Source organism: Natrix helvetica (assembly GCF_964273705.1).
Source record: "Natrix helvetica genome assembly, chromosome: 3".
Lineage (NCBI taxonomy): Eukaryota > Metazoa > Chordata > Lepidosauria > Squamata > Natricidae > Natrix > Natrix helvetica.
In genome coordinates this window covers 127264131-127336219 of record NC_138549.1, presented here as the reverse complement: position 1 = coordinate 127336219, position 72089 = coordinate 127264131, and the positions used below count along the sequence as shown (strand labels likewise).

At 39.7% G+C, this 72089-nt stretch overlaps 1 protein-coding gene across 3 annotated transcripts; it reads right to left on the bottom strand.

Moving 5' to 3' along the window:
* Positions 1-30633: 30633 nt before the first annotated feature.
* On the bottom strand, positions 30634-65071 carry PRELP (proline and arginine rich end leucine rich repeat protein). Of its 3 annotated transcripts, XM_081946967.1 has the most exons (4): positions 64880-65071; positions 55262-55436; positions 39985-40920; positions 30634-32702 (listed from the first exon to the last, which is right to left on the bottom strand). In XM_081946967.1, exons 3-4 carry the CDS (start codon positions 40916-40918, stop codon positions 32527-32529), a joined length of 1110 nt encoding a protein of 369 aa, XP_081803093.1. In that variant the 5' UTR covers positions 40919-40920; positions 55262-55436; positions 64880-65071; the 3' UTR covers positions 30634-32526. The 3 variants fall into 3 exon arrangements, with proteins under 3 accessions (XP_081803093.1, XP_081803092.1, XP_081803094.1); XM_081946966.1 differs by lacking the exon at positions 55262-55436 and having other exon boundaries at positions 64880-65069; XM_081946968.1 differs by lacking the exons at positions 55262-55436; positions 64880-65071 and adding an exon at positions 64507-64624.
* Positions 65072-72089: the final 7018 nt, after the last annotated feature.

Sequence of the window (72089 nt, the reverse complement as noted above, 5' to 3'; positions counted from 1 at the left end):
ACCTGACCGTTTGCCGTGAAGGATTTTATAGATAATAACCAGCATCTTGAATTCCACCCAGAAGCCCCAGTTCCACTCAGAAACTTACAAGTTACATGTACTACCAACCAATACTTTAAAAACCAGCAGTGTTGTATGTAGTTAATGGATCTACCACATGGCCATGTTCTGGACAAGCTAATACTTCTGAGTGGACTTTGCTCCATTGTACAGCATGTTGCAATAATCCAATAAGAGATAAACAAGGCAAGAGGGATCATGAAAAGAGCCTCCTGATTCAGGAAAGGATGATGTTGCATTTAGAATTTGTCTTTGTGGAGGAAATCAATATCCACCACACACACAAAAAAGTTGTACGGAGAATTTTTTTAATGCATTTATATGCATTTTTCTGGGGAAAGTATTTAGCTTTCAACCGAGTCCCAAATATGTCTTTGAAACCCCACTCTACAATAGATAAGAGCCACTAATCTAGATGGAAGGCTGAAAGAGCATATATTATTATGGTAATCATTTAATATACCAAAAGAAAGCACAAGCCTGAATAATTTTCATGAGTTATTTTATGCAGAGAGAGAATATGAATAACTGCTGTAGCTTTATTAAATACACAGCATACATAGTACCCCTCACCACAGCAGAAAGGAGTGTAACCTGCAGTACTGCACTCTAACCACTGTGCCACCTCTGCTCTATAACCATAGAAAACATAGAAAAAAGGGGTACAGGGCAGAATCTGGGCCTTTCTTTTACTGACAGAACTGTTCTTCTAAGAAGCAATTCCCTCTTCAGCCTGCTCTTCTCTTGTGACCAACACTCAATTTAACTAAATGTTCAGAGTATCAATACCTCTGGAGAAAGTTTAGGAGACCTGCAGGCTGAATTAGTTCATCTTTTGCCCAGCACTACATGGTCTGACTGACAGCAGCTCTGTTTTCTTGAAAAAAAATTAAGTTTCAACAAAAGAAAACATGCAAAAGAGCAAAAAAGGGGGAATAGGAAAAGGAAAGGTTAAAGAAAAAATAAAACCAGGAGTGCAAAAGGAAAGAAAATGAAGAAAAAAAGGAAAAGGGAAAAAAGAATAACTTCCAGTGTTCTTCGGTACAGATATAGATAATAAAATACCTTGATCCCTTATTCCAAAATCAAGAATACTATACAATATTTCTATACCAAGCATCAGTAACTCTTAAGGTTTTCAAGCAGTGTTACTTCCATTTCTTCTTAGGGCTGAAACTGAAGACAGTAGGGATTAAGCAAAGGACATTTTTGGATACAAAGCATATGCTCTATCATTGAATTCTGACTATTCTTTGTTTAAAAAAAAACTTTAAGTAAGTAGACTGGGCAGTCCTTCAGAAACAGAACACCTTCAGATAGAAGTGTCTTCTGGAACATGGGACGCATGTCCTATATTATGTGGTACTTAGTAATTGACAGCATGTCACCAATAACAATTTTCATTTTAGCCATGGTGGCAACTTAAGATTGACTCTGCAGCTGACTGAGAAATAAAAGAGCAGAAAAACAACCTGCTTCCTAGGACCACTGCTTTACTTTATAGAGACCATCAGCTGAAAGACATGATGTATGATTGTGCCATTAAACCTGCCCTGTATCAACATGAAAGGCTTGCAGACAACTGGTTCCTTAGTGACCATGTCAACTCTGGGGTGCAGCGTTATCATCTATCATGCCGCCCTGAGATGGATTACTGCATCCTTTATGCGTGTGCAGTAGAAGATGTTACAATGATGAGAAATAGTAACTAACAGCCTAAAAAGCTTGTCATATAGCAGGTTGCTACATTCCAATATGTATCTGTCAGAGGAAAGAGTTGCCAACTGTGGCCTATTGTTCCAACAATGTCTGCCATGCTCTGGTTACATTCCCTTTTCATTAAATAATAAAAATACCACCATTTGGGTTTTCTTCTATAGTTTGCAACTTAATCCTATTTAACATAACAGTTTCCAGATGTCTGGAGGCACCAGCTGCCTGAATGCTGACATGGCTAACCTCTCCTGTCACATTAACCCCCTGATTGCTGTGGGGACTTACAGATCCAAGGCTTGTTGGAGGCTGCCCATCTTGGCTATAATTTCATTTAATCGTTGCAATATAAATATCTCTGCAGAAAGAAGGCAGGCCTCCTGGAAAGGTTTAGTGATGTAGTTGGGGGAGGGGGGTTGATCCATGACGTTGTTCCAAGAGGTTAGCTCTCTGCTCCAGGGGGTCATTTTGGCAGAGTTTTTTGGAAAGTTAAGAGGTGGCCTGGTTATGGCTCTACGTTAGTCTTTGAGAGGGAAGGGAGTCCTATTGCTCACATGTTTAATTGCCTCTGCAGTGGGAAGGTCCGTCATCTGTTTTTGTGCTTTGTAAGATTGATAAGTTCCAGTAACATTGCTGGGGCTGGTCCAGGTTCTCTTCTTGCCCTTGGGTGGCATTGGGTGGTGGGCAGCAGAGGTGATATTCAGCAAGTTTTGGAGAACCGGTAGCAGAAATATTGAGTAGTTCAGAGAACCGGTAAATACTATCTCTGATTGGCCCCACCCCCATCTATTCTCTGCCTCCCGAGTCCCAGCTGATCGGGAGGAAATGGGGATTTTGTAGTAACCTTCCCCTGGAGTGGGGAGGGAACAGAGATTTTACAGTATCCTTCCCCTGCCACACCCACCAAGCCATGCCCACAGAACTGGTAATAAAAATTTTTGAATCCCACCACTGGTGGGCAGGTTGTCAGGTTAAACCAAAAGTGGAAAGGCCAGTTGCAAGCTGGGAACTTATTTCAGAAGCTGCTGGTGTGTTGTCATCTTGTCTCCTCCCCCCCCCCTTATTTAGCACAGAATGCAAAGCAGAATCTAATGAAAACTCAGCATCAATCTTCCACTGATTCTGATTTAAATTTTTTAATATCTATAAAATTAAGCACTATAGGAACATGTTGTAAAAGTGCAGTTCCAGGCACACCAAATAAATCCCAAGATCCCAAAGTAAATATACCATACATGTTTTGCTTTCTTTTTCATTCTTGACTTTTTTTCCCCTCTCATCTTTTTAATCTTAATCATTCCTTCTTCTTAGTTTTTATCTCTTTATTTTAAAACGTAATAAAGTTATTTCAGGAACATTGGTTTTTTTTCTTCCTATTTTACATATTTATTTAGCCATTTTATAAGCCACCACAATTATCATAACAATTCTACGCAGCAAACACAATATCATAAATGCAAATTAAAATTGATAACAAGAAAATCCCAGTCAAACAGATAACAGAATGCTAGCAAACAATGTTGGGAAAGCATTATTCCATACAGCCAGAAGGAGAGATTATGTTGCTCCTGAGTGTGCTGAAAAAGCCAGGTCTTCAAGGCTTTTCTTGAAAATTAATTGTAATTACCCTTCTGTTTTATGATACTAGAGCAGCATTTTATAAAAATGAAAAAATTAAATTGTGCTACAAATTTAAACAGCAAAGCGGTTTCCTGTCTAAAATAATGAAATCAAACATAATAAAAACAGTTTACTGACATAAAAGAAGCAGAATAATGCATTAATCTATTTGAAAACTTGAGCATATATAGAAATTGAAACAAATCAGTTTCAACCTAGCACTTATGGTAACTATATTGATGCTAAACAGATTTTTCTGAAAAAGTTATTTTCAACATAGGGTGACCACAGAGAAGATTAAGCATTTGAATTAAATCTTTTGCCAGCTGAACCTAAAATAAATTATATAGATGTGCACTTTTGTTACCTTTAAAGCTTCTGACTTCTGTTCATTAATAATAATTTGACAGCAGGACAACAGAAATCTGTGCAGTGCATATCAAGCAAATTTCACCCATTTTCTTATTGTATATAATTTGTTGCTCCTTTTTGCCTGCCACTGGTGTTCCAATCTCATGTCAAAAAGTGTTTGCTCATCAGGAACATAATTGATTGGTGCAATACTCTTATTATAATTGTGTGCGGGTACATACATTCACAGATGTAGCTATCAACCATTGATTGATAACCCTAATGCATATGGGGGGGGGGCATGAAGCAGATGAAATAATACAATCAATTGGTGCACAAAACTCACCACTCTGTAGGCAAAAAAAAGGTACCATAGGTTTATTTTTCATCAATTAATTCAGAGTGATTATAACCTAGCATATCCTATAAACTGTAAAGCCTACACTTGATTCCTAGCCTGTCTTTGCTTACAAGCTCAAGGTGACATGTATAGCTGCCCCACCTTCAATTCTCCCCCAACAATAACCAGGGCGTTTGACTTTAGCAAAAGATTGTAAGGGAAGGAGGAGACTCGTGTTCAGAAGCCAACAATGTCACAGTTATGAAGTATATGCTACCCAGGCATTTGCAACAGAAGCAGGCCAGCCACACTGCCTCTTGTGAATTTGGCTTTTGGCCTTCTTTCTCTCCTTCTCAGCAGGGACTTACGGATGATTTGCAGTTAGCAGGTGCTATCATCTGAAGCCCTTGAAGTTCAACAGAGGGAAAAATGCTCCTTGCAGCTGCAAGCTCAAAAGCATTCATTTGTGGAGCAAATTGTAAAGCAAAACCTGAGAAACACAAAGTGTTTAAAATGCAGGATCTCAGGGCTGGCCATATGTTGTTTTTCTTTGCTTTCTGTTACCCACCGGCTGTCTCAGGTGTGCATCATGCTTTTGCTTTGAGCATCTCTGCAGTTTTCAAGCCAGTTTTATGCTGAGAAGCCAGAAGAGAGGGATTTGTTAGCCAACATGATGTTTGTGTAAAGGACTCATGGTAGAAGTATATGGGGGAAAAAACCATTGATCAACATGTAGCTTGTTCTTTCTGCTGCAAGATACCTGTGTTTGATGAGGCTGAGTTTATTAGTATAAGAATACACAGGCTGTCTGTCATACATTTGGTTTGCTAAACAGGGGAAAAAAATCTTGCAGAGCCCCCAGCTATCAGTTTCATCTGTGGGCATCAGGGGCAGCCACAACCAGGGAAAAAGAGGAAGGAAACTCATAAAAGTTGGCCGTGATCCAAATAAAGTAATTAATACTGCTAGATGTTATGCTAGTGAAGGGAAGACCTCTTTATAGAGAGGCAATGTTGGCAGCAGGTGTGTCTGAACATATTGTTATTACCTGATTGAATGTACGATGGGAAATCTAGCATTCAGCTCCTGGGTTGGTGACTCATTTGCTGAGCAACCTTGAAAAAGAGGCAGCATTATAAAGCTGACAGTAATAACTCAGGGCTCCTTTGCATGTTTATTGCGGGAAAGCTGTGATTTAAAATGCAGGATCCAGAATATGTGAGCTTCTGGAAATTCATGTAGCTTCTCTTCTTGCTGCAGCACTGTAAATTTCCTTATGATGGAAGAGGGGGGAAAAGTCAGCAGTGTGGCAGGTGGGAGATCTCTGAGCAGGGAACATTCTTTGTGAAAGGAGCAGAATGCCAAACTTGCTGATCCTGGAACTTCACTGAACAGGGGACTGTTAGAGCCAATTAATCAATACACTGCATAAAAATCCAGTTCAGGCAGAGAAGGTGACCTTGAGAGCAAATGAGGGAGAACAGGATGCAGTGTGAAGGAAAAGCTACTGTAGGAGCATAACAGAGAGGATGGAAAGCAAAAGGGAAAGAGAGGCTCTATCAGTGTCTGGGCATATTAGAAGCTAATTCTGCATGGTGTTTTCAGGGGTGTTTTGTTGTGGCATGCATTTTTTGAAGAGAGTTGTAGTGTTTTGTTGTAGTGTTTTGTTCCACATAGGATTCATTGGATTCATTCATACATGCATACGGGTAATCCTCCTTTTACCAATTGCCTTTGTTTAGTGAACATAGTTAAAGGTTCCCCTCGCATGTATGTTCTAGTCATTCCTGACTTTAGGGGGCAGTACTCATCTCTGTTTTTTAAAGCTGAAGAGCCAGCACTGTCCAAAGATATCTCCATGGTTATGTGGCCAGCATGACTAAATGCCGAAGGCGCACAGAACGCTGTTATCTTCCCACCAAAGATGGTTCCTATTTTTCTACTTGCATTTTTACATGCTTTCGAACTGCTATGTTGGCAGAAGCTGGGACAAGTAACGGAAGCTCACTCCATTACGTGGCGCTAGGGATTTGAACAACCAAACTACTGACCTTTTTGATCAACAAGCTCAACATCTTAGCCACTGAGCCACCGCATCCCTAGTGAACATAGTTATGATGATGATGAAAAAAATTAACTTTATTCACAACCTTTGCAGGTCTGTACAGGGAAGGAAAGCTGAAGGAAGATCATAAGCACAGTAACAGTTTTGGTTAATGACCATTTTGCTTAATAACTGAGTTGCTGGTCCAATTGTGGTTGCTAAACAAGGACAACACCCACATACACACACTATTGATCCAAGATGAAGAGCCATCCCAAACTTCATGTTGTGTTATTATAAATCCAGGCATGTTAGTGATATTCTGTAGCAATGGTTGGACAACACTCAATAGTGGTGACATTAATAGTCTTTCAAAAGGAAAACAGGGAGACTGAACAATAGAGGGAAAAAGTTGTTCCATCTTGGCCCTTGATATATAGCCAACTTCCTGCATTGTATATTTGTTTGTACTTCCTTGCAAGACATTCCCCATCTCCACCCGTCCCTTTTTTCTCAGTATCTTTTTTCTACCAGTGCAAAAGTGAACTTTTTGGACAAGTAATGAAATCCAGCTGTTTGGCCCAGCCTCCTCCATCTCATCTTGAGACTGCATTGCTCCCCGGAGTCTCCTTTTGAAATCTTTGTCCAGTTTAATTTGGACTTCCTTGAATGAGACATTCTCTTCTTCCCATGGGAGAAGCTCTTCTGTAGAATAATAGCTCTCATGAAAAGTCAGCAAATGGGCACTGATGCCTATTTTCTCAAGTCCTCTCCCTCCCTCCGTCCCTCCCTCTCTCGCTCTCTCCTGTGCCTTGGATAATTTCCCTTGTAACCTGAAGTATTTATCTCTACCATCTCAATTAGACAGCTCCCCTCATCAGAAATTAGGCCATTTTCTAATGTTTCCATTTTTCTTCAAATGCTACATAGAGATGATCTTTTAGCCACCAAACTGTGTCTTTCTGCAGTGCACCATGAGTTTGTGGCATGTGCAGTATATCTCAGTGAAAATACAGGCTGAAATGCACTTCAGTCTGTATTTTCCGGATATTTCATGGAGTGAAATATGCTACATAATATGACAGTGAAGGCCCCATTCACTCATCAGCCACCTAATTTCTATTCCAAGCAATCCATTCTATAGCTTGGGATGATATCTTAAATGTGATCTTTAACATGTAATTGTTCCTGAGATCATAAACTTTGGTTTGGTTGGATAGGCATATATGCTAATCCAATGAGGACAATTCTGTATTTGAGTAACTATCCATAAAAACAGACATGATATACAACCTCCCAGGCACCGAACCATTCTGTGATCTTGAAGAATGGCTCAGATACATTCCAATCAAATTCTTTGTTTTTAATTTCTCCAAATCTTGTGAGAGTCTCATGTTCTCAATTTAAAGTCTTTCTTGAGCATATTAAATACATTTTGGTGTTATTGCCATTTTTTTTTTAAAAAATGGAGTTTGCAGGTAACTTTGAATAAAGTCATGCTATAGCTGAGTCTTCTTGTGAAGGTTATGAAAGGCAGAATGTAAAGTTGAAGTAGCACTATCTTTGAACCACTGAACAGTTATTTTCTATGCTAGTCTCTATTATATGAAGAATCCATAGCTCTTCATATAAAGGAAGTTCCAAAATGTTCACATATGATTCAAAAGTATAGTTTAAAGAGCAGCCACTAACTAGTTGTAGAGAAAAAAATAACTCCTGTCGTTGGCTCATTCCCATAGGATGTGCATAGGATTAAGTCAAAATGAATTACAAAGCAGAATGGAATCAATCAAAACAGATAGTCAGTTTCTATCAAGATAGCACAGACAGATGTGAATCAGGTTCATGCTGATACTGCACATATCTCCTTTTCAACATGTGTCCAGAACTTTTTTTCTGTTATGAAGACTGATACTCAAAGCTGTTTTGTGTAGAGACTAGAGACAGAACCAGTGGTGGGATACAATTGATACGCCCCTATACGGGCGTACTGGTGCCTGCTGGGAGCACCAGGTATCGTTCCAGTATGGTGCTCCCACCCTCTCTCCTTACCGTTATTTGAGCCGACCGGGGCATTTGCACACGTGCAAGGGGCGTACGGCACCTGCGCGATGCTCTGCCGAGCAGCTGGAGCATCACGGGCAGTGGGTAGGCGTGCATGTGCTGTGTGCGTTGGATGTGGTGGACACCCGGCCCTGTTGCAGCATATCGGTTGCAACGGGAACCCACCACTGGACAGAACTATTTATTATTTAGGTAAAATGCCACAGGGAGAAATAAAGAGAGGTAACACTGGATCGAATTATTAAAAGAATAACTGATAGAAGAGACTATTTGTAGTTCAGAGTTGAACTGTGGGGTCCTTGGGGTTCTCTGAACTTGATGGTTTTCTTGCAAGAATAACTCTTGCAATCTGATCACCAGTGTCCAAACCACAACAGTGGCAACATTTTTTTTCTTTTGCCTTTAATTGAATGCAGAATAAAATAAACAATACAATTATGAAAAAGGAAATACAATAATGCATTATTACATGCAGGGCATATATTCATAAATGCATTTACACATATAAAAGTTCTATGTAAGCATTTCAATAAATGATACTCATAGTGTCAACTTTGAACCAAACTTGGCAACAGCCTTTTTCCTGTTCCTCAGTTGCCACAACGAGGGTTGGAATGTCTTACTAAATACAACAGGGAGCTTTCTTATGAGAACCAAGGTCATCTCTACTGGCAATGGATAAGGTGCCTGGTGAGCCCGCCAATTGACGTAATTGGCCAATATGACCCATAACATTTAGAGGTGGGGTTATTTTAATTATACTTAAACCGCTGGAGATATTTAGAGTTGGTTTTCCTTTAAAACAGTGCTGATATGAAGTACTCAGTAAAGAAATTATTTGAGGAGGATTCTAGTCTTAGAGTTCTGATTTGTTTGGGTTCATCAGATGGAACCTTGACACATATTTTATTATAACCACCCTTAACTAATTACATTAATATTTTTTATTCATAAATTGCTAATAACATTAACTCTGCAAATCACTGAGTACTATAGTCATAACCTTAAATACATATTTCAATGCCAAAGCAGATTTTATTTTCTAGATATGGAATATAATTCAAATGAACATGTGAAAATATGACTTCTTGTCTAACTCTTGAATATACGTAATAACTTCCTTCTGAAATGGTACAAATATATGACATTGCATAAACACGTGTTTGGGTACCTAGGTGCTCCCATGTCACTCCTCTTTTAGGCAGCCTGCACTGGTTGCCGGTTGTTTTCCGGGAGCGATTCAAGGTATTAATTATGACCTTTAAAGCGCTCCATGGCTTAGGCCCAGGGTACCTGCGAGACCACCTACTGCCACCAGTAGCCTCCCACCATCCAGTACGATCCCACAGAGTTGGCCTCCTCAGGGTGCCGTCGGCCAAGCAGTGTCGGCTAGTGACCCCCAGGGGGAGAGCCTTCTCTGTGGGAGCGCCTTCCCTCTGGAATGAGCTGCCCCCGGAGCTCCGCATAATCCCTGACCTCCGGTCCTTCCGACGCGCCCTAAAAAGTTGGCTTTTCCAGCAAGCCTGTTAATGTTAATTTTAATTTTAACTTATTTTAAATGTATTGTTTCTTTTAAAAAGAAAATCGGTTTGGTCTTTTTGGAAATGGATTTAATCTTTTTTTTAACTTTTGTGATGTGTGTTTTTAATGTTGTATGTCGCCCTGAGTCCTTTTGGAGAAGGGCGGCATATAAATCCAAATAAACCTAAAACCTAAAACCTGAATGAAGTGTTACTCTTATTGTATCTGCAACAACATGACATTTACTTCACTCTATAAAATGTATGGAACCCAATAAATTCAAAATACTATTTTTGGTTAAAAAAGATAATCTAAGTATTTTTGGTGTGGATGTCAACATCTATTCTTACTTTCTAGCCAAAATAGAAATCGTTAATTATTCCAATCAATAAGTAAAGTTTACATATCAAATCAATTAATCACCAACAACGTTTTGTAAAGAATAACAATAGAGTTTTTGAGTCATAAAATGTAATAATTGGTTATAGATATATAGCAGTGGTTCCGAAACTTTTGCAGTCCACCGCCCCCTTGGTGGTACAAACTGATCCTCAGTGCCCCCCACCCAGTGGTGGAATTCAAATTTTTTTATGACTTGTTCTGTGGGTGTGGCTTGGTGGGCATGGCTGGGGGAGTCATGTGACTGGGTGGTTTGCACGACGGAAGGAAGATAGTAACAGTAAAGTTCAAAACTGTAACAATTAATTGCACATTTATTCAAAATCCAATTTAAAAACCTTTGTAGTTAATGTTAATTCAACAAAACTGTTGAACATGATCCAGTGATACCAGGTTTTCAAAGTCTGATAGTCATTTATCAAGAACCTTAGTAACTAGTAACTTAGTAAACTTAGTAAAATTTAGTAACTACTTCACTGTTCAGCAAATTCTTAATGTGATGGATGGGCTTGATGAAGTGATACCAATTTCCCAATGTCTGGTTTTAAGTCACTTAGCAGGAGTCTTAAATCACCACATTCAGTAATCTGGAGTCAATTTCTTTGCTTGGAGAGAAGTTGGATGACCACACTGAAGCCACGTTCCACCAAATATGATGTTGGAAATGCAACAAGGAGCTTCTTAACCACTGTCCATAGTCCAGGATAGCGATAAGAAATTTCTTTCTGTAACTAAAACTCTTGGTACGATTTCTTGAACTTTGGCTTCAGCTCAATGTCACCAACACTTGCTTGAATTATTTGATGAGATTATTGCATGGTAACTAGGGATTCCTAATATGGAAAGTGAGAATGGGGACATTTTAACAGATCTATATGTTCTTGGCTTATAATTTTCACTAAAGAACCATGGGGATGGAAAGGGAAATATAGACAATGGAGTCCAATCCCATTCCTCAACAGTTTGGAAGCAAAGAATAACTCTAGCAAAAGGTAGCCTTTTACCTCTTTGGGGAATCATTTTCTTTTTTTAATTATTATTATGATTTTTTTTATTTTTCCCAATACAACTCATGCAAAGGGTCATCCACAACTACATTACATTTTCCACACTCATATTTGTGATTCCTTATAACTTCTTTAAGCGAAACATTTTTAATACAAATCAATGCATTGACATACATATCACTAATGCAGTTTCCTAGCTCCTCCATTGACATAATTAACACCTTATGTATTGAATGCAAGTATATCAAGTATAGGTTAAACATGAATTGAAAAAAATCTAATTCAAATATATAAGCTGTGAATTTATTATATAATCACAGGCAAACATTGCACTTATGCCTAAGTCCTCTACCCATGCACATTATAAGACAGATAAAACTATCTTAGCTGGCTGTTGTAAACATTACTCTGCTAATTCAACAAGAAATGCTACTGCATGAATCCTTAATGTAGAACACAGCTAAAAATGATTTTATCAATTTTCTTCCCAAGTTAATTCAAAATGTATATCCAAATGTTCCTCTATTTGTCTCCCAAACACTAGAGAGGATTATATTCAAAAACAGACACTTCTGGTCTCCAGAAAGAATTTCAGCTGTTTTTCAAATTTTGGTTCCATTTGATCTCGCTTAAGATTCAGCAGCCTTGCAAGGATCCCTGGCTTGCTTATAGCGCAGGGCTGCATGGCCGCCTGCAAGCGCGGGGGTGGGGATGGCAGTGGGAAAGTAATTACCTCCTAGGCACTTGCTGCACCGCGCAAACTACCATCCATCGCCCCGGGGAGGGGCGGTCTGGCCACCAGCAAAGGGCTTCCGCCGAGGCACCCCATGCAGGCAAAATAGCGAGCGAGCGAAAGAGGATCAGGCAGGGCACCGAGGCCCCTTCGCCTCCCAACGCTCCCACTTTGTCTTGATGAGGTCGCTGCAGCTTCTGGGCGTAGATGGACAGAGGTAGCCAGAGCGGCCCAGGCGGGTGAGCGGGCGAGCAATGGAGGATCAGGCAGCTCGCTTGCTCGCTCGCTTGCCCACCCACCCACCCACCCACTTAGGCTGGCCCGCCACTCTGGCTATCTCCGTCCGTCCGCGCCCGGAAGCTGCGGCGACCTCATCAAGACAAAGTGGGAGCAAAGGGAGGCGAAGGGGCCTCCCTTTGATTGCTCGCTCCTCCCTCCCGTCCGCACTATGTTAGGCCTGCCCACTGCTCACTGATTGGCTGGCTCACCAATAGCCCTGCTCCCCTCTAAGAGCCCTATCTATAGAAAGCCAAGCAGAAAAAAAGGTAACTGGGTTTAGATAGGGCTCTTAGAGGCGGGCAGGGGGATTGGTGAGCCAGCCAATCAGTGAGCGGTGGGCAGGGCTAGCATAGTGCGGATGGGCGGGGGGAGCGATCGATCAAGCAGCTTCTGGACGGGCGGGGGTGAGTGAGCGAACTGGTTCTAAATGGCTCGCTAGAGGGGGGCACCTCCAGCATTCCTCTGCCACCCCCCTTGCCTCTTAGCACTCCCCTGCCACTGCCCCCTTGCCTCTTAGTGCCCTCCTAAGCCATCCCACCGACCCCCAGAGGGTGGTACCACCCACTTTGGGAACCACTGATATATAGTGTAGGTAATCCTCGACTTATGGTCACAAAGTTTGAGCCCAAAATGTCATTGCTAAGTGAGACAGTGAGTTTTGCCCTACTCTACAATATTCTGTGCCACAGTTGTTAAGTGAATCTGGCTTCCCCATTGACTTTTCTTGTCAGAAGGTCACAAAAGGCAATCACATGACCCCAGGGGTCGGTTTCAAAATTTTGAGCAAGGGGTTGTCTGCTCAGTTGCTGGGTGTGCGTGGCCATGGTGGCCGTGCACCATGATGGGGGGGCTTTTTGTCCTCCCCGGGTTCTAGAGGCTTTCCTTGAGCCTCCAGGAGGGTGAAAATGGCTTCCCCAGACTTCGGAAGCCCTCTGGAGCTTCGAACTTCCCAAATTTCTGGTAGGCTCATTTTTCACCCTTCCCAAGCCTCCGCATGCACCCTGCATTTTCCATGCATCCCAAAAAAGACGCGTGGGGACTCTTGGGACAGGCGGGGTGGGGTGGGCGGAATCAGACAGCAGTGGGATTTGGGGATTCTCTGAACTGCACAGAAACTTAGCTAGAGGTTTTCCCGAACCCCTGCAAACCCCCAGCAGCCCACCCCTGCATGACCCCCAGACACTGCAACTGTCATAAATAAGAGTCAGTTGACATGCGTCTGAATTTGGATCATGTGATCATAGAGATGTTCCAATGGTCATAAATGTGAAAAACAGTCATAATTCACTTTTTCCAGTGCTGTTATAACTTTGAACGGTCACTAAACAGATGGCTGTAATTTGATGACTACGTCTAGTATATAGTAGAAATCATTTCATTATTTTCACCTACTAATTAATCACCAATATAAATCCCAAATGCTAGCAAAAAGGGGATGGATTCAGTTATAGTGACAATGAGTGGATTCTTGGAAAGTCTGAAAGACCGTTTTAGGAATAGATTGTCATGCAGAAAATTTTATCTATGTGATCACTTGATGACAAATAATCAATCAATCAATGTTAAGTCTTTTTTTAAGCATTTTGGTTTTCATCTTTCCTACTTAAAAGATGCCAATATTCAACAGTTTGCTTTGAATGGGTCACAAGTAGTTCAAGGCCTCTCAATATCACATATCCATCTAAGAATGGATGCTGTAAAAGGAAGGAAGGAAGGAAGGGAGGGAGGGAGGGAGGGTGGGAGGGTGATTCTCAACACAGAATAATAAATGTATTCATATTTATTATTTCTATTTATTTGTACAGGCTAGAAGAATACATGGTACACAATAAGGGAAAGCTCTCTGCCTCAAGAAATTCATAAACCTGTTGTAGGTAAAATACAAGCGAATTATTCAGTGTTATTCTTATGGAAAAGATAAACGGCCTTCCATGATAGTAATTTAATTTATTGCAAATGCTTTATCACATCACTTTGAAAATCTATATCACAAAGACTATAGACTCAAGTGAAGTCTTCTCTATAAAAAAAGAAATTATTTTGTGGTGCGATTTCCTTTTTTTATTCCTTTTTTGGTGGGTGGGGGAGGGCTTTTCTCCTGCTTGTTCCTATGGCACAAACACCATTCAAACGTGAGGCCTCCCAGCAACTGCAAGAAGAATGTATGTGTTGCTGATATGGGCAGCAGCTCTACAAATCTCATTGATTTAGATAATCAGTTTAAATGCTAAAACAGCAGCAGAGGAGATAAAATTCTTTTTAACTGCAGAGATTAAGAAAGCAGTTTAGGAGATGGATAAATATTTTGATAGCATTCTGTTGCTCCATCTAGTGACAAAAGAAGGAAAAGCAAGTCTTGATTCTCACGGCAGGAATTCTGTTTTGCATTCAGCAAACTATTTTTTTTTGTTCTTTGTAGGCCCCAAATATTAAAAAAAAATCCCATTGTGTTATTTAATAGCAATGATCTTGCTATTTAAATATTAATGCTAAAATATGCTTTTAAAATGGCTTCTCCAGAGATTATTCTATGCAGTTATGGATCACATAATATAGAAGCAGAAAGAAATACTGTACAGTAAAAGCCTGGAAATGAGGATTAAAAGCAAACTATAACTCCTACAAATCCATTGCAATTATAGAAGGCTTACAAGTTCTTCCAAATCCCCACCTTAAAAGCTTCTCCCCCACCCTTGTTTTTAACCTCTTGTCTTCCTTCTCCACCGAAAGGGTAGGTTAGATGGAAATTTCTAAACAGATTGGTTGACGCTGCAGATTAGGAATTAGTTATAGTAGATTTAGTCAGTCCCAGTGGTTCTATACTCTTGCTGACTTTCAAGGTTATGAAAAAAAAATGATTACATCTAGCAAGTATTTAATTAGATTTGGGCTAAACAATATCTGGACAACCACTAGATGGCAGCAAAGGAGCTCTTAGCAGTCTTAACGATCTTTCTGTTTGAGCCACCAAGATGCATAGTTCTTAAAAAGCTGTTGTGGCTCCTGTTTACTGGTCAGCATGCCGGACATCAAACTGGCTTTTGTACAACAGCTGTGTTCAGATTACCACTATGTTATGACATGATTTAGGCATTGTGCGTTAGTGTGGTTAAATAGGAGCACTCTTCCCTTCCTCTAGGCTTCCAAGAGGACATGTGTTTAAAGAAAAGAATTGTATTGCCTTCCACGTAATGCTTATGATACTGAGTTTAATATAACTGGAAATTAATCTTGATGTGGGATTTTTTGCTTCTTAAGACTTTTGCCAAGCTGAAATAAACTTATTTTCTATGAAGCAAAATATGTGATTGCATATTATATTGGAAATTATTTTATCATATAATAATTATCAAGCAGAATAATCATTTGGTTAAATAACTTTGTCAAATAACTTACTACAGTAAAAGTAGGTCAGTCTCCCAGGTATATCAGCTTTCTGCAATCTCATGTCCTCTTAATGTGGTGGGATAGCAACTCCCAAATTTTCAGATAAACAAAGAAATCTGGGAATTGAGTCCAGTATGGGAAAATGCTTTTCCCTTCTTATGCCATGTAAAATACATTGATGCTTTTCCTTCCTTCCTTCCTTCCTTCCTTCCTTCCTTCCTTCCTTCCTTCCTTCCTTCCTTCCTTCCTTCTTTTCATTATAAGAGCTCACATATCCTGTTTTTTCAACGGCACATAAACAATAATCTATTCCTAGTTTCCTCCATCTCCCCCTATCCTATCCCATTTCTTGTAATAATTAATTATAACAAGGGGTTACCCCTTTCCCATCCTTCCGCCCCCCACACACACACACCTCTTTTCTGGCTCACTGACCAGGACTGTGAAAACACTACTCATCTTGATGTTTTCTTGAAAAATTAAGGTAGATGGTAGAAGGGAAGAAAGGCTTGGTAATTTATTTATTTTTCTCCAGATCAACTTCTCTTGCAGTTCAAGGAGAAGCAAAGAGAGGATCTACAAATAAGGTTCACGTTTTAAAGTATCAGATTGAACAGATTTTTTTTTCTAATTTGAAATATATAATGTACAAATATTGTTTTTATTTTATCATAGCTACATTGTGTAATACAATATTTCTCATTTGGGATGTTTTTCATGGCTTCAGATGAATATCATAGTTCTGATGGTCTTAAATTTGTCCCTTTCAATCCAACTGCTAACAACTACAGTAGATAAAAACTTGAGCCTCAGAGCTGGGTTCATGTTGCAAAGCAAATTTGTGCACCCCTCTTCTTTCTGATGTATCTTTCATAAATGGAGATTTATTTTGCAAATATTTGACATCAATGAGTTCTGAACTGCACTGGCAATTTTGAACAACAAATCACAAGCTCCTTTTACATCTTGGTTTTTAAGGATTGCCTTGCTCCATCTGTCTTTGTTTCCCAAATGAGAACCCAATTTCGCTTGGTAAATTGGAAAGGAGAGTGAACAATGGTGAGGCTGCATTTCTGTCTTGAATTGATAATAGGAATGTTGAATCAAACCACTGATCAACAGTAGAATTAGACAAGATTATTTTTTTTAAGAAAAAAGAACAAAAAGGAATAGCTGCATAGTTCTTGCTCAGTATATCACTGATGATAAATTAATCATAAAAATACATTATTGTTAACAATAAGGTAAATTATTTTAAAGATATTTTTAATCTCTGGGGTTATTGCCAGTTTTTACTACTTTGTTATTAAAAGATACCATAAAAAGAGGAGGGGGAAGAACTACTAAAACATGTTGTCTTCTACAACCATTGGACACCCAGTTCTGTAATCCTTTGTCACTGACCATGTTAGTTGAGGCTGTAGGGAGAAGAAAGGCCATCATTTCCCACCATCAAGCAAGAGATTACTTCAAAGAATCAGACAGGCTTCTGTCTTATTTTCAAACAAGGCATTCTATGGAGTCCAGAACTGATCGGTGAAAATGGCACTTGTTTAGTTCAACAGCTGAGCCATGCAGGAAAGGAGTTATTGATTCAGGAAAGGAAGTGTGTGATGCCAAATCAAAATGACAAAGCAGCTAGAATGGTAGTTTGTAGCTCCAGAGGGAATGAGTAAGAGGATTTCCTAGTATGGATTCCAATTGATGTTTAAGTATCCTGTGCTAGGAATTCAGCCCCTCAAGATGTTTCAGAAATATTTGAAATCTTTAAATTCTTATTATTTTTTAAAACACCTTCCTTAATGTTACTGATTTTTTTCAGTCCAACATGGTCTATGAGGGACATGATATTTTTTGCATCTTAGTTCTAGTTCCTCCCACATAGTGAAGTCTAAGCTGAGAAAGGAAGGAAAGAGAGATGCCAGGAGAACAGTCCAACTATATCAACATCCTCCTGGCAGTGAAATTAATACCAGGCTCCTTTCCCTTGAGACTTGTTCCTGATTCTGTTGCAAGCAGTTCCTGCAATATGTGTGTGCCCCTGGCAACGGATAGTTACTTCACTCAATAGAAGCAGGCTGTGGATAAATGAGGCAGATAGCCATACACCAGTGGGGCTCCAGTTATTCCCATCCAAACAAATATTTTCATGACTGGTGGATCTGTTTGTGGTCTCTGCCGACACATAACAAGTTTTTGAACATGGCCTGACATCTGTGTTACAGAGGAAAACAAAGAGGAGACGCTTGTCCCAAAAGATCAAAATTGTTGTGAAGGTTGAAAACCAGAAGTATTTCAACTGAGTGCTAGCACTGATGATGTTATCTAGTTTGGGTAATGAAATGTCTGCTAGAAAATAACCAAACTCAGAGAGCACCAAGGAGCTTAGTTGTTTCAACCCTGAGCTACAGATATTCTCCTTTACTGGCATTTCAGTCAACATCTATCACAGCCATAGTAACTGTGGTGAGGACATAAAATAAAGGAAAGTGTGAGTGCCATATGTAGATTCTGTTTATTTTCTCTGTAAAATTGTTCTTTTGTTCTCAGTTATTTTCTGACTTTACTCAGCAGGAGTATAATTATGTGGATTTAAATAGTGAATAGTGAGGGGTTCTGGACTCTCTGCATACAGTACATATATGTAGTACTGTACACGTACCTAATACATGTAGTATTAGGAATAAATAACAGAAAATCTATGATTCATTACCATCCCTTCTGCAGCCACATCTCACATGAGACATGCTCTGTTAGATCGGGCAATGGAAAGGCAAACACAGGCTAAGTAACAACAGCTCTTTATTAACAAGACAACAACTGAGAATGATCCAGCAAAGGCTGGGTCTGACAGCAGTCCTTTTATAGGGAGCTGTCAGACTCTCAGCCAATAGAATCAAACGGGAACAGAGGACCTTGGTGGAAACCATATCTACTGTTGTAGATATCTAACACCCCTCCCCTCTTAGATGGAATATTCCTACTTGTAATGTAGTCATGCAGGTAGGTGGGCTTTTGTGTAGTTCTGTGTGACCTGCACAGTTCAGTAGGAGGGGTTCCTTTGGACAGGTCGGACAGACCTGTTTGCTCTGCAACTTCGCTTGGTGGAAGCTCCTGGAATCTTCCACAGGCTGCAGCTGGAGCTCCTCGAGCTGGTTCGCTCGGAGCTCGCTGCAAGCCTGCAACATCACCAGATGATATTCTGGACAACTTGGGCTTGAGCTGTTTGTGGAGTAGGTGGTTGCTCCATTTGGTTAGGGCATTGGCTAACTCGAGCAGGAGTTACTGCTGGTGGTCTAAGATTGGAGTTGGAGAGATGGCCACAGAGTTGGTCAATGTGCCTTCTCCAATTTCTACCATCCTCGAGCTCCAGAAGGTATGAGCGAGACCCGGTGATGCCTATCACCGTAGCAGGAATCCACAGTGTTCCCCCAGTGTAGTTGTGGGCGTATACCGAGTCCCCTACGCTAAAATTCCGGATTTTGATTGCGGAGTCTGCCCGGAAATGGTCACTTGACGCCACGCTGAGCTCTGGGCGGGATAACTTGCTGGATTCTGTGCTCTTTTGGTTTGCCTAGTTGCCTTCCGATCCCACGTTCATCGCCAGTGTTAGATCAGGCAATGGAAAGGCAGACACAGGCTACGTAACAACAGCTCTTTATTAACAAGACAACAAGTGAGAATGATCCAGCAAAGGCTGGGTCTGACAGCAGCCCTTTTATAGGGAGCTGTCAGACTCTCAGCCAATAGAATCAAACCTCTGTTCCTGCCGGAACAGAGGACCTTGGTGGAAACCATATCTACTGTTGTAGATATCTAACATGCTCTTTTAAGGAAAAGAGTGGTGGGACACACTGGGTAAACATCCAAATCAAACTCAAACTTCTGATTGGTCTGTTTCTGAACAGAAATGAACCTGGAGGAGAGTAGAAAGAACCAATTTTACACAGGAAAATGACACTTGAAATGGCTTCCTTTTGCTTTACAGATTTGAACAGCTTCTAGTCTGCCAAATGAATAATAACTTCCAACCTCCTTCATCTCTAGGGTTATTAAGAATTAAATTTAGCAATACCCACAGAGTTATCCTGATGTATGATATACTTCTAGAATGAACCATCACAAACCAAACAGTTGAGTAATTTTCCTTCTCAAATTAGAAATAATATAACCAACTGGGCCTTTATCGCATCACTTTAGGAGCAGACTTATGCAAATTGCTCAGGATGTGATTAAAATATGCTTCTGGCCAGACACAGAATGGGTCAGACAGTGCATTTAAGACTCAGATGTCAACTTGTCCAAAGTCTTGCCTGAAACAAACAGAATTTCATTTTTTCCCCAGAGATATGAGACAATAAACTAAATGCAATTAGAAGCATTAATTCAATCGCCAAAATTGTGCATGAGTGCATATTAGGATTCTATTCTTTCTTTCAACAAGAAAATTGATTTCTAAGAAAGTTTTATTCTCCTCAGAGTCCATTGGAGTCACTGACACTCCACCTCTAGGAGTAGGGTGGAATTTGTTTGCTTTATATATTAAGAAAAAAGCTCCAATTTGAACTTTCCAGATTAATATGTGAAGCGAAATACGTGTGCATCCCAGAACATTTAGGAACATGCTATGTAAAGATGTGTACAGAGGGGAAAATGTGCAAAAATGTGCTCATATTTATTTGTGGACATTTAATCATTCCTCATTATAGGTGGGAAATAGCACAGAAGGGATTTATATCTGGAAAAAAATAAACCATAATTGCAGCCAGTAAGACTGGCCCATTTATCCAACTCCATTTTTCTTTTAAAGATCAGTAATCTCCTGTCACCTATATGTGCAAAAACACCCGAGTCTCTTAGGGAACAGTGTGACAATATATAGTCCAATTTGTTATCAGAGAGATAAAGCCGCTGTAATTTCTTCACTTCTTAAATTACAAGAAGAAAGTTTTTTTTTTTTTGCCTACTTTAACGTTTGTGTCACTTTTTCCAGAATCTTAAAGAGAGACATGGTTTTCAAATGACTTTTCTGTGACTTGGCCCAGAAGAATGAAATGTACTCCCAAATGATGCAACCATAGACCTTGCCAGATATGGGATGGAGTCAGCCAGAATGAAGAGGTCAGAGCTAAAATCTGCTTGGTGCTCTGTGAGTGTGGTGGTTTGATTGCAGACGTGTCATTACCTGACTAGGTAACATTTAGTTGCATTTGCTAATGACAAGCTTTGCAAAAGGAAATTCTCTTTCCAGTACTTTCTCCTAAGAAAAATGAGGTTCTAATATAATGCCTGCCTTTGATATGAGCATTTGCACAAAACCTTCACAAATGAAAAATGTCTTTCTAGTGGCTGCAAATAAAGTGTTGCAGGTTTCAAATGTACATCCTCAGCAGAAAGAATTGAATGCAATTGTTTCCCAAAATTTAGGCCTGCAAACACTATATTCAGTATTAAAGTAGGTTTGGGAATTATGACTTCTACAGAATTATTTGCATGACATTACAAATATATAGTAAAGTTGTTTCAATTCTGACAAGATTACTTCAAATTTTGCTAATCTAGTGGAAACACAAATAGAAATATATGATTCCCAAGGATAGAGAGGGAAAATACTTAAAATTAATGTTTTTACAATATAGAAATGCTGGTGTGTGTGTGTGTGTGTGTGTGTGTGTGTGTGTGTGTGTGTGTGTGTACACCAGGGGTGTCCAAACTTGGGAACTTTAAGACTTGTGGACTTCAACTCCCAGAATTCCTGGGGAATTCTGGGAGTTGAAGTCCACAAGTCTTAAAGTTCCCAAGTTTGGACACCCCTGGTATACACATACATACATACATACATACATACATACATACATACATACATACATACATACATACATACATACATCAAGCAGGTGAAAGATCTTCCTCTTTGTGCAAAAAAGAACTTGAAAATCACTTGTGGCCCCGGGACCACAGATTGCCCACCTGCTTAAAAATATCATGTAGGTTTGACTAGTGAACAATCTTGAGTTCTGGACTACAATGGGAAAAGAGAAAAAGAAAAATGAGTCAGTTTTGATTAACAACTAGATTACAAACTATTTTTCCAAAGAACTACTTAAAAATGAATAAGCTCAGACTGCATCCAGTTCAGTGGGTGCCGGTCTTGTTAAACTAACAATGCTTGAGATTTTGTTTGGAGTCTCATATACAAGAAAGCAAAACTAAAAGAAATGGAGTTGTTTTTTGCACAGAAAAAATGTTGTGCTATGTCTGGAGCCAGAAGCCCAGAGTCAAAGTGTCAGTGGAAACATGACAAGATTTCAAGCCCCAATTAAAAATGCTGTGATTTTTTGTTTATTGTCAAAAAGCCCACTCTCTTTTCAAAAAACTAAACAGACTCCAGATCTATTAGTGGAGGAGATCAAAGCAGAAAAGCAGCAATTATGCTTAGCCTACTACTTAATTTGTCCCAGTTCAGAGTAACAAAAAATGAATAAAGATATTTATCCCTCGCTACAGGGTTTTAATTGTCACTAATCTAATTGCTACTCTGTCCGATTCTTGCTACATCATTGCTCATTAAAATGTTGCTGCTTTACTGGTTTTTCTGTTTATTTCCAAGCAGCTTCTTTCTCAAGTTTTTCATATGTCTTAGATCAGAACTACAACCAATTTATACACCCATTTATCCACTAGCTACAAAGCAGTGTGGAGGGAAGAATGCTTCATCTCTCTAAAATATTCAGTGGTAGAAAGTTTATTTTAAAATGTGCTGCTTTGCTAGTATTCAAAGTAATCAAAATCAAATGGAACTAAATAAAAATATGAAGACAAAAACTCAGTAAAACTAATAGCACCATTACTTTTTCATCCAAAAATGAAATGTTACATAATCATCTGGTATCCAAACTTATCGTTTCCATCCAAAGATTTTCTAAAATGTGCTGTATCACAATTTAAAAGTAAGGAATTATATTATTTGTCTGTTACAATTCCTATAAGATGGGTATATACAGAAACAAAGCATTGTTGTTGAGGTTTCTTATGGAGTCATCATCTTTGTTTATGTTAGGCATTAAGAGGTGTGCATATAACACACACACACACACACACACACACACACACACACACAGAGTGATGAGAGTTCTCAATTTTGTCCACTTAAGATTTCAGAGATATTTTAATTCTGCTACAAATTTGTGCAATGTCAATGATGGGAGAAAATAAACTAACCATTAAACTTAAAAACCGAGTGAATTTTTCTACAAAGTAAAATATGTTTTTAATTATTAGGGAAAAAATGATAATAAAAAGTGAGCTTTTTTGTAAACACAGAGCAAGATAGTTCTGCAATCCTTTGCTCTATCCATTTTGTATTAGTTTGCTACTTTTTTAATGTTCTCTTTAAAAGGTTTAGTAAAATATTTTTATGCAGTTTTTTTACCCAATCACCAGCATCTTCTGCTATGCAGAAGATGCTGGTGCTTGGATAGCAGCCATAACAGAATTGCATTTGTAATGTGTTTTCCGAAGTACTCCTTCCATCTGTTCTTGGATTTAGGGTTAAAAATAGTTATTATCCACAAATTTCTATCAACGCACATGCCAGTTACCCAAATATAGATGTGTATGTACACATGAAAATTCATATATGCTCAAATGATGAAGCATGTATGTCCAATAGTGCAAGCAGACAATTTCAACATATGCACACAGTCTCATAAAAAAATGTATATACCTTATTGCATGTTTCAGGTAGAAATGAAGATTTTGGTCTTTACTTTAATATTACTTTACATTCTGTACAATTTGGCCAGTTAAACCTGCCCAGCTGGCTGAGCAGATGCTTTGGCCTTTGAGAAGGGGAGGAGGAAAGCCTTCTCACATTTGGCCCTCACTTTTGGAATTCCCTTCCCCAGCCAAGTAAACAGAGCATTCAAATTTAGAGTCATTCCAAGGTCAAAATAAAAACATGTTTCTGTAATAGCATTATTTAATTTCTACTAGATTTTAATGATCACTTTTTTAAATGGGTTACATATTGTATGGTACTTTAGTGGGACCATTAATATGTATGTTTGAGTGCCTATGCACCATAAAGTGTTATCTTTAAAAGTACAGTAGAACCTCTGGTCATGAACGCTTCTGATCATGACAAAATCAGGTTCCAACCAAAACATTCACAAATTTTTTGGGGGTGGCTGATTTCCCCTCTACGCCATTTTTTTTGTAAGTGCCAAATGTCCAAAATTAGGTTCGGGTCACAACCAGTGGTGAAATTCAATTTTATTTACTATCAGTTCTCTGGGCGTGGCTTGTTGGGCATGGCAATAGAATAGAATAGAATTCTTTATTGGCCAAGTGTGATTGAACACAAAAGGAATTTGGTGCATTTGCTCTCAGTGTACATAAAAAGAAAATATGCAGGGGAAGGATACTACAAAATCCCCATTACCTCCCCACTCCTGGGGGAAGGATATTGCAAAATCTCCATTCCCACACCACTCTAGGGCCAGCCAGAGGTGGTATTTGCCGGTTCTCTGAACTACTCAAAATTTCTGCTACCAGTTCTCCAGAACCTGTCAGAACCTGCTGAATTTCACCCCTGGTCATGACCAAATCGAGTTACAACCAAAGTTAAGGAACAAAGTATGGTCATGACCAGAGGTTTCAAATGTGTAGATACAAAACAAGAAACGCCTACACAATTTGCACAGAAGAACTGTTATCAACGTTCAAATAGATAGTCATGTTGAATGTACAAAGGAAGAGAGTGGTTTGCTACAAGTCCTTATTGTGAAGGAATTTTGACATCGTGCATTCAAAGGCAAGTCTTCTCAGGGGAGGCACCCTCCTGTGCAATTTCCTACCTCCAAAAGTAAGTTCAGCCACTTAACTTTAGCTTACCAGGAAACGTTGGGGAAAAGAATGAAACGTTGAGAAGTGCTCCCAAGGAAGTAATGCTAAGTGGAATATACAATGCAAACACTGCTAAAGTCTGAGTTTAGATTATCTGCTATGGGGTTGTAACTCTATCATTTCGGTCTTACTGCTGTGCAGAAGAATTATACGCATACTCACCCCAGATAAATTATAACTGAAACATCACAAAAGCCCAAGTAATAAAAGTAAAGTTTTTTGTACATTCATGTCTGACTCTAAGGGGCGGTACTCTTCTCTGTTTTCTTAGTTGAGGGAGTCAGCATTGTCTAAGACATTTCTGTGGTCATGTGGCTAGCATGACTATGTGCCAAGGTGAATGGAACAGTGTTACCTTCCCACCAAAGTGGTACTTACTTATCTACTTGCATTTGCATGCTTTCAAACTGCTAGGTTGGCAGGAGCTGGAGCAAGGAACGGGAGCTCAACCCATTGTGTGGCGCTCAGGTCTTGAACCTGGGCTGTCACCTTTCCAGCTGACAAGCTCAGCATTTTTAACCACCAAGCCACCGTACCCAAATAATACATAAATAAATATCTAAGTAAAATCACATGGACACATAGACTTGCATGCAAATAGACTGTTTACTTATGCCTAAAATGAGGGATTAATAAAATCTCTTGGGGGAAAAAAAGATTACAAACTTCTTTTCTCATTATACTATAATTATTGAGAACAAACCAGCCAGCCATGTTATAGTGCGACTACTAGAAAAGCATTCCAGGATAAAATGTGCTTCTTTGATTGCTGAACTCCATTCTGCCACAGTAATAAAACCAGTGACTGGTGCTTTCTCTGTACTTTAATGTGGATCAAGTCAAGAAAAGGATTGGTGAATTTTCATGGCTTTTTTCTCTTCCCACCAAGCATCAACAGCTGATGGGAAATCAATCCTTAGCCTAAGGGAGCCAGGGTTGGGCACAATTGTACATGCCTGGACTGGTATACTTATCCACCTGTTAATTTGCCTAACACATCACAGACTCTCTACAGCTGCAGTCTATCAGTTGACCTATTTCTGATCATGGACCTAGTGCTCTTCTGAGAAGGCCTGTGGGAGGGAGGAGGATTATAGAAGGAGGGAGCAATTGATAGCATTGACTAGACTTGTTTTACAGAATGGCAGTGATTCCAGTTCTGTCCTCACAACTGACAATACAATGATTCCTTTTGCGATGTCTATTGTTGCTCATTGCTGTTTTATCATTTACAAATTTGAAATCTATTTTAGTGGATGAGGTATACTGGATAAGGAAAGATGGGACTCATTAATTACTGATCTTGCTTCTTTGCCCTTCGCTCATATGTTTGAGTACAAATGGTCCTTGACTTATAACAATTTGTTTATTGACTGTCCAAAGTTAGAGTAAAGTGAAATAAGTGACTTATTACCACCATTGCAGCACTCCACGACCATGTGATCAAAATTTAGACACTTGACTGTTGACTGTTGACTCATATTTATGATGGTTGCCATATGCCAGGGTAATGGGTTCACCTTTTGTGACTTTCTGACAAGCAAAATCAATCACTTAACAAACACATTACTAACTTAACATTTGCAGTGATTCACTTAGCAAATGTGGCAAGAAAGGTCATAAAATGGGGCAAAACCCACTTAATAAATGTCTTACTTATCAACAAAAATTTTGGGCTCAATTGTGGTCACAAGTTGAAAATTACCTGTATAGAAAAATGTCCTGGAGATGATGAACCCTTTAACACAGGGGTGTCCAAAGTTGGCAACTTTAAGACTTGTGGACTTCAACTCCCATAATTCCCCAGCCAGCTCTGCTGGCTGGGGAATTCTGGGAGTTGAAGTCCACAAGTCTTAAAGTTGCCAACTTTGGACACCCCTGCTTTAACAGAAAGAAAAATAAACACTTTGCTTAAAATATATACACACACAAACACATTAGCCAGGGGCGGGCTTCAAAAATTTCAGCAATAGATTCTCTGCCAGGTTGCTGGGTGGACGTGGTCATAGTGGGTGTGGCCCAGTCGGCCTCCTACACCATGGAGGGGGGGATGTTTTCGCCTTCTCCAGGCTCCGGAGGCTTTCCTTGAGCCCCCGAGAGGGCTAAAGCTGCCTCCCCCGTGCTCTGGAGGTCTTCTAGGAAGCCAGTTTTCCCCCCTCCCTGAGCCTTTGTGCGGGCCCTGCAATTACCTTGTATCCAAAATGAGCCATGTGGAGACTCCTGGGAGGGGCGGGGAGGGTGGGAGGAGCCAGCCATGGGAGGTTCTTTGAACTGGCCATAACGTTAGCTACGGATTCTCCCGAACCCAGGTGAACCCATAGCAGCCCATCCCTGCATTTAGCCCTATCTTTTGATATACAAAATACACAATAGAAACACTGTGGTGGGTTGCAGACGTAGGATGAAGTTACAAGTGAGCGATTTAATGCCTTTAATTTAATGACACAGAAAGACAATGTTCCAGGAAAGGAGGAGCTTTCATGATATTGGATAATTTGTCTTTTTTGAAGCAAGAGAGGGGAGGGGAGAGGAACTAGAACACGAGCCTCTTGAAATAAGTCTGCTTTGACTGCAATGTCGGAATCATGGACTGTGCCAGTCCTTAAATGGGCTTAACAAAGAGCTACAAATCTGGCCTATAAAAGTCCAGGAGATCACTAGACAACAGCAATGATACAGGATGTCTCAAAAGACAATTGGGATACCCTGCATACAACTCCCCCTCCCCTACTAGCTGAATTTCTTCACTGCTACCTAATATTTATCCAATTGTTTGCAATCCAGATCAGGTAGCCCAACAGTTTTAATGTAGAAGCATGTAACGTTCCATGTAGACATTGGATCTGGTGATTTGCTTACTGAGCCTGGATAACTTAGGGATAACTTATTTTATTGCCTTGAGTGTGCTGCACTTCCCAACTTTAATTCTTTTTTTTAGCATGATACAAGAAAAAGAAAAATTCTGTAAACTTGACTAAGAGTTTGACTGAGACTCAATTTAGATATTATGTAATTTTTCAAACTTATTCTCTGTATTTTTTAAAAGGCAACCAAAACTCCTAAGTGCCAACAGGAGTTTGTCTCTTAGTTGGTATCCTCCAATAAGTTATTTTTGCAAGGACAAGGTGAGTGAGGAAAGGCAGAGTTGTATTGCCTGCTTGCCACACTGTATCTCATAATGATCAACTTCCAGCTTCTAATATTTGTTTTGTGTGTGTGTGTGTGTGTGTGTGTGTGTATGTGTGTGTGTTTTCGTAGATTTTCACGGGTGTAGGTATGCTGGTCTTGTTGTATTCGGGTCTTTTCCCATGTAAGATTGAGATTGTCTTGGCAACGTTTCGGCGAGGTCTCACTCACCATCCTCAGGCTGGTGCTTTTGGCTGAGGATCAAACGAGCCCCACCCACCATCCAGGCCGTTACAACACAAAAAAACAACGGACACAAGCTAGCACCAATCAGCACCAATCTACCAATCATGATACATACATACATACACACACACACACAAATGTTAAATGTTAAAAAAGTGCACCTAGCATTGCATAAAATTTGCCCTCAAGGTAAGGATTTATACTATATATGCATAAGAATTGCTGTGGAAAAATAATGACACAACATACTGCAAGAAGATAAAATTGAAGATTGGTTAACATCTAGAAAGCCTACCTGATAATGATCCACAAAAGGGGTAGGACCAGGAAACTACAGACCAATTCACTGCTTACCAACAACTTTCAAATTACTAACTGGTGTGGTATCTGATGCAGTCTGACAACATCTAACTGAAAACAAGTTTTTTCCACCTGAACAGAAATCACCCAAACAGCAGAGGAACAAAAGATCAGCTCCTAATTGACAAGATTCTGGAAAACTGCAAAAGAAGGATAACCAGCTTGAATATAGTGTGAATTGATTATAAGAAGGCATTTTATCCTGCCACATGATTGGATAATCAAGTGCCTAGAAATAACACAAGTCAGTAGAAACTTCAGAAGGTTTGTGCAAAGATCAATGGTGCAATGGAAGACAGAGTTGTTGGTCAATTGTGATAGATTGAGATAGGTTAATGTCAAGAGAGGAATCTTTCGAGGAGACTCACTATCACCACTGCTGTTTGTCATTTCACTGATTGCCAATGATACTGAATAGCTCAGGCCATGACTATCAAACATTAAAAACATTTGCCAGGCTATCCCACCTCCTTTACAGGGATGTATCCAAACTCAGTGGAGGAAATACCACCAACACAACTAATATCTAGGCAATTCCAGTGCTTAGAGAAACAAATGGAATAATGGATTACAGTCAAGCAGAACTAAAAGCCCTTCATAGGCAGACTAAGAAAATAATGACAATGAATCATGCTCTTCATCTTTGGAGTGACATTGATAGATGCACAGCCTCACCACCGTCATCATGAAAAGAAAAAAAAATGTAAAAGGAAAAAGGTGAGAGCTGAGGTCAGGCTGAGCTAGTTGCTGCCTCACCATGGATGACTCTGCTTAACTGTTTAAAAAAGCCTCTAAAAATTGCCCTCTACTATGAGGCAGGAGAACTGCATGCCTCATCTAGTCTGACTTTAGGCGTTTTATGATCACTCGAGCAGAGTTAAGCAAGGGTTAAAAGCCTAAACATTCCTGACATAGGTGAGGCACATAGTTCTCCTGCCTCATAGTAGAGGGCGCTCGTTTGGCCGGGGCTTCCTCAGAGGACCCAAGGCAAGAGCAGAGTTGAAATCCTCTCTGAAACAGCTGGAAAAGGTACGTATGGGTCAGAGGGAGGAGGAGGAATTCAAACTTCAAACTTCAAAGTGTAGTTTGATTGCAGGCAGAGCCACGTTGCCTTTTCAAACCTGTTATCAATGAAGCTGGGCTGGATCCTTCCAGGGCTGGGGGAAAGTGTGTGTAGTCCAATCCAACTTGTGTGTGTGTGTGTGTGTGTGTGTTTGATAGAGGGGGGAGGGAGGGAGAGAGGGAGGAAGGAAGGAGGGGAAGGGAGATGAAAAAGAAAAAGAAAGAAGGAATCTTCTTTTGCAAAGGAGAAAAACAAATGCTGTCACTTTAAATCAGAACTGAGCATGCCTGGCTATGGAATTCTGGGAGTTGAAGTCCACAAGTCTAAAGAATTTTGAAACCCATCACTGGGTCAGTGCTTCACCAGCCATAAACCTCACCGCACGTCACTGGTATCAAGAATAATAGGTGTCTTGGATGCAATTCCAAAACTTATGGAGCATCATTTGAACATCATTAGTATTGACAAAAATCTCCTTCAGTCAATTGCAAAAGGCAGCTTTACTTGGAAAAGTTTACATTCTGCAAAGATACCTTTAACACCATCAAACAATATGGGAAGATGGATAAAAAAAGCCAAATCCAGTCTAAACATTTGGCTGACTCTGCAACCAGCCATAACAACAACAATAACCACAACAACAATCTCAGTTGTGAAGCCACTTTAAGTTGCAAAAGGGCAATGCAAAGTGTAGTGTTCCCTGAGGAAGGGACAATTGACATTTGGAGACTCAGAGAAAAACTGATCTAATGGGAAAATGGGAAACTATTGAAATAGGGAAAAGGACTGGCCATCTGTGGCCACAAATGTGCCCATAGACTTTATTTAGCAATACCGGTGTTCCCTGTACCTTCTTACTTCTGAAAAAGAAAAGGTTGCTGTAAAATATTAGAAAGCTGATCTATTTTAAAGCAATGTTTTAAAAACAACTTGAAAACTACATTACTTTCTAGCATCATATTTTTTGTAGAAATCCTCTTGGGGCCCAACTGGGAAGGTAAATAACATACAGTTATGGCTGTATGATGCAAAATTCATCTGGTAAATGAGTGATCATGTGACTATGGTTCTTGTAGCTTTAATTTTGGCTTGTCTTTGATTTTGCTGATCCAGTAAAAAATACATACTGTTCTTTAAAAAAAAAGGAAACATGTATTTTGCTTTTTGTACAGGGTGGTACTTTCAAAAAGTCTTACTTTTACTCAGAAATGTTCCCAGTGAGTCCTGAGGGCTTTGTTCCCAGATGAGCTTTCATAAAAAGCTTAAGCAGAAACATTTTCTTTCATGTGATCTGTATGTTTTTCATAATGTTATCCGGAGTACAGGAAAAGAGCTCACATTGCTTGGGTGTGTCTCTGAATTAGTTCTCTGCAAGTGCCTTAAAAAAAAAAGAATTACTTACTTCGTACTTCATTGCCTGTTACTCAACAGCTTTATTCTTTCTATATTCAAAATATAACACAAAGAAAGAATAGCACAAGAAATAGGAAGACCATGTTGAATAGTTTCTTCTGGCTTTCCCATAACAGAGATTTTTGTCCCTGCACACCATATGGTAAGTCTGCTAATACTTGATTACTTGCATTTACTTACATTTGCACACTGTTAGGGCCCGCAGATCAACAACATTTTCGAGTACCATCATAGGATTCGGCACAATAGCCCCAGTTTTAAAAAATAAAAATAAAAATGACTAAAGGCATGAATGCTGTGATTTTGCAAGATTCCGTGTTAGAAATATTGATGAGTTTTTAAATATGTGTGCCATCTTTTACTATTATGGAGACCATATTAACCATAGGTACTGTGGTTCCAGCCACTGCTAAAGTATTTTTCAAGTACAATTTAACATTTATTGATTGATCCTCCTCTTGTATGACTTTACCCGGAGAGAAGTGACATTTCTTGTGTAACAGAGGGGTAGGATAATTTCCTTCATTATGCCTGGATAACTGTTGCTAAGGCTGCTGATTACCATGCATAGAAAGCTAGCAAAGCCCTAGGTCCTCAAGAGGTAAAGATTGCTCCATTGATTAATTACATAATCCTTAGGTGCAATTGGGGGGGGGGAATCAGATGTGAAGATAACCTTGAAATCATCATGATAATGATGGATCTGCCCTGTTCAAGTATGTCACCCTATTCGGTGGCAATTTCTGTCTAGCACTGAATTTGCTTAATTCCTCTTTAACACTGCATTTGAGTTTCAGCCAATCTATGTGGAGTTAAATTATGAAGATGAGGAGGCTGTCTAACGTATTGCTGCTAAGCATGTCATCACCAGTTCTGAAGGTCATGCTGCATTTAGTTGCTCATTACATTCCAATGTGCAAAGCTGCACCAGCTGTTTAATTCCCAAAGAGCACAAATGGGAAGAAAATTCTCTATCATTCTTCATTTCATCTCCTACATACTGCCTTGCCTGCACAATATGCAACCTGCTATGTAAAGTACATTATGCGCTTGTTCACACTTGCTAAAACTACTTATTGCTACCTGTTAGTCTGACTATCCCTCACCTGTTAATTCAGCATTATTAGACAATGGGACGTTAACGATTCATACATTTAACTGAAATTATATTGCCCGTCTTTCTGACAGTAATAACAAATGTAACTTATTTTGTATGCCAAAACCGGTAACGCTTTGTAAAGCTCTAGACAGCAAGGCAGTAAAACAAATGCTGCGTGCTAGATGCATTTAGGCATGCTTCCTTCTCTCTTTAATATATAGATAAAGGGCAATATAGCAGAAATCAATATTGCAGTATTGCCATGATCTTCTGTGAAGGGTGCACCCATCTCAGAAGACCCTATGCAACATTTTAGGGGCACAAAGCAGGGGTGAAATTCAGCAGGTTCTGTCAGGTTCTGGAGAACCGGTAGCGGAAATTTTGAGTAGTTCAGAGAACCAGCAAATACCACCTCTGGCTGGCTCCAGAGTGGGGTGGGAATGGAGATTTTAAAATATCTTTTCCCCAGGAGTGGGGATTTTGCAGTATCCTTCCCCTGCAATGGGCTGGGAATGGAGATTTTGCAGTATCCTTCCCCTGCTATGCCCACCAAGCCATGCCCACAGAACCGGTAGTAAAAAAAAATGAATTTCACCACTGGAATAAAGCATCCGTAAAATACTGTATAAAAGAGAGCCGCACCAAGCACAGAGCTTCCAGCAGCCAAGGAAGAACGAAGCAGAGTGGAGCAGGAAAGGCCTGGGTAGAGATGCTTAGGTATATTCCCCTTGTCTAACATAGACTGGAATCAAGTCACTGCGCAAAGTCCCAAGGAGTGACAATTGCTGCAAGGCTTAAAATACAACCGACTGCAAGAGCCGGAAACACAGCATCAGGTCCAAAGGGATGGGTGGCTTCAGCAAGTTGCCATCGAGGCGCAGGTAGCGAAGACGTGGCACATTTTCAAGATCTGAAGATGCTTCATGAAGAGAGACCAGAGAAGTGGGGCATATCCGAGTCCCATTGATTTCTGAAGGCAAAAAAGAAAAGGGAAAAAAAAACACCTTTAAGTAAAAAGCCAGGGATAGGGAAGTTGCACAGTACGTCAGTGTCATATTCCATTCTGCTCTTTCAGCATTCAATATTAACTATTGACAGAGTTATTCAAATACAATATTGCATTATTGCATAGTCCCTTCCAGCTTAAAGATATTTATAATTCTACTACTCTGTATGAAATCATGGAAGAAACTTCCCTTGCCTGCAGTAAACAAAAGCCTTTCCTATTCAGTTTTTAATTCACATGGGTTTTTTCCACATTCATTTAATAAAGGGTCTATATAAATCACTCCTAAATACGGAGTATTTACAAAAGTGGATAACAGTGAGTGTGAAATCCAAGTATAAAACCAATGTTCTAAAGCGCCTTAGAAAACCTGCATTGTTGGAATGGTTATGTTAATATTCTCTGTAACTTTACAAGCTATAGTTTTTTGTGCTGCTTTTTTTGTTGTTAGTTGCAGAGTCATGTCTGACCCATCGCGACACCATGGACAACGTTCCTCCAGGCCTTCCTGTCCTCTACCATCCTCTCCATTTAAGCTCATGCCTACTGCTTCGGTGACTCCATCCAGCCACTCCATTCTCTGTCGTGCCTTTCTTCTTTTGCCCTCAATCTTTCCAAGCATTAGGCTCTTCTCCAGTGAGCCCTTCCCTCTCATTAGATGGCCAAAGTATTTGAGTTTCATCTTCAGGATCTGGAAATGTGCAGTGAAGACCAGGGATAAACAAGCAAGTACATGCACTTTCTTTGCTGTAACTTTCATTATCCCTTCTCTTCCTTCTACAGACACATTGATTGAAAACTGTACTACAGAGCCTTTTGTTTCCATGAAGGATTCCTACATATCTTAGAATTCTAAATTGTGCACTGAACTTTCAGGAATATAAAGGTTCCCTGTTGCAGAACTCCACAAAGTGAATGAAGATGGAAAGAAAAGTTAGTATCATCATCTTTCTTCATATCTATGCCTTACAGCCTAAAACACAAAACATTTATGGACTGCCTTTCTAACAAGCATATTTGTTACATAGTATACTTACCTGAATACTTGTCTTTAAGTGTGCATTTGATTCATATTTCATTATTAGAATACTGTGAGATCTACATTTCTACATCTAAGAGCCAAGGTGGCGCAGTGGTTAGAGTGCAGTACTGCAGGCTACTTCAGCTGACTGCTAGCTGCAGTTTAAATCTCAAGGTTGACTCAGCCTTACATCCTTCCAAGGTGGATAAAATGAGGACCCAGTTTGTTGGGGACGATATGCTGACTCTGTAAACCGCTTAGAGAGGGCTGTAAAAGCCCCATGAAGTGGCATATAAGTTTAATGTTCCATGTTCAAAATTTATAAAAGACTTATTAATTATGAATGATATTGATAACTCAGGAATTTGCACTGTTCTCCTTATAGAAACCAAGTTGGCTATTACTGTACCCTTAGTATAATCATCTTGGAATCAGTCAAGTGCTTTTTATTGACTGACTGCAATGTGGGGCAAAACTAAGAGAAAGAGACAAATGGGAAGGCCAAAAACTGGATCTGGAGTTTCCTTCTCTGGATAGCTCTGACTTCTGAGCCTTCCACATCATGCTTGTCAAACATTATATCAATTATATAATCTTCTAACCCATATGGTGTTATGGAGCTGAAGTGCAATAAACGTGCAGGACATTATTTTATACAAGATATAAGATTATGCCACACTGACCATGTAGACCAATGAACAAGTATTCCAATTGAAAAGCCCCACTCAAGCACATTATCAATAAGCTAAAGGCTATATTGGACAATGAAATTCCACTTTCTGGGACAGAGTGGCAGAATCCCTATCCACATAGATAACCATTCAGTTTGAAAGCATATTCTCACATGCAATAAGAAACAACAAGAAAATTATGCTAACAAGCAAACAAGACTACCTAATAAGCCCAGGTGTCTATTTTACACTGGCAGTGCCATCCCAGCAACTTCACATATATGATTAGAGGCACCATTACATGTTCTTCCTTTAATGAAATCTATACCATCATCTGCCAGCATTGCCCCCCTGGATTCTACATAAAACAAGCAGGGCAACTCTGCACAAAATAGCAATAGCAACAGCACTTAGACTTAGAGACTGATTCACAGTGTTTTCCAGCCATCTCTAAGCGGTTTACAGAGTCAGCATATTGGCTCATACAAGCTGGGTCCTCATTTTACCGACCTCAGAAGGGTGGAAGGCTGAGTCAACCGTGAGCCGGTGAGACTCAAGCTGCCAAACTGCCAGCAGCTGGCCATCAGCGGTATTACCTGCAATACTGCATTTTAACCACTGCACCACCATGGCTCAAAATAATGAGCGATACAAGTTTAACATCAGGATCAAAACAAGCATAAAATAATCACAAAACATTTCAGTCCCTCAAGACATTCAATTACAGATTGGAATAACCCATTTTGGAAAAAAGAAACTTTAACAGTGTACTTGAGTAAAAAATTGTTACTAACCCAGACTATCTCAGAAGAACTCAACAAAATCAACAGTTTTTTTTAAAAAAACACACATTATAATAGTTAATGGAGAAAGTATTGCTAATCCTTTTTATATGTAACTTGCCTAAGCATAACCAATCTGTTTATCCTGCCCTTTCCCTCCCCCTGCCTTATTCTAATTTAACTCCTACATGAATTTAGATGCTCTATGACAGTGGTTCTCAACCTTTCCAATACCACGACCCTTTAATATAGTTCCACATGTTGTGGTGACCCCCAACCATAAAATTGGTGTCTCGGTTCCTAAGACCATTGAAAATATGTGTTTTCCGATGGTCTTAGGCGACCCCTGTGAAAGGGTTGTTTGACCCCCAAAGGGGTCCCGACCCACAGGTTGAGAACCACTGCTCTATGATAAAGTGAGCTATAGTTCACAAAACCTTATTCCTTTTAACTATAAGTCAGTCTGAAAAGCTGCTAATATATATTTTTGGTTTTATGGTATTTCAGACTTCGTTACAGTTCAGCACCAGTCATGCTGGGCCAATGGGCATGCTAGCTGGGTTGGTAACATTTGAAGAATTACAAGTTTTCACATCTGTTGTAGAAACATGGCTCTAAGATAGGGGCACAGAACCTGCAGCTCTTTGGATGATGCTGAGCTGTATACCTAAGCATCCTTGCCAGTACAACTAATGGTGAAGGAACCGATTGAAGAAGTAAAAATTATTTGTTTCCTGATCTGATAGCATATTCCACATTATTTAGTCCAGCAGTATGATAGTAGACCATACCCATGCACAAAGAGGGTGTGGCGCTGATTGAGTTGACACAATGCCATCTTGCAGATTTTGACTGGGGGGAGGGCAAAATCTGCAAGACAGCATCATGGTATCATGATTCCAACCTCTTCATATGTGTGAACACAATCCATGCCAGATGGTTTGTGTTCATTTAGATTTGATTGGCTAAAGATGTTCACATAGTTTTTTCGGATGGATATACCTATCCTTTCCTTTCTTATTCATTCACATAGAGGAAAAAAATAAGAGGAAGAAGAGGAAGAAACCATCCTACAGCAAGCACCCGGGAAGCCTCCAGGACTGCAGAGGTCTGTTTCCAACACATTGGCTGGGTTGGGAATGCCAGCAGTAGTGGTAATTCTCCCCTCTCCTTCTTTCTCTCTACTTTGCTCTGCTTCTGGTATACCTCTTATTTGGGCCCTGCTTTTGGATTTGTTTGTCTGGACTGCAAAATATTGTATGACCATTAAACATAACAACAAATAGGAATAGGAAAACCTTGTTTCCAGTAAGTGGTCATCCAATTTTTTTTTAGCACATTAAAGATAATCCTACCCTGTTCAACCAGCTTTGTCAAAGGCATGGAGCAATCAAGGTGTAGCCTTCATTACATTTATGTCACTAATATTAAGTACATTTTGTATGATCTAAAGATGAGACTAATTCCACAAATTATTCTTATTCACAGCTAGCATATACACCAGTTGTTCAAAAGGAGTTGTCAGTCATTCTCATTATATTGGAAATAAAAAGGATGAGGGGCAGTTAATCGTATGATATGGATTCGTCCCAGTATTTTCCTAATTTGGTTAAATAATCATAGGTTGACTAATATAGCAATACCATGATCAAACAGTACGTTGTGAATGTACGTTTCAATTATACATCTGGAACATGCTGTATTAGAAGATTGCTGGCTTTATCAAGTACTATGTGTATGGAGGATGAGGTGGGGACACAGTAAAATAATTACTTTTCAGTGTTGGAAAGACAATGCAACCCCAGATGTACAAAGTTTAATCAACTACACATGGTTACTTTTGGTTTATGAGCTGCTATTTTCAATATAGCAGAAAAGCTGATTGATATGTGGTCATGGTTTAATGAAATATTTAAAAATTAGGCTCTATTATTTCCTTTATGTAATATATATAGCTTGACTTCAGAAATTATGGCTGCTCCATCACTAGAGGCTTTTAAGAAGCGACTGAATAACTACTTGTCTGGAATGGTATAGGGTCTCCTCCTTGAGTCGTGGTGGCGCAGTGGTTAGAGTACAGTACTGCAGACTACTTCTGCTGATTATCGGCTGCCATCACTTTGGCAGATCAAATCTCACCAGGCTCAAGGTTGACTCAGTCTTCCATCCTTCTGAGGTCGGTAAAATGAGGATCCAGATTGTTGGAGACCATATGCTGACTCTGTAAAACTGCTTAGAGAGGGCTGTAAAGCACTGTGAAGCAGTATACAGGTCTAAGTGTAATTACTATTGCTACTGAATATTGCTAGGAGACCTCCAAGATCTTTTCTTATTCTGTTATATATTTTTTCTTGTTTCCTTTGTTTCTGTTATTTATCTTTTGTATTTTTCTAATCTTTCCTCCCTTTTTGTATATTAAAACAGTAATATGAAAAGTAAAATTTAAAAAAAATTACTATCTGCTGCTAGAAAATGTTTAATCCTTACTGTTCAGACTAATGCTCAGAAACATATGCATAAAACACACACACACACACACACACAAACACACACACACACACAAATACTACATATATATATATGTTGTATTTGTGCTGATAAATAAATAAAGGGAGACTTATCAGCACAAATACAACACAAATGTAACAAAGACAACATTAAAAATATGGTTTTCTGCCTGGATGGTCCCCTGGAGTGAGCCGAAAGACAGAATATATCTATCTATCTATCTATCTATCTATCTATCTATCTATCTATCTATCTATCTATCTAATTATATATATATAATTTGTGTTGTATTTGTACTGATAAATAAATAAAGGGAGACTAGTATAGATCTATTTCGAGCTAATTAGCTCTCATCAGCTAGCCATACCCTTACTGGGATTTGAACCTGGGCTGTATTATTCTTAGGCAGAAGTCTTAGCCACTAAGCCACAGGCTCGCCTCCTTATCAGTTGAGCCAGGGAAATAGGTATGTTTTTGTGTTACAACCCCTGGTATGCCTAAATATGGGAGGAAGGTCACTACTCCCTCATTTCTGTCCTTCGGCTTATCACAGAAGACCATGCAGGCAGAAAACCAAATTTTTATTTTTAATGTTGCCTTTGCTATGTTTGTGTTGTGTTTGTGCTGATAAATAAATAAAGGGAGACTAGTATAGATCTATTTCAAGCTATTTAGCTAGCCATACCCTTACTGGGATTTGAACCTGGGCTGTATTACATATTAGGCAGGAGTGTGTGTGTATATATATATATATATATACACCCCCACAACATGAATAAACGTGATGATACCTCCCGCCTACCAAACATCTGGAAACCAGCCCTAGCCAACAAACGAACACCACCCACCATCCAGGCCGTTACAATACAAAAGAACAACAAACACACAGCCAGCACCAATCAGCACCAATCTGCCAATCATGATACAACCACACAACCAATCATTCCACCTACTGAAACAAAACCAGCACTCCATCCCCTCCCACCAAGATATACAGAAAGACGGCAGCTCTGGTCACACTTTAAGACCACAGCCTGAAGATGGCGAGTGAGATCTCGCTGAAACGTTGCAAAGAAAATCTCAATCTTACACGGGAAAAGACCCAAATACAACAAAACCAGCATATATATATTTGTTTCGTTTATATATATTTGTTTTATATATATAAAAGAGTGTTATGATTGTGTACTGAAATTCTGAGTTTGAAGTATGATTCAGGGCCTTCCTATATGAGGCCTATCTTATAAGGACATTTTATTGGACTATTTTATTGCCAAAAATTTAACTTGAAAGAAAAAACCCAAGCTTTTGGGGTTGGTTTGAAGTACAGCGGCTCATTATTTTCTTTATTACTTTCTTGTTAAAACGTTCTGGAAGGAATTCTGCATTTCTTAAATACAGATGTTTTCAATTAAGGCAACAGATGTTGGGAACTCCTGCTGAACATATTCCTGGGAACAGGAAGAAGAAATGTTTTGTTTTTCTACAACAATGTTAGCGTATTCTGAAGGATACAAACTAATGTATGAAATTACGATGGCTTTACCCCATAGTATGGGAAATATATGTTGATTTTTTAAAAATCACATTTAAAGAAACAAAATGTGAAAACTCATTGATATTTTCTCTCCATACTCCTTTACACAGTCACTCATTATTTTAAATTAATGTAAAACTAGTACGCAAACAAATTAAAATTGCTTTGATTTTGCAGTGCTTTCTCAGCAAAGAGAAAAGTCTTAGGAAAACAAGTCAGTCCTACAAGCCAAAATCTGTTAGCTATAGATTGACAGAAACACAAAAAAGTAAATGGATGGGTGCTGAGTTTTTCCCCTCCCATCCTCTCTCTCTCCCTATATCAAAGAAACATAAAAAAATAATTTCCATTTTTGTTATATGGAAAGATCTAAATGTTTCTTTATATGGAAATAGTACAATTTGCATGGAAAAGAACAATTTGCTCTCAGTCTGACTCCTCTGTACCCACCCACCCTGTTCTCTTCAGTCATCTGTCCTAACAGTCATAAAGTTACAGCTTCAGGCAAGATGGAATTTATAATTTAATGGAATCCCGTGGAGTAATGACTTAAGAACAAGGAGGGAAAATAAGATTTTTTACTGAAGTTCCCTTGGAAGCATCAACATAAGTAAGTCATTTTGGAGTTTTTAAAATGAATGTTGAGTCATGAGATAATCTACCTCTTCCCACTCCCCTTCTCTCCCACAAACAGGATCTTTATAGGTCTAAACTTGTGCCAACTCACTTTGAATTGAGTTGTCATTCAAGTAGAGGTGCTCCAGCTTGGGGCTGATGTAGGGGATGCTGGTGAGGTTGTTGTATGCCAAATGCAAAACCAGCAAATTGGTGATGTTGAAAGTGTCAATAGGCAATCCTTTGTCAGACAGTTTATTATAGTTAAGCCTGATGAAGGCCAAATTGGAGAAATCTTTGAAGTAATTGTTGGGGATATTATCAATTTGATTCTCATCAAGAAAGAGCTGGTGAATGGCTTTGGGAACCCCAGGAGGCATCTTACTTAGCCGGTTATGAGCCAGGTTGAGTTGCATGAGGTTCTTGAGCCCCTTGAAAGTATTCTTTTTGAAGTCTCCATTATCCAACTGATTATGATGAAGATCTAACAGGAGGAGGTGATCTAACTTGCTGAAAACATTTTCAGGGATTTTGGAGATACGGTTTCTGCTCAGCCTAAGTTGCTCAAGATTGGGAGGCAAGTTGTTGGGCACTTCCTTAAGGAAATTTTTTTCCATGTACAGAAAGACAAGGTTATCCAACTGATGTAGTACTTGTGATCCCACTGAATCAATGCGGTTGTTGTCCAAGCTGATCCATCGCAACCCTGTTGCATTTTTGAAAGATTCTTCAGAGATCTTGTCAATGAAATTGTTTTGTAGGTACACGTATTGAGCCCTGGGTGGGATGAGTGGGACTTTTCTCAGGTTGCGGCTGTCACAATAAATGGCTGAAGGAAAATCTGGGGGGCAGAAGCATTCTCGGGGACAATCGGGAAAAACTGAGGGTGGTCCTGGGGGCAGAGGTGGAGGAAAGTCAGTTGGTTCAACTGGCTCAGGGACTGAAGGACGTGGGCGCTTCTTTGGAGGTTTGGTGCGCCTCTGTCCATTCACCTCACAAATCAGCAAAAAAATGAGTGGGAAAATCAATCTGGCAATCCTCTTCATGTCTAAATAGAACAAGAAGAAAGAGAAGCAAGCATTAAAAATATACTTCTTTATTCATTCTTTCATTCAATATTAAGTCAATATTTTCCTACATAGACTGTTCTTCCTTTGCTTTGCATTTATGTTTGTAAATAGAATTTTGAGAGCTTGCAAATCTGGTTAAAGACAACAGTTCAAAACATTTGATAACAACAGGCTGGAGAAATCTGCAATATAATGTTTGAACTCAGGAGTCAGCCACTTGTTACAACTTAAGTGTGATCCAACTGGGATGGGACAGAAATTTTGGAATATACAAAACCAATGCAGAAAAACAAACCATCCATAAGGAATGGAGTCAGTCAGAATGCTACTCACACACTTCCAATAGTTGCAGGGAGTTAACAATGAAGGGGATACACTACTAATGAACTCTCTTGGATCAGCACATACAACGTACAACATGACGATAGAATAGCATTCCCATATCATGCATCACATTGCCTTCTGCCAGGCCTTGGATATAGGTAGTCCTTGGCTTATAATAGTTTGTTTACTGACTGTTTGTAGTTACAACAGCACTGGAAAAAGTGATATGATGGTTTTTCACACTCACAAATGCTGCAGCATCCCCATAGTCAGATGATCAAAATTCAGACTCTTGGCTAATGATTCATATTTATGATGGTTGAAATGTCCTGGATCATGTGATCATCTTTTGTGACCTTCTGACAAGCAGAGTCAATGAACAAGCCAGATTCACTTAACAACCAGGTTACTAAATTAACAACTGTAGTGACTCAGTTAACTACGGTGGCAAGAAAGGGCAAAAAATGGGGCAAAAAATCACTTAACAACTTCTGTTTCTCATTTCCTGCTTTCTATTATCACATCTCTTGCTTCTCTGATCCAATTCATACTTCACAGATGATGGAGGAAGCTGAAGTAACTGTCCATTTCTTTGCTTAGGTTTGGTTTCTCCTCATTAGCATGGATTTTTCTCTCTGAATAGATCACTAAACTTTATCCCAGGAGGGCAATATGTTTTCCTTGCAGGCCTCCTCCCTTTTGTATCCTATGCTCCAAATGAATGGCTGGGAACAAGAACAAATACAGATAGCCCAAAATTTCTGTTCCTAGTGAAACACATTGCCCTCCTGGGATAAAGGCTAGAGAAAAGTCCACACTAATGAGGATAAAACAGACTAAAGGAAAGAGATGGACGGTGACTTCAGCTTCCTCCATCATCTGTGAAGTGTAAATAGAGTCAGGGAAGCAAGAGTTGTGGTAATGGAAAGCAGGAAATGAGAAACAGAAGTTGGAAGGGATAGAGATAGAGATAGTAGTTTGCAGGTATAGAATACATATAAAAACATAAGCCATCATGCCTTAGATACAAACAACCAAACAAAGGAGATCTCTGAGGCCCTTGGGGCAAATTTTACAAAATAACAAAGCCACATTAAGAGAAATGGGTTTTTACTTTATGCCCCCAAATCCAAAACTCAAAGACCTCTGCTAGTAATTCAGAAACTGTTTGAATTCCATACTGGAATTAGGAAATGTCATGTTTTCTATAGAGAATATTTCAAGAATACTGATATGGCTTTTTATGAACTTGGTCTAAGTTAATAAAAAAAGCCATAACAGTATTCTTGAAATATTTGCCCCAGCACAAGCTCAACAGAAGGATATTTGATAAAGGGAGGGTAGGGATATTAATCCATAGCTTGGCACAACTGTACTTATCAGAATACTGCACGGACAGTAGACCTCTGCATGACCCAATCGACCATTCTTTTTGCTCTTTGGCAATCAGGGGACCAGCTCCCAGGATCACAGTTAGACATGTTCTTCAGGGTATTTCCTGGCAGGACTCACTATGCTTTATTTATCTTCCTAATTTTAATTCTTCCCATTACATATTCCAATCCACCTGCATCAGGATCCTGGCAGAAACATCTATCTCATTTCAGTGCCCCCAAAAGCTTGCTTGCTTTTTGAGACACAGTCTGAAAAAGTTCCTAGATTCACCAAGTTTTCTCTTCATCCTGAACAAATTACAGAAGCGACCTATCCATCATCCATTATCCACAAAAACACAATGACATACATGGCAAAAGCACATTGCAGGTCAAGAAAAGTTGATCTTGAAAGAGAAAGACTTGTATGGGAATACTAAACAATTCCCTGGAATTGCAGCCTGGAAGAATACATGTGTAGTGGATATTGCTCCATCAATAAGCAGTAAGGGCCATGCCTCTTAGGGTTCCAGTTCTATGTCCTATCATTGTCTGCTATGACATAGGCAGGATGGGGCACCCTGCCTGGTACAGTGATCCCATGGAGGACTAAGCAAAAGCACACTAGCAACTGCTGTAGAGATTGCAGGGTTATTTCTTGTAAATGCATGGAATATGATGTGCCATGAGCCCTTTGTCTCTTGGAAAAAAGTCTGTGGACAGGAAACAGAGACAGAGGGAAAGTAAAATTAGCAAATAGCCAGTAGCCAGAGAATGTCAGTGTTTGAGAGGTTTTTGTGCTAAGGAAAAAAGTCTGAAGACAGAATGGCACCACTTGAATGATGGATTGCAGCTCATACTTTGACTGCATATCCAGCCCCCATTCCTTGGCAATTATTTATATGCAAGGCTATCGTAATGGAATTTCATGTTGGTGGTTTCATTTTGTTCTGCTCTAGACATCCAGATATGGCCAATGTGCTCACAAGAATCTGTGAACTGAGATTCTCAGTGTAGTCACTGATTTAGTCACTGAGAAGCAAAGCTGTGACTAAAATGGCCTACTGCCCACAGAGATTTCTTCCAAAAGGTGAAGGACTCATGGCACATGATATTCCATGCATTTAGAAGAAATCTCAACAGCAGTTGCCAGGGTGCTTAGTCTGTTTAGTCCTCCATGGGATCGCTTTTCCAGGCAGGTTTCATAATCCTGCCAGTGTCATAACAGACACATGTGGGGATGGCTGCCTCCTCTGCAAGGTAACATCCACAGTACTCAGTGATGGAGGCGTATAAAGTTATGCAGGTAAGATAAGACACAATCTAAAGCAAGTTGTGGAGGGGAGTGGGAATTATTACAGCAAATCTAACATGGTCCCCTCTCTCCTTCAGAGGCTTAACTGTATCAAGTACTTCATCCAGGTATCCAACTGAAGCCACATGAATATTGCAGTTGGGATATTGTTGTTTGACAAATTAAAGCAACATGATTGTAAGGATGCCGAACAAGGAACCATTAGCTATTGTTTAAGTTCCCAGTTGTCCTCTGGAGACAATTTGTTTTGCTATATGTCCCCTTTGGGTGCAAATTTTAATTACTTTAAAATTAATTCTAGTGAATTATATGTCTGAGCAATATAAAGCCAGATGCCTATGTGTGATATGTTTATACTGCTAGAGTGTCATTACTGGGAATTGAAATATGTGATGCATTCTCCTCTATCAAATAAATGATGTTGTTCTTTTAAATATGCATTTCCTCCAAGTAAATCAACAGGAGATATATTTCTGGAACTGATTTTTTTTTTATGCCGGTGAAAGATGCAGAGTAAGATGAAGTCAAATAGACATGGATTTTGCTCATGTGTTATCTCCCTTTCTCGCATGATTTCAACATATCTGAACCATTTTTGACAGCAAATCTGACATTGCTGATGTATGTCAGATTCCATCAATATGGTAGGAACACCACAAATCTTGTCTATAGTTTTGTTTCCTGAGTTCCACAAAGTCTGAGATGCAAAAGTACAACCTTTTTATGATAACAGCATTTTCCCTAATTTTTTTCAGAGTTGAGAGTGATATCAAATAATTTGTTTATGTGATCTTAAGAAGAAAGACATACAATCATTAGTTTTTATGCTTATTCATACATTCCAGAAGCTACAAAGAATGATTTACTCTATCATGATGTCCTTGCGTTGACAGTATTCTTCCATTCTTAAAGCTAATTTCATTCCAATAATTCATGTTAAGATGTGATGCCCTTTCCCTACAGTATTAGCAATATGAGTTAATAGAAAAATATCAGGTTTTATGTTCAGTTGCTTTATATTAGATTGGGTAATGAAAGGCACAAAAGGCTAAGATAACAACAGCTCTTTATTTGGTCAAGTACAGGCATCCACTGAGTGAGAGGTCTGGCAGCTCCCTTTTTAAAGGGGAGCTTGCCAGTGCTTCAGCCAATCAGGTCTCTCTCTGTTCTCGCCTGAAAAGAGAGGACCTGACTGGAAACTACTATTGTCCTTGCAACAACTAGAGGGGGGAGTATCTAACACTTTACATTTTTAAACTTACAAAATACTTGTAATTTGGATTGTGGTTAACACATGAAAAGTGTTTAAAATGGTCTTTATTACTTTAATGACATAGAATCCACGTCTATTTCATTAAATAGGTACACTTCTTATGACCTGGAAAATCTATCTAGCAAGCTTAGCTGCTGCAGAAAAATACCCAAATGTTTTTTTTTTAAAAAACCAAATTGATAAGGGTAAAAGATAAACAATTTGCCCTAGATTCTGAGAATGAAGGTGATGTCTGCTTTCCAAACTAACATTATTCCTTTTAATCCACAGTTCTACCTCTTTGAGGATTGCTCCAAAAATAATTTTTCTCTTTCCCACTTCCAAAACCAAAGGGATATGTTTTGTCTCTCTTTCAGGCTCCCCACCATGAATGCATTCTCCATTTAATAGACAGATATACATTTGTACATACTTTCTATATAATATTATCCAGTCAGAGGCCATCATGCTCTGTTCAGTTATCATCCAACATACTTCTCATGTCCTCCAATTTACTACCCTAAATTTAATACCCTCCTCATCCCTGCCCAGTCAGGTTTCTACATGCCATCTCATGGTGCCCATCAGTTTTTCTCACCAGTCTCTGATGTTGGAACTCTGTGCCACCTGAATCCATCCAAGATTGCCCATCACTCTGAGTATGTTAATTTCCTTTCCTTTTCTTTTCAAGTTAAGTTGCATACTGATAGCTGTTGCATGTCACTATCATATTAGATGTTCTTAAATATTGACTAAATCTCAGTTACTGGAGAACCATTAACCTCTAAAATGTTAATACAGCTGCTGTCATTTATAAGTAAGCAAGTGAATAAACAAAATATTCATCATCAAATGAAAATTAAAGTAGTGTCATTTTTACTGAAAATTATTCTTAATCCTGATATAGGGATCAAATGTAGCATGTAAACGCATTCAGCCTTCATAATCCGTAAAAGTACAGGTGGGTTCAGACTTTTGCAATCCCTGATCTTTTGTGTTAGAAAGTCAAAGTTTAGAAAGTGTGTCTCTAACTGATCCAGCTAGATGGGAAAAGGGATAGAAATAATTAATCCTCCCCCACCTCCCCACCCTCCATTCCATTGCTTCCATAGATGTCTTTATCTGTCCTTCCTTTCTGCATTTTATGGAAAAGACAAATTGACTTTATCAACTATGCTATTTCTATCTTCAAACCTGGAAAACTTTGTTTGCATTCTTGTAGCATCCATTACCAGTTTTGCAATTTTCTGAATCCTTGGTAAAGGAACATACTGTACCTGCCTTTTACTAGAGATTTCTTCCAAGCCTGTGAATGAATGTAATTGCATTTTCTTCATTAATGTATTTTTTTTCTTTTCACTTTTTCACCTCAAGCATACAGATGATGATTGTGGCTAACAACTCTGGTGATAAGCTTCCAGTCCTTTCCATCACCCAGGGCTCAAACATTATATTGTGGCTGCCTAAGTCAAACTAGCGCAAACATCTCATTTAACATAGCATTTTCAAAAATATCAAATGATCAGGAAAGGCTCTAATCACTGAGAACATTAAATTCCATTCAAACAAATGGATTTATAATCCCGACTGTGAAGAAAATGCAAGCACACTAAAATCAGCATAGCAAATGTCCATTGAAGTTGAAAAGAATCTATAAGAACAACAGCAGCAGTTAGCTTCAGCTAGCAAAAAGAACTAAAAACTAACCTGAATATATGCACCAATGCTTTAGTGTTTTCATTTTGTGATAGGAAGTGCTTTAATTTCTCATGTTTCTATCTCTAAACTTTGCATAATTAAGAGTTTCTTATTTCTAATCTAATCTTGCATCCAGTACAAAAGGTTCACATGGGAAAGCTAGAGCCAAAGAAAACAAGTGTGGCAGCAGGAAATTTAACAACTCCCTACAAAGACCATGATGTCCATTCTTCTTGTATCTTCTGTTCCATCATTTGCTCTTGTTCTCTGCTTGTTACATATGCTCTAATTAAGGAGAATGCCAGGTCAAGAGTGCCAGATCTCAGCTTTATGCTGCCCAGATCTGGAAGACCTAATCTGATTCTGTGTGTTTTATATGATGACATCAAGATGGAATTTTGTTACATCTCCCAATTTTGAGTGTGCTCTGCTAAACATTTGAGTTTTTCTTTTCTTCTCTACTAAAGGATGACTCCTGCTGAAAAAAAAAACCTGATTCAATGTTGATGGATTATTTCTGTAAGTATATTTATACTTCGCCCTCCCTTCAACTATGGGACCACAAGACACATGTGTAAGATTTAAACACCTCTTATTCATGGAATGACTCCAGCTGATGATCACTTCATATACTTTTGAGTCATATTCTAGGCCAGTGATGGCGAACCTTTTTTGGCTCGTGTGTCACAAGTGGGGGGAGCGCAGGGGGGTCTTGTGTGAGCGTGCCGCACCCATAATGCAACGCGTGACACCCCCCCCCCCCCCCAGAATCTAGGTCTATGCTGCTACTCAAATATGCTTCTGTCAGGCTTTCTGCAATGTCTAATCCATTTAGCAGGAGATCTTTAAGCATACAAAAAAATAGCACCACTTTTGATCACAGAAAGGAAAGAATATTACTCAGGCTGCAAAGCTCAAAGCATTTAACTCCTAATAGACATTAAATTTATCATTTAGAGATCTGTGAAGAAAACAGATGGGTTGTTTTTTGTCCAAAAGCTTTCACAACAAACAATTTATAATCTTAGCAAGACAAAACAATGCTCATGTCCTAACACTGGGAATACTCCAATGCTATGTGTATTTGGCAAATGATAGCATGCATTCTGAAGAAAAGGAAAGTGTATTGCCTGGTTATGATGTAACGAGTTCAGTAAGGTTACTTTCTTGTACTCCTGGAGTTCTACTGTGCATGTAAAATTCCTGATGGTTATGAAGTTAGGATTTTTCTTCACACAAATCTATGTTTTGATAGCAGTGTTGTCAAGTGTTTGTACTGAAATCCACATTGCTTAAAAAAAATCGGTGGTGAAAATGTGTAAAAAGAAAGTAATTAATTTAGAAATTCCAGATTATGCTAGGAGGTTTCAGCAGCCATTGGAAATATTGTCTGAATGGTTTGTGAACAACATTCAATCTTTGGACATTGAATGATGTCCAACTATGGACATCATTCAATAATATGACATTGGTTAAAGATGGCCCCCCAAACTTACCTGCCCTGTTGACTCTTGTGAAATGGGACAAAATAGTTGGAGATAAGTGTGCCACAGCTTCTTTTTCAACTATATCCAACATGGTTGGCTCAAGACCCATGAGAGCCATCAACTGCACAGATCCCTATATGACACTCGCACTTCTAGTAACGTAGTATCTTATGCTCCACAATATTAGCAACATTCCTTATGAATAACGCCACAAATTGGACCCTGGAGTCTTTCCAAGTGGAGCAAGCACCCTGCCACTTCCTTTAACAGTCAGGAGTACCCTTAATTGCATGCTCTTTATGTCTGGAAAATGCTACCCCACCTATAATTAATGGTGAAAAATGCCCAGATTTTGAGGATGAGAAGACCAACTTGAATGTAGCTTGCATTGATTAAAAGAAAGCATTTGACTTCCTGCCAGATGATTGGATAATACAATGATACAATGGAAGACACAATTGCTGGACAATAGTGAATACCATCTAGGGGATTTACACTCATGCAATTCCAGTCATTAGATATAGAGAGGATTGGAATCAAGCTAGAATCAAGTAGAAATAATAGAAACTTTAGATAGGAAAACCGGAAAAATAATGACAATGACTCATGCCCTTCATCCATGCACTGATATTGACAGACTCTATTTACCAAAGGGGTAGCTGTGGAATGTTGCAAGTACACCAGATATTTGAAGAAGAAAAAAGAGCATTGGTAGAATATCTGAAGGATAGTGAAAAAGACATATTGAATCTAGTATACCATGAAGGCTTGCTGAATACCGAAAAAACTAAACTGGTGGATAAGAAGGACCCAATGGAGAAATTTCTATGGAGATTCTCAATCATCCAGGTCATAGTTGTCCCAAAGGTGCTTTTTTCCAAGGGGCAACTGGATTTTCTTGACTTTTCTTTGAAAACATTTTGCTTCTCACCCAAGAAACTTCTTCCGAATTGAAGAAGTTAGACACTACTTAGACACCATCAGCATGGACAAACTCACCATCAGTAATTGCAAAATGTAGGTTTACATGGAACAGCTTACATCCTGCTGTTCCTTTAATATTATTAATAATAATTTAATAATAATAATATTATTATCTACCTATCCTAGGTTCTTGTAAAGGATTTAATAGGTGGACAAAAATGGAAACCCAATCTAAATAGGTGGCTGAGTATGTAACCAACCATAATAATTATATAGCAGTAGGGAGACAGTGAAAAAAATTCCCAAAACAGGGAGTTAGAAGTGGATCTCTCCCACCAACTACCACTTGCTGGAAGCAAACTCAGTGGAAGAATAGTACTACACCTTCACTCATAGCTCCCTAAATCAGAATCAATGTGATTGATGGGTTATTAAGACCAGGGGTGGGTTTCAAAAAAATTTACTACCTATTCTGTAAGTTTGGCCTATTTTGTGGGCATGGCTTGGCGGTCATGTGGGACACCAAAGAAGGGCCAGCATGAATGCAAAATCATCATCCCAGTTTCACCAAGATGTATGATCAATGCTGCCTTGGAAATATGCCGAAGTCTGAAACCCGACTATTTTAAAATTCAGATTGATGCTAAAATTGAATTCACTTTCACAGTACCTGCAGGTTTGAAATACACCATCAAATATTGTATCTTGGTAGAATTAATTTATTCAGAAAATACAGGCATGGAGAGCTGATACCACAATGTTTCAAATAATGTTTCAGTCATTTTAAGAACAAAAATATTGAAAATTTCTAGAAATGTATTTAAACTGAGCTGAAAGGGTATTTGGGAAACTAAATGTAAAGTTCATCAATTTAAAAGTTGAAAACAGGAATTTTTTCCTCCTTTACTATTTGACCTACTTAAGTTCCTACTTAGTATTTTTTTCCAAAGTAAACTGGGGACAATCTGTCATTTACTGTTCTTCCCCAGTTACTCCTGACCTTCAGTTTATCTCAGTTCTGCTTTCCTGCCTTCCAATTATGTGCCATTATGAATATGACTTTAGTTTAACCTCTATTTTTGCATTATCTGTCTAGTCTGACTCTAGTTATAAATTTAGCTGGACCTCTGACTTTGATATACATCAGAAAGGAGCATGATAAGAAGCAGAGTTATTCTCTAAGAAATATGAAGGCATCTGGGGAGAAAAATCACTGGATGTTACTTGCCCTAGAATACTTGCAGAAACTGTCAGAAAAATCCAACAATTGAAGCCTTTTATCTAAAATTTAAAAATCTATCGCTCCTGCAATGCATATAAACATAGGACTAAAAGTATTGAAAAACCGTGATCTTGCTTCCTTAAGATTTATATCAAGCAAAATGTTTTTTCAGCTTGATATTTGATGTTCACATGATGAATGTGACCTGAAAGAAAAAAACCCATCTATATGAAATTAAGCAAACTCAGAAGCCAAGAAGAAACAAAGATATTTTAATGGATTTTTTAAATTAGTGTTTCTGTTATGCATAGAAGATTGTATTCCAATATTTATAAGTATAAGCTAAATAGAATACAGCAGGGGGCATGGCATACAACACTATAATTTATTTAGCTAAATAGCTTAATCTGGATTTAATTACCTTTTGTGTTTATTGAAGTCTAAAAATATATGCGGGATAAAATGAGTTTCCCTAAATATTCCTGACACATGATATGTTTTCAGATAACTCCAATGATAATGGAAGGCACAATTGTTGAAACCTAACAATTTCTCATTATAGCTTCCTAAATATAAAGGATAATATATTTGCAATTACAAGGTGCATTCACTATAAAACCTAGGTAGGTGGAATTTAACAACAAATGACATCTTTTGAACAAAATGTTCAAGTCATCAGACAGGATTCCTTATTATGGAGAACAATTTATAATAGATAGCATAGATTGGTCTTGGACAGAGTACAAATTTGTAGGCAGATGTCAGTAATTTTAAAAAGGCTCAAAACAACCTGCCAAAGTCAAAATATAGTGCAAAGTTCCAAACCTGTTTTGCATTTTGGAGTTCTGCTACATTCTAAATAGTGACAGAGAATAGAGAATAGTTGGGGAGGGTCCAGTCAGAGGTGGTAATTACCGGATCTCTGAACTACTCAAAATTTCCGTTACTGGTTCTCTAGAACTGGTCAGAATCTAAATACCACCTTTGCTTCCATCCTTCCAAGGTGGGTAAAATGATGAGCCAGATTGTTGGGGACAATATGCTGGCTCTGTAAACTGCTTAAGAGAGCTGTAAAGCACTATAAACCAGTATATAAGTCTAAATGCTATTGCTATATTAGAATTGCGCCAAATACTTTTAATTGCTCCTCTTTTTAAAGTGGTTTTGGAGACATCTGAACTTTGGACAGATGAATCAAGACTGAAATTTTATGGACCGTTTGAATTAGGACAAAATGGTATAGAGCTGTTTGCTTCTCTCAAGCAAATAAAAAAATCCCGAATTTCCCCAATCACCCTGGATTTAGACTCTATCCCAACTCAAGGTGTAATCTTAACACATGGAAGGTAAATATTACCAGTATATGAAAGCATTTGGGCCAACAGCAGCCAGGGACTGTTAAAAGAAGAGTTAATCACTGCATTTCTTTTACATTCATTTTCAGATGATAGTCACTTCTTCTGAGTTTTATAAATGATCTTCTTTTGAAAATCCTGGCCTTCTGGAGACCACAATTCAGCTCTTCTGGAGAGGATCTATTTGACCTAGCCAAAAGGCAGAAGAAGACTGTATCCATGACATTCAGGCAATGGAATTTCCTGCTCCAAGACAACATGTTGACTCTTTCCCCCATGCAGTTTAAATGCCAGATCACCACTTTTTTATTCCAACAAACTTATGGCTTGCCTGACTTCTAGATTGTGTGTTTATGCATAATCTGTTGCTGACTATCTCCTGCATTTTTGTGGAGATTCTCAGCCATCCAGGTCATATGTGTTTTTTTTTAAAGGCAACTGGGCTGTTTTTCCTTGAGAAAGAAGATGTTTTTCTTCTCATCCAAGAAGCTTCATGAGTCCTATATTTTCTTTGTTATTTCTAGTTATAAAACAATTGTGCTTAATTATACTGTCTATCTCATTTAAGCTGGAAAGGCTGGATGTAAGTTTGCAATTGGTAATTGAAATAATAAAATGTAGCTTGACATTGTTCATGACTGATCATACACAACATGTTCATTCAAGCAATAGAAACATATAAGTTTAGAACTTTTGTCCCAGTCTGGATATATACTACTCAAATGGCATACAGTGATATCTGAAATAACTCCACTCCATCACCATTTACTATCCTTCAAAATAACTTGAACATATTTCTAAGTTGTTACCAGTAGTACAGTGCTAAGAACAAAGAAATGATTGTCTTGCTCTGAGCTGTTGCAGGTACCATAAGCACAAGAACCTTTCACTTAAAATGGAATGAAATAAAATTATTAATATGGTGGTGATGTCTACAGGTTTCTGGTCTCCTGCAAAGAAGAAGAGAGGAACCAATGGAGTCTTGCCCATTTCACCCCTGCAGCTTTACCTGAATTACTAAAGGGGAGCTGTGAAGCCACATTGACGTTAGTAGACCTGACAAAGAATACCTGGAACTGGAAAGAAAGGTGAAGCAAGAGATCCCTTCAGTGGAGAAAGAACTTATTCCCATGTACTTTAAAGGAGCTTTTCTGGCACCTCACCTGATCCAGAAGTAAACTGATTCAGAAATTGGCAAGTGATCAGAGAATTGGTGTGCCAGCCCTGAACAATGCAATCACCTTAGAGATGCCCTCCGATCCAATACAAAGAAATTGATGTTAAAAGAACTACATATAGATGTGCACAATATGGACACAATAATATATGATCTATGCCTTCAAGTTTTTTTAATGCACTTTTGACTTTATCTTTCCTTTATTGCTTTACAACTTTCATTTCTTTATTTTAAATATTACCGGTAGTTCTTTCATGTTTAAAATCTTAATAAAGTTATTTGAAAAAATAAAAGGAAATCAACAAGACTGAATGTATTGATCCTGGGACCATGCCTTCGCTTGTGGTCAGTAACTATGGCTATGCTAGGATTTCCCCATGATTGTCGGTATTTTTTTAGAAGTCTCCTTTTTTCTCATACAATGGAATGGGAGCTCCCTGTTCGGTTGTTGCAGCATTAAAACAACAATCTATTTCCCATTCCAGTTGTTAGTCTAAATTCACACCCACAAATTTCAAAATTGTTTGTCTAAGAAGAAATGAGGATATGCAGAAAGGAGAAATAAAGCACCATGGGACTGCGGTCCATATTGCATTAGCAGAAAGCTTGGCTCCTTTTAAGACATTTTGACTAAGCTGATGCAATACATTCCTGGGACTTTTAAGTAACTGACTGACTTCTTCCATGACGAGATTCTATATCTCTTGTCTCTCCCCTTTCTAAGTTTGCTGACATCTGTCTCACTTTAACCTCAGAATTTTGATTCCTGCTGATTCCAATAGGAAGACTTGGAAGTGGACACTAATCTTAGCACAAAAATAGTTGTGTGTGAAGACTTACTAGTTATACCATAAAACCCTTCTTTTCTCTGCCTCAGATTGCGCCCTAATAAAATATTTGAACTGTGGTAAGCAGAGGAAAAAAATGTGTGAAAATATCAAAACGCTATAAAAACATTATTATTTTAATGTATTGAATTTTTCCCAGCAAACCTGCCCAGCAAAATCTAAGAGTTTTTCATTCTGGCTCCCTTCTCTGCTGTTTTTCGCATACATGAAAAATATCAAAACTCCATTACTTTACCAGAGAATACATTCAGGCTCAGCAGTGATTTGATGATGGACACTAATTTAGATAGGACTGGGCTATCAATAGCTAATAGGGTTGATGGCTGCATCTTATGTCTTGAATAGCAGACGTTAGAGCATAGCAGTTTAAAATAGTTTCATTCTTTCTGCATCTGCACCTGAGCTTTCCAAATGCATCTGGGTAGCCATGTCCCATCCAAAATGCTGGTGTAGGAGATGGCTAGGCTGAATCCAAGGGAGGCGTCAAATACATAATCAGTCATGAATCCCTTCACACCCACAAAAGATCTAAGTGCAGCCCACAATCAACTTCTTATCTACTCCAAATTGCTTCAACCGTTAGTGGTTCAGATTCTTATACAGAACTTAAGCTTGCAATAAATCTTTATATACATTTGAACTGTCTGGATCTCTTGATTTCCCTGACACTTGACATCTGGACTATCTGGACACATGGGCTGAGCTAGCCTTGTTCTTCTTACATTCTTTGAACTGTAGCTCACCCTTAGGGTGAATAAATAACATGTCCAAATGTTTATGTTACCCAGGAGTCTTTTACCTGAAGGGTAGCCAGAGGACAGTCCTCTATTTTGAAAATTTTTCAAATCAAGGGCTTTGAAATTGCCACTCATGTTTCATTCTTGAAGCATGCAAATCACCAAGTCAGAATCTTCTCTCTATGTCTGTACTGGACTGTAATGCAACCGATTGTCATTGTAAATGTGCACATGTACATATATGTAAGCAAATGAAAATATGCAGTTCTATTTTAATGCATGTCATCTTTGAGGCAAAATGTAACTGACCATGTTATGAACAAACAACTGCATGTAAAATGTAAATATTTTCATTTAGAGTTTTCCCATAGAAGCAATAGTTATAGGAGAGCTGCTAATCTATTTTGAATTTGTTTCGTTTCGTTTACGATGATGAAAACTGTGATTATGTCATGTGCTTCTATATTTATGCAGTTGGCTTTCAATATTATAAAACACATTTGTCTACTAGTTTAAATAATATATTGTGAGTTGAACTGCAAATTATAAAGGGCGAAAAGCAAAATTAAGAGTGAGAAGATTACACATAAACACAAGGTATACATACTAAAGTAGAATCCAGAGAAGGTCACAGTTATATTTAGCTCCCAGTGCTTGAGTTACAAATGACCAACTGCTGTCTCTTGAGTTGCATCCTTCTTTTAAACCATTTACTTAACTGTAATGAACATCTTTTGAATGTAAAACATTAGATTTGGTTCCACCTTCAGAGCAACAGAGTTCTATAAAAAAACAAGACATCCTAGATTTTAGTATGTTTTTGTAAGATGATACATTTGTAAGCAATGATACAGTTATATACATTTGCTTCATAATTATGATGTGATTATTACATTTCAATTATGGAGCTAATGGGTTAGTTTGTGCACAAAATGCCAACCCCTGTTGCAGGAATGGGCAAACCTCAACTTGCATATCTTCTTGTAATTATGCTCCCAAATGGTCATTTCCCCCCCCCCCCCCCACAAAAATAAGAAGGAAATAGAAAAAAAGTCAACCTTTTGAAATTTAATATTTAAGAGACTGTCTGAAACCACAACAGTACCATGAAATTGTGTGATGTTATGGTGCTTGGGTTTTTAAGCATGGAAATTGGAATAGGCTGCTTCCCAGAACTTGCCAATTTCCATTCCTATCTTTTTTTTAAAATGCCAAAATGGAAAAAACAGTCAAACCTGCCAGTACAACTTCCTGTGATATCATTGTTAAAATTAATTTCATGTGCAGTCCTGCATTGGCTTGGGAGAAATTGCAGCCTCTTGATTATGTCCTGGAGAATTGATTCCTCTATTTAGACAAGTGGTGGCCATCTGGGGTGTAGGTCAACTTTTGGTATTTTGTTGATTTATTTATCAGTTAATCAAATTTAGGAACCACCCATTTCCCTCATAGAGAGATTCTGAGCAATATACAAATAAATTTTCAAGGTCTGTTGAGATTGCATCTCCCTAGAATTCTCACTCAGCATGGAGAAATCATATTGGTGAAACTGGTCTAAATCAATGGGATATAAACAAGTAATCCAAACAAATTAAACATATACTAACAGATCTTTGCTGGATACTTCCTTTATTAAAATAAGATTTTAAATGTCTGACTTATCAAAGTCACATTTGAAGCATGTATTCAACTAGTTCCCCTTATACCAAGTGATCCTTAAATGATTTCAGTAAGATGAATTCTACATTCATTGTTTTACTTGGTTTTAAAATGCAATAACAAGAAAATTATTGACTGATTTTGAAAATAATTGACTGAACTATTTACTTTAGTATAGATTTTTTAAATTCCTGTATGTCACCAGGTAACAAGTTAATGGACAATGGAAGAACCAACTTTTGCTTTTTCCCCCTGCCCCTGTCCTATTTTTTCTTTGTTTTATGAGTGTTTTTGGCAAGCACTTACATTCTTCAGAAAAGCTACTCCTATGATGACATCCAGTCTCTGCATTAGCCAAGATTAGGGGATTTTCAGGTAGAAATAGGGCAGGTATGACAACTGACTAAGTTCTGGGAAGTTTTTTAAAATTTTCCTTTCTTTACGTCCCCTCCCCATCTTCTTTTATCATAGACTGGCTTAGGCTTACACAATACGTAAGCAATCTAGTAGGTGAAACACTACTAGTGGGGGGACTGCTACTCCTAGTAACCAATACATATGTACAAAGATATGTTTTCACTTCAGTACAGAGATGCTCTAGAAGTTTACACAATCTATCATTACTGAGGAAATGAAGATATATATGACTTCAAACTAAGGAAATGCATTTTTCCCTGATCAAGAGGGCAATAGACACTATTGATAGCTAGATTACAGGCTAATAGACTGTTGGATTGGGTAATGAAAGGCACAAAAGGCTAGCAATAATAACAGCTCTTTATTGGTATAAGGCAGGCATCCACTCAATGCGTGGTCGGACAGCTCCCTTTTTAAAGGGGAACGACCAGCACTCCAGCCAATCAGGGGCCTCTCTGTACCCGCCGGAAAAGAGAGGACCTGAGTGGAAACTACTATTGTCTTGCTGCAACCCCGGGGGGGGAGTATCTAACACCCCTCCCCTTTAGGATGGCACATTCTAACGGGTGATGTAGTCACGCAGGTAGGTGGGTCTTCGTGTCGTCCTGCTGGACCTGTGCAGTTCAGTTGGTTGGTTTCCCTCGCGCAGGTCGGTCGGACCTGCTGCTTCTTTGAGCCCGTCCGAAGGAACCCTCTGGAATGTTTCAGAGGCCTCGTCTGGAACTTCCGGAGGTGGATCTTCCCGGGCCCCATCGGAGTCAGATAAGTCCCTCGATGCTTCCGGACTGATCTGGGGGTGGTGCGGCTCGGGCTGCGAAGGTGTCGTCGGCGTTTGTCAGAGTGAGGAGTTTGCCATTCGTCCCCGGAGTTGGTCAATGTGCCTCCTCCAATGTCACCCATCCTCGAGCCTGATGGAGTAGGACCGTGGGCCTGAGATTCCGATGATGGTCGTGGGTATCCACAGAATCCCCCCTGTGTAATTGTGGGTGTAAACGGGGTCGCCTATGTTAAATGTCCGGACTTTGCCTGTGGAGTCTGGGGGTGTTTCTGAGGAGTAGTTGGGGTGTAGCCGGTCTAGGTGAGACCTGAGGGAGCGGCCCATGAGGAGCTCAGCTGGGCTTCTGCCTGTGGTGGCACTGGGTGTGATGTGCTGTATCAGTAGGTAATGGTCTATTCGCATTTGCCAGTCGCCCGGGCCCATCCTATTTAGGGCTTCCTTGGTAGACCTTACCATCCGTTCCACCTGGCCATTTGACGCTAGAGCGACTAGGGCAAGCATCCACGATTATGAAGAATGTCTGACCTTTGCGTAATGGCATGTTTGGCTCTTCCTCCAAGCACTTGACTAATAATTGTGGAGATTAGTGGAAACAGAATGAAGAGTGTAGCTACTCTGCGAATTCAGACACTCATCTTATTGGGTAGCTGCCATTTTCTCCATCAAGAAATTATCCTGTTGGCACTTCTGAAGAGCAAACTGTGTGGCAATGAATATGCACATGGATGCCATTGCACACAAACAGCTCACCATAGGGAATGACTCCTTTTCATTTCCAACAGTAACCATGGTATTTGTTGTTTATATGGTATGAGCCTTATTACAAATAACAAGTGCACATTTCATTGTTATGGTTTGAGACATCCTGATGTTAGGAGAGTCCAGCTATGATGATTTGGCAAATTCTACTCTTCAGTTTCTCATGAACAAAATGAGTCCATAAAATCATTTCCTCATGCTTAACATAACCAGCCACTTGTGTATCAATATAGCTTTTGCTAGAATATTTATAGTGTCTTTGATATCCTGGGTTGCTTTTGGAATGTATTAGCTTCACGGCAACAAGTAAGGAGGGGTTAAATATTTTGAGGGTTCCAATTGGCTGATAAGTAACCAATGTTTTCTATTTCTCACTCAGAAATCTATCAATAACCAATTAAGGTCATACAACTACATTTCTTTGAGAAGGGGAGGAATGAAATAAACTTTATATACTGTTGTTCCGTATTGGTTATCAGGGGAAAAAATGATCATTTTGTAAGGAATAAAGAATTGCACGAGACTGTTTAAATTATGAGATAGAGATTAGGGTTATGTAATCAAAGTAGAACCCAAATTTGCCAGGACACTTTATTGCTAATGAAAACTACAAGTAATGAAGGATTTATATTCTGAGTATAAATGAATTATTTAGTGTAAAATTTAAAGTAGCTAGATTATTTTAGCATTTTGTATGTGGGGATGTCCTTAAATTCTAGCTAAATTACTTTGGCTTCCCACAGCTTTCCAGATTAAATTCAAAGTGCTTGTTCTTACATAGAAATCCTGAAATGTCTTGGATCATGCCAGTAATTCCTTCTGCTATATAGGGCTGTCCGAAAAAGGGTAAGTTCTTTTTGCAGTGATGCCAGCTTCATTTAAAAAAAAAGTTCCTCCTGTATTTTAGAGAATTAACAAATAATATATCTGCTATAGTTCAGCTGTTTCACCAAAACCAAAGCTAGCATTTATATAAATTATATATTTACCCAAATTATTTTCTTTAATAAAATAGAACAAATCAGCTAAAAGCCACTGGGTCTGGCCAAGTCCATTAGTAAATAAACCTTCCCCCAAGGAAGATTAAACATTTATGACATTCCTTAAAATAATCCCATCAATTTGCCAAGCAAAATGTCTATGCTGAGTTTGAGTTCCATCCAGAGCAGAAGCAAGTCATACAAATTGAGCATCTTTCCTAGCATGCTTTTTTTCTGGAGTGCATACAGTTCATATCACCCTTTTCTTACTAATTTTTAATATCCAACTAAAAAGCGAATGGAAATGAGAATTGTCAACCAAATGTGTCAGAATATTCCTTTTTTATTTCAATGTTCTTTTAATCTTGTGATAGCCATATCATAATCTTCTGACAAGGAATAAAAGATAATAACTTCATTTGCCTTGCACTGTAGCAATGCCAACTAAGTAGATAGACCTTTTTAGATTCAGATTATTTACTGTTTTTTTTTTCTATGTACATCCTCTCTTTATTATTGGGATCCAAGGTGGCATTCCTGGGCAACATTCATTTTAATCTCCAAACAATAACCTGGGAAGGACCATTGGGGATGGGTGGCACAAGCATTGGTTCAAAGAAATTTATTTATTTATTTTATACCCCATCTAGAAACTACCCATCTCCCTCATAGAACAATTCTATAGTGTTTTCCAAATATAATGTTCCTCTTGTAAACTAATACCTTGCTTCTAAACTCAATTTTCTCATGGAAATTGGGAGAACCAAGAAGATTCTTCAGTTCTGAACTTTGGGACTTTGGGAAAGTTCAGAACTGAAGAATCTTCTTGGATGAGAAGCAAATCATCTTCAAGGAAAAACAAAGTCCAGTTGCCTTTTGAAAAAAACAACTTTGGGACAACCATGACCTGAATGACTGAGAATCTTCATAGACGTCGATATAATATGCTTTAATTAAATAGTACTAAATCACTGGATAGAATATGGGCAAAGACCTTTTTATTCTCTATATCTTTGACATAGGCTACCTCACAGATTTAAGAAATAAATAAGGTAATAGTCTGACAATTTTGCCTAAAAATAGAGATTTAAAACTAACAACATGTAGCATGAGATCCATGTCTATAAACACGCTGGTCTAATTATACAGGAATTTCATATAGAAGCCAACCACTTCATTCTCAGAAAAGTGTGGAAGAAAATTCCTAAGGATTTCTCCCATGAACTCTTATACTGTAAATGACGCTAGCTAGCTCAGAAACATGCCTCTGAATACATAAATCCAAATTATTCTCTGATTGAACATCACTCCCTTTACCTTCCTCAGTATTGTTTGCTCTGATTGGCCACAGCTCTGAGTCTGGATATGAACTTGGAGCATTTACCAATCCTATTCATAAATGCCAGACATTGAACATAGGATTTTTGCATGCAAAAATGTGCTATACAAATGAGCATCTTTCTCTTTTGGCTTCAGCATCTGTCCACTGCCTGATTTGCAACCAAAGATCCAATTGTATGTATGATTGGAGAAGACTCTCGTTGGCCTTTAGCAATAAGATTGCTGGCTAAGGTTTTCCAAATACTGATGAAGTACATTTCATGGCCAGTAACCTTGGACAAATTGGTTAGTTCTCCACATTGGGCCAGAGCTTGTAGTAATAAAAAAAAACTGGTAATTTTGCTTTCTCTATCGGTAATATTCTGGATTCTAGCCAAATGTTTAAGCCATGACTATTTGTTTTCATACTTCCTCTGCTTGCCAGTGTTTATATGAGTCATAATCTTTCTTTTGCTGTTAAAACAAAATAATTTAGAGTTAAAACATCAAAAGAACAGGCTAAGTAGGAACCAAACATTCAAAAAAGCCAAAGTAAAGGCTTACAATCCACATGGGGTAGTCAATATTAGAAATCCATTTCTATTTGAAGAAAAACATCCACCACAGAGTTTAGCTGGTGAATTTATGGATTGTCCCCTGTTGTACTTCCCATTTCATGCCACCATGATGTCACAGCACTGAGGGCAGTGGTGAAATTCAATTTTTTTACTACCAGTTCTGTGGGCGTGCCTTGGTGGGCGTGGCAGGGGAAGGATAATATAAAATCCCCATTACCTCCCCACTCCTGGGGGAAGGATGCAAAATCTCCATACCCACTCCACACTGGGGCGGGCCAGAGGTGGCATTTGCCAGTTTTCCAAACTACCCAAAATTTCCGTTACCGGTTCTCCAGAACCTGCTGGATTTCACCCCTGACTGAGGACCACATGGACTTAATAGCAGCAGATGTTCAGCTCTGTTTTCAAATGCAGAAAAAGAGACAATGATAAAAGACCACCTCTCCATAGATCAAAAAGTTTAAGAAGTCAAGCAGGAAAGTGCCTGCCTTGGGTCAGTGCAATTATACTATTAACCAGCCAAAATTAAGTGTGGGCTGGGTTAAGAAAGAAGCCTCAACTGTAACATCCTTTGTTCTTCAGGGAAAGCTTTCTCCACAGATAGGCTGTGTCCTGCCTAGAAAGCCTTTGGGACCAACCTGTCTATTGATTTTTTTGCAATATTGCAATGCTCCTCTTGGTTAATACTTGCCCCTTTATAGCTAATTTTATGTTTCCCCGATGCCTAAATCCAGATTTCAAAAACAATAACATGACTATGCCTTTAAGGGGTTCATTTACAGTTCTTGGCCAGAGGACACAAAAACAGGATGAAAAGCTGTAAGAGTTGTAAGTTGTCTCTTCCCCATCCAGTTTCCTATTATAAAGGAGAATCGGCACTGCCCAGTCTTCTAGCTATTTCCCTTGAGAACATAATTTTCCAATGGAATTTCCTGCTCTTTGGAGCTGCAAATATAAAATGCATAACTGGGAGGCTATGAATCCTGAAAAAATGACCCCCCCCCCCATTTAAAACACATCTCATAGCTCAGGAACCACAGTCCAATTTACAGCTTTCAACAGCCATGAACCATCTCCATTTGTATCTCTGAAGGCTGACGTTTATACTTGTGTATTTCAGACCTGGGCAGTGCTGACCAAGGCTATCGACCTGGTAAAGGAAAGCTGATTAACATATCATAAAGAGCCCATCTTTTCCAGAATATATAAGTCTCCTGTATGGATATAAACTGAAGCAGTTCATGCAGGGGTGGGCTGCTGGGGGTTCACACGGATTCGGGCGATCCTCTAGCTAGGATTCTGCCCAGTTTGGGGAACCCCCAAATACTAGCCCTGACTGTCCACACCTACCCCACCCCTCCCACCCCACCCTGCCCCTCCCAGGAGTCTTCACACGGCCTGTTCATCATGCCAGGTAAGTGCAGGGTCCACACAGGACCCACACAGGACTTGGGGAGGGGGGAAAACAAGCCTATCGGAGATTCAGGAAGTCTGGAAATGGGCCTGTTTCCAGCCTCCAGAGGGCCACCAGAGCCCGGGGGAAGCAGTTTTTGCCTTCTTGGAGAGTCAAGGAAAGCCTCCAGAGCCTGGGGAGAGGGGATTAGGCCGACTAGGCCACACCCACCATGACCACACCTCCCCAGCAATAGGACAGCAAACCCGTTGCTGCAATTTTTGAAGCCCACCTCTGAGTTCATGTACAATACATGATATTTAGTGATTTGCCTAGAGCCTTATAAAGGAATTCAACAAACTTTCTGCCTTGCAGTAACAACTTGTATGACCAGGTTAAGATGGATTAGAAACCTGCAGTCCACTCCATTAACCAATTATCTATCATGGCCACTTTTGATAATGTAGCCATCTATCTTATTCTCATGACTGACTTTTGTACTAGTGATCTCTTTGGAGCTCAGTTACAGTTTTTCTGGCTTACAAGAGGATATAGTAAAAAAGATGGAGCATTTCCAAGCATGATCAGTTTAATTTGTGTACTTCTTCAACTTTGTTTGTGCAGTCTATAATTCAGTCCAGCTACTTCCCCAGAAGGTGAATGCCTACATGAGTTCACATAATTGCTTATATCCTTCTCACATTTCAATCTCATTTATCTATCTTGCCTTCCCCCAATTTTTTTTACTTGTAAGGGAAATGTGCCCGCCCTTCCCTTCAGCAACATTTCTTAATTTCTCACAAAATCACATGAGTCAGATTCAATTCCACTTGTAAAAGCAAGGCACAAGGTACATGCATTGCAGGAAAACGGTTCTTCTTTTGGAAAGCACTTGACCTCAATCTATCAAGAATAGACCTGCTGTCCCTCAAAAATTGAATGATTACAAGATATATCTCATGCATGTAGTTTGATGCGATTGTCTTCCACTGCAATGGACAAAGGTCCAGTGAAAGTAATCTGAGCAAGGCTCCTGAGCAACCTTGTGGAGTAATCCTGGAGAATGTCATCTTTCCCAACACTCCAATCATTACAGGAACAAGTAATGAGAGATCATTTGGTCCAAAGAAATGCTAAATCAGTAATGTGCTTTGGAGAGGCATGTCCCTAAAGAAGCACAAATTCAGCATATACAGTATACCTAAAATGCAATCAATCATTCAATAAACCTGCACAATTATGTTAACAGTGAGATAAGTAACATATAGATTTAATAAAGAAATAAAGATTAATCTGTCACTGGAAAAAATTGCATTTATTGAATGGGGTTTATGTCTGAGTTAGATATATCTAGGACTGTGCTATAGGAAAATCTAATGTGCTCAAACTTACATTGGGAGCCAATTTGTTTTTATTTATTTAAGGACAACAAATACAACAAACAGTAGGACTTGCTTCCAAGTAAATACTTTAATACGTATTGCTAGACAGCTCTGCAGAACAGTTCTGCACATACTAACTCAGGAGTAAATAATTCTAAATTAAGAGAACTTCCAGGTAAAGTACAGATTGCAATTAGTTAAATCCTTTAAGAATCACCTTTAGGTTTAGAAAAAAATGGGGGTATTGAAAACTAAGACCCTAGTTTATGAGTATTTAAATGTTTGTTTGGTTCCTCCTTTCTGAACTTCAGTTTCTTGTTACAAAGGAAACTAGTTTAAGAAATGAAAAGCCTGGGTATTTATTCTTTTGCTTGGAGAGAAAGCAAACATCACAAGATTTTCTCCCAAATAACATTGTTTTATAGAGAAGCAAAACTTCATCATTGGCTATTCAAAGGAACTCTGAAACTCTTTCTTCTTTCAAACAAGATCTATAGCACTGATACAACAACTTTAAATGTCATGCAAATAGAATTAATCAGTACCACTTAGACATTTCTTTCTTAAGAATGTAAAACTTACTGACTTGGAGTCTAGCTCTCCTTCTCCCATCTATTGAAGTTATTATTATTATGAATCAGTATCAAGCAAATGAACCTTGCTTTTGTGTGGGGTTCATAAGCATAAGACTGACCTACACACAAAAACAAAACAAAACAAAGGGGAGGGGGGAAATCCTTAAATCCCATGGAAGAAGTTTCAGCTTTTTAATCACAAACTTCACATGGAGGTCTTTCTGGTTGTCAGAAGTTTTATGAGTCAGAAAACCAGCCTTTCAAAGAATCAGACATGAAACCTTGCAAAGTAGAGGGAGAAGCATCCCATTTGACTGGTGGTGAAAGAAAGAGTGCCTGCTAAGATGAGGTTATTCCCAAAGAAGACACTTGGTCTAGGCTTACCTGTTGACACCTGCCCTCCTGCTGCCTGCCTTTGTGTGTTTTAATTTCCGGGCTCTTCCTCCCCTCCTTTTCTCTTCCTCCTCCTCCTTCTTCCTCCTCCTCACTCTGATCCGGTCCTGATACAAATGAGAGCCTCTTCCAAGCTGTGTGTGTTTTCTCTGGTTTTGTTCCTCGGAGATTCTCTTAGCGAGGGCGGTGGGAGCGAGGGAAGGAGGAGAAAATCATAACAATAACGTCTTTCTTTGGCAGCCAAACTCCTCGGCGTTTAAACTACATGTGTGTCCTCCTGCTTGCCTGTGGAGAGAATCGTATGGAAAAACGGTTCCTTCTGCTCAGGCAAGAGGGCTCCCCACTAGCATTAAGCAAAGCATGTGTGCCCATGCACATCTGTACATACATAGCCACACTTATATATTTACTTTGCACTTTACATTTCTTATTAGCAGGGTAACCTCTCCTGACTTTACAGTAAAACAATATATGGTACAAAATAGACTGAAGGACATATGAACCCAACTTACTTGGTAGGATTTGTGGATTTGGGCATGAATGGTAGCAGATAGCAAGGTTCTTATTTTTCTAAATGCAATTGCTTTATTACCCTGTTCTTCTTTTATGCTATGATTATTAATAATGATAGTGCCAACTCAGTCATTTAAAGCCACACATAACTCCCCCCAATTTTGGGGGGGCAGTTTAAGAATAAAAGTGTACCCTACAGTCTAAGTATAGTGGCTGCCAATACTTCTTAATATAAGAGACAGAAAGCATAATGCAATGTATGTATCGCTTTTCTTTAAAGCTCTCTAAACTGGAATAAATGAAAATTTCTCACCAAATTACTCATTTCTTTTCAAGATCTTGAATTCAAATCAATACCGTTCTTATTTTTCTAAATGCAATTGCTTTATTACCCTGTTCTTCTTTTATGCTATGATTATTAATAATGATAGCCTGTCTAAGTATAGTGGCTGCCAATACTTCTTAATATAAGAGACAGAAAGCATAATGCAATGTATGTATCGCTTTTCTTTAAAGCTCTCTAAGGAAATTAGTCCAGAAAAAGAAAACACAATCATGGACACAAGTATTTTGCATCATTTCATCATAACTTTGTCCTATGATTGTATCTTGAAAGTAAGTTCCATTGAGTTTAATCCTAGTAATGTTTATGTGGGAGCACTGCCTAAACGCATTTAGGATTGTACAGTAAACCAAGATAAAAGTTAACAAAAAACAAATTGTAAGCCTACATTAAATGTTAACATATCCCGTTTATAGCTAGTGAGGCAGATTTTTTAGACTTGTGGACTTCAACTCCCAGAATTCCACAGTCAGGCATGCTCAGTTGCGACCTGCTGCCCTCCGCCCTGGATTCGGCCACGGCACCGCCTGCCAGAGCTGCGTGCGAGTCATTCGACAGGAAACTTGCCTCTTGGAAGGAATGACTCGGCTTGGCTCCTGCTTTGTCTCTCCTGCCTCTTCACTTCTCCGTTCAGTTGTTGGGCGGCAGATCAAAAGCGGGAGCCAAGCTGGGTCATTCCTCCCAAAAGGCAAGTTTCCCATCGAATGACTCACTGCCTGATGATGAGAGGTTAGGCTGTGCCTCACTTGCCTCATCTGACTGCACATCACTGGTCCTGTACAATTTATTATATTTTAAACTATTTAATTGTTACTTATTTGTTGACCAAGATATTTTCAACAAGGTATTTTTATTTTATAATACTTATATTTCGTTCATTCATTTATTTCATCCAACTGAAAAAGAAATGGCAGTTTGGGATATGTGTATGTGCCTAAAACACAAATGGTCAAGTGATTTTTTTTCTCAAAAGTCTCTTGCAATTTTGCAAAGATTTCAGGTTGATGTCAGATTTGTGAAAATGTTTGCTTCAGCCTGATAGACTTCAAAGAGTTGCATCTAAATCTATAAAATTTAAGATAATGGAAGATGAATTATGAAATACCGAGCTATAAGATTTAACTATACAGTAAAGCTTGAAATTAGAGAACAAGAAGATAAACATTTTTATAAAATATGGGATTTATTTTACCAATGGTTAGACAAAAAAATATGGAAATGAAATATGACTGAAAATTTTACAATATAAGGACAATGGAATGACAGAATATAATATAAAGATGCACTATTATTGGATGGATTTAGGAGGATGTAATGAATTGTTATAATATAAATTAATTCAAAACTTAGAATATCTCGTATAAAATGAAGGAATAATAGTTATAGTCAAATAAATGATTAATAATGATAATAATGTATACATATATATTAGATTGATAATGTGATACTTTCTATAAATTGTAAGTGAAGACTATGGAGAAGATGCACAAAAGTTTTGTAACCAATCGACACACTGGCTGTAATTGCAAGATGCTTTTATATTTTGTTTGTGTAAGTCTGTTTTTTTAAAAAAAATCTTTATATTAAAAAAAAAGATGAATTATGACATACCGAGCGATAAGATTTAACTATACAGTACAGTACTTAATTTTCTGGATCCCTCCTATATAAAAAAGACAATAGTTCAGACTCAGATGAAAAATGTATTTTTGTCATTTTAAAAGTCAGGGGTGGGTTCCTGCCGGTTCTAACCGGTTCGCTAGAAGAGGTTCCACAAATCTAGCGTGCCATTTAGAACCGGATCCAGCAGTGGAACGCCCCCTTGCTCGCTCACCCCTGGACCCCATCCATCCGGTTGCCGCTGGTCCACTTGCTCCCCCTGCCCATCCTCACCACGCCTCTAAGCACCCTATAGAGGGCCCTTGGCTCTCTATTGCTGCCTGCCGAGGAGGTAAGTAAGTTCTTTGCTAGCGCAGTGGCTTTTGGGGCTAATGGGGCTTGGGTTTCCAACCCGACAGCCCCCACCACTTTTGGACGTCTATTGCAATCGTGAGAAGCTGAGGATTGTGCGGAGAAGAGCACAAAGGTTCTTGGCATTCCGGGAAGCCACAAAAGCAGCTGGGAGAGGCACACGGCTTGGTTTAGCCTCCCTGGATGTCGCAGCAGCAGCCCCAAGTGCGCCGATCTCAGCGTTTTTCGCATCGGGCTGTGCTGCAAGATGGAGTGAGTGAAGACCTTTTCCGGATTGCTGGTGGTGGAGGTGCAGACCTGTCGCCCTGTGCTCAGCAAAGCAAGTCCAGGGAAGTCCTTTGCGCTTGCCAGAAAAGGTCTTCACTCACTCCCTCTTGCAGCATGCCCTAATGCGAAAAACACTGAGATCGGCACGCTTGGGGCTGCTGCTGCAATGTCCAGGGAGGCTAAACCAAGCCGCACCTCTCCCAACCACGTTTGCTGCTACCCGGAGCACCAAGAACCTTTGTGCTCTTCTCCGTGCTCTCCTCGGCTCCTCGCGACTGCAATAGACATCCAGAAGTGGTGGGGGCTGTCGGGCTGGAAATCCAAGCCCCATTAGCCCCAAAAGCCGCTTCTGGACATCTAATGCAGTCGCAAGGAGCTGAGGAGAGCACAGAGAAAAGCATGAAGTTTAGGGTTACTGGGCAATGTGGGGGGGGGGGAGACTGGAGCAGTTCTGCTCTGAATGGAGGGAGAGGAAAAAAGTTGGGATTCTCCCTGCTGCAGCCTTTAAATGGCAGAGAGAAGCCAAACTTTTCCCCCTCCATTCACAGAGAAGCTGCGGCTCACTTTATGCCCCCCTGGCCCCTCCCTCCCAGGGGTCTAAATACCTGAAAGGGACAGGCAGGCTGCCACAGCTCCACTGAGAAGACATTTCTGAGAAGAGAATGTTCTCCGGTCCGGCTGCACCCAAGCTGGTGGAGCGCCCACAACCGCCAGCCCATCGCCAGGGAGACAGCTAGTGCAGGTAAGCCACGTGGTTGCTCTGATCGCACGGGTGCTCCACCAGCTCAGGTGCAGCCAGACCGGATAACTTTCTCTTGTCAGAAATGTCCTCTCAGTGGAACTGTGGCAACCTGCCTCTCCCTTTCAGGTACTTCATCCCCCGGGAGGGAGGGAGCCAGTGGGGGCATAAAGGGAGCCGCAGCTCCTCTGTGAATGGAGGGGGGAAAGTTCAGCTTCTCTCTGCCATTTAAAGGCTGCAGCAATGAGAATCCCAACTTTTTTCCTCTCCCTCCATTCAGAGCGGAACTGCTCCAGCCTCCCACCCCACCCACACACCTTGTCCAGTAATGGGGCCAGCCTGTATTTGGGTGGTGGGGTCCTCTGTTTGGGGGGGGAGGATTTGGTTGCAAAAACGCCAAGGGGGGGGCAGACTTGGAGGGCCTGTTCCTCCTTCCCCTTTTCCTCTCATCCCTGCAAATCCAGAAATCTCCCCCCTCCAAGCAGCAACTGAGACCGTGCAGGGGGAGGGGGGACAGGAGAAGATAATCTGACAAGAGAAGTTGAAAGTCAGGAAAGACAGAGCAATTGTGCAGCAAGAGGAGTTTCTGCAAAAGGGAGGGGGAGAGGACAGCTGCAGCTTCCAAAGACCTTTTGCTTTTAGCTATAATTGCTCTCAGAGCAGATGTTGGGGGGGGCAAGGAGGAAAGGGGTCCAAGAATCCCAGCACCTTCAAGAGGTATGTGCGGACGGGGTGATGGGGAGGCAGAGGAGAACTGGAGGGGATTCCCTCAATCGTCTTCCTTTGCTCTCCTCCCTGGAGGGGAGACCAACAGGAGGCTCTTTTTGGGGTGGGGGAGTGGACTGCATGGTCTCCGGGCTGCATCCTTTTTTAAAAAATACTGGTTGAAGTTGGGCCCCCATCCCTCTTGGAGCTCTGCTTGTCCATCCACAATAGATTGCCAGGAAAAAGAAAAGAAAAAGCAGGGAAGGAAGTCTGCAAGATGGTGGCAATGCTCTTAAATTGCTTAAGAAAGGAAAACCCATCCAGGGAGCAATTCCCGGGTCTATTTTCTTTAAGGCACCCACCAGCAGACCTTGGAGACAGCTCTCTCTCTCTCTCTCTCTCTCTCTCTCTCTCTCTCTCTCTCTCTCTCTCTCTCTCTCTCTGTGTGTGTGTGTGTGTGTGTGTGTGTGTTCCCCAAAAGCTGCGGGAGGGGTGCGCCTATCCCTGACCGTACATTTTTCCAGATGCTGCATTGGAACAAGAGAGAGAGAGTGGGGAGGGGGAGGGGGAGGGAAGGGGCAATTGTCTTCTATCAGGCTTGTGCATGAGGAAGGAGAAGCTGCTTCTCTTCCCCAAACCAGCTGGCCTGTTAATTTGAAAATGAACAATAAAAGAGAAGCATATTTCTGTACATAACTCTGAGAAGCGTTGAGGAGCCGAGGGGTGTGTGTGAGAGTCAGAGAATTCCAGACCAGAAATATTGTTTTGTATTCCAGTTAAATTAAAACTGGTTCTTTGCGAAGGATCTGTGAGAATTTTGAAATATTGCAAGGAGGCCCAAGAAAAAAAAATAAAGCAGAAATATTTAATTAAAGGAGAAGAGAAAGAATGGCAAAATATCCACTAACGGTCTTTCTAATGTGTTTTCAATTGTAGGATTGGAAGTATTTGATTTACTGTATGATTTAATGTTGAAAAAGAATAACCTTTATCAGTATAAGTAGAGGCGTATTCTTCAACCTTTAATGCAGTTTGCAAAAATCATTGTAGTAAACTGAACACCACATTAGAACATCATTTCTCACCAAAAAATCAATTTAATGTAGAGTAAAATTGTATTTCACACAGGCAAGAAAAAATGTATAGAATAGGTGATGCCCGGCTCAACTGGAAGTAACTATGAGACGGATCTGTGAGATGGAAACTTATCAAACAGATCCAAGCTAGGAATGAGAAATTTCTTGACAGAACAATTAGAGAAATGGGATGCCTTCACAAATTGTGGGTATACCATCACTGGAGGAGGAGGAGCTTCCGAGGCAGATGGCGGCTGCCGTGTGAGCTCCGCAAAATTGCGGAGGGGTTTTTCATTTGGGAGAGGTGCTGCCGACCCTCAATGCCACTCTGAGGGTCGTGCTTTGTCGATGACCACCCCCCGACTCTGTCCTGGCTAGGAGGGGTCGGGCAGGGCGTTTGGGTGGTCAGCTGGCTAGTGGGAAGCTGGAGACACCAAGGACGCCGAGGACACCGAGCGCGGACTGAGCATGACAGCGCTGAACGCCGAACACCGTTTACCTCTTGCTGGGCGCTTGGGCAGAGAATGGAGCGGAGAAGGAGTTTTGGAGTGCCCGTCTGGCTGTGGCTGCCCGTCTGGCTGGTGAGAGCGCCAGATGTGGAGCGTGGAGCTGAGTGCCAGGCGCTGAGCAGAGAAACGAGACTAGGAGACGAGGCAAGAGAAGAACGGAGAAGAACGGAGGCATGAAGTGGGCGCTCGTTTGGCTGTGGGTGCCCGTCTGGCTGGTGAGAGCGTCAGACGTGGAGCGTGCCCATCTGGCTGGTGAGAGCGTCAGACGTGGAGCATGGAGCAGAGCACCAGGCGCTAAGCAGAGAAACAAATGTGAGAGGCGAGAGGCATGGAGAGGTTGGAGAGACAGAAAGATGGCAAGCATGTTGGTTTGTTGGCGTGTTGGCGTGTTGGCGTGTTGGTGTGCTAGCCGGGACGTTGGTCAGAAACCTGGAGGACTGCCTCGTTGTGTGAGAGGAGAACTGGGAAGATCTAAAACGAAGCAGCTGGAGGAGGGGTGAGCCGTGTAAAGCACTTCAGAGCAGAGACAATTAGAATGGCAAACCTGAAAACTAGGTTTGAACTTTAGATGCTACCATCGCTTCTTTTGACTTTGCCTTTGCCGGTGCTTCTTAACATCTTTTAACATCTGCTTTACCGGCTCCTACACCATCTTGAATCCCTCCCGAGTGAAACCCGGTTAGGCGACTAGCCCACTAACTCACCCTTTCATCTTGGGTAAGGAAAACTTCTTCGACAAACAATGATTTTATGGTACATCTACATCTTCAGCACCTGTAACCAATTAATTTTGCCCCTATGATTTCACTCTTATGTACACGAAGCCGGAATTACTGCGGCTGCGGGAATCCCCTTTCTCGCAGGTTTGGCCTCCAGCCCTTTCGAGGGCCCACCTTGAGGACGGGTTTATTAACCCAGAGAGGTGGAGGAAGCGTAAATTAAGGGGTTTTTTAGTAAAATGTTTTTTAAGAATTTGTAGGGGTTCTGGGGTTGGGGGGTGGGTGGAGGTCAGGAGTGATGACAGAGCCAGGTCACTAGGTGTGGTCGCGAGCGGAAGGAGTGGAAGGGAGGAGGAGGG

What these genes read in the sequence shown, in the direction of transcription:
- PRELP (XM_081946967.1), bottom strand. Translation starts at nt 40,918, where the DNA reads ATGAAGAGGATTGCCAGATTGATTTTCCCACTCATTTTTTTGCTGATT. An exon ending in GAATGACAACTCAATTCAAA is followed by an intron (nt 32,703 to 39,984) that starts GTGAGTTGGCAC and finishes TTTTGCCTTCAG; the next exon opens with AAATCAATGGGACTCGGATA.